General features: G+C 44.6%; 1 protein-coding gene and 1 long non-coding RNA gene across 2 annotated transcripts; both read left to right on the top strand.

The window, feature by feature from the left end:
• Positions 1 to 13383: 13383 nt before the first annotated feature.
• On the top strand, positions 13384 to 26419 carry LOC306918736. The gene is made up of 4 exons (XR_013789390.1): positions 13384 to 13469; positions 14460 to 14543; positions 15384 to 15467; positions 26317 to 26419. It is a non-coding gene; the product is annotated as an uncharacterized lncRNA (long non-coding RNA).
• A 10097-nt stretch (positions 26420 to 36516) lies between these two features.
• Positions 36517 to 47443, top strand: LOC306918737 (NLR family CARD domain-containing protein 3-like; the record flags this gene model as incomplete). The annotated part of the gene is made up of 5 exons (XM_079531603.1): positions 36517 to 38273; positions 39156 to 39332; positions 42121 to 42267; positions 43099 to 43148; positions 46842 to 47443. Exons 1-5 carry the CDS (start codon positions 36547 to 36549, stop codon positions 47441 to 47443), a joined length of 2703 nt encoding a protein of 900 aa, XP_079387729.1. The 5' UTR covers positions 36517 to 36546.
• Positions 47444 to 72089: the final 24646 nt, after the last annotated feature.

The raw sequence follows: 72089 nt of genomic DNA, 5'->3' as shown, positions 1-72089 counted from the left end.
ATTACAAATGTACATGCACCACAATGGGGACCGGTTCACTAGAATCGGGGACGACGACGACAATGTAGCATTAATAAAATAAACAGGGGACAGGACAGCAGGACAGCGCCCGTGCCATGCGAAGGTTTGTGGTGTTGCTGCGGGATGTTTTGACTGTCGCTGTACCATGACAGGTCTTGCACAAAACTCTCTTGTTGGACGTCTGTAACGTCAAAACCAAAATAATGCCATATCCCCGAAGTGCCTGATCTCTTTGGGATTAAATTGTGCGGATTTAAGAAAGTTTATTCGGGCTCCGCAGACGCTATCTGCTCCTCAGCTGCTGCTGACTTGGTAGCATTAGCATCAACGCACTGAACACAGAGCAGAGTAGACGTAAATGATGACTTTGTTTTGGGCACTGCGCGAGCGTGTACACATGCACTGCAGTCACATGCACTGCAGGGACACTTCTGATTGGTTAGAATAGAGAGCACAGTATAGCCGTGTTGTAAATACTGGATCAGACGCGCTCCGGGTTGATTATGATTTTTGTTTTAATCGCAGCCTTTGCGATTTGCTAATCGCGTGGTTTCAAATCGCAATTTCGGTTTGAAAACGATTAATCGTTCAGCCTTATCGCCACGGCATTTATAATTTCATTCCGACGTTAATACATGTGACGGCTGAAATCTATCAGGCACGCCCTATGAAATCAAGCCTCGCCCTCGTTTTTGTGACATGAACAACTGCAGTACGACTTTGGAAACCAGTTACATGACGAAAAATGCCCGCCCACCCTCTCATACACACACACACACACACACACACACACACATCGTAACTGTCACTGTGTGTCACCGGCGTAGGGTCCATTGGGTCAGTCAGTTTAGCAAATTTCTGGTTAGTAAACCACAGCATGCAAGCCGCCTTTGTTTTAAATGGTCCCCCAAACCGTTCACACTTCACACCTATCGGGCGGGGATGCGCTTTGGTAGGCCTGCCTTACAGTTTGCTAATAAACAGTGGTGCGCTTTCAGTTCACAACAAACACATTCAATTGTTTCAGCATCTTGTTTCAACATTTCAGCATGATCAATGATCAACAGTAAATAATTAAATTGTTTCAGCCATAAGCGGCGGGTGGATTTTACCTTTTAGGTAGGCTAGAATTGCGTGGGACGACGACGCAGATTTATTTATTTCCCCCAGATGGATTTGACCAATTTATTACCAATCTCGTACACCATTGCTCACGAAAGCAAGATCCTTGAACCAATTACAGCCACTGCATCTAGCTTTTAATTAAAGTAAAAGTAGTCTGAGGGGGGAAAAAAACAGTTCTGTTCCCCGGACATTGTTTTGGGATATTTTGACTCAAGTCTCAAGTCAGTGTGGAGTAGGGATGTTGAAAGAAGTTGAAAATCGACTCGATTTTCAACTCATGCCTTCCGCGACTCAAAAACGTATGAGTCGAATACTTGATACCGGAAGGTCGCCAGTTCGAATCAGCGGTCCGACACGTTAAAATTACAACCGCTGAAGTGCCCTTGAACAAGGCATTGAGCCACTACGATGAAATGTTCTATGAGCAGGGCCTGGCTGGAAACAAGTTATTGAGCTTAGCCCAGATACCCTGGGTAAATATAGGAATCATTTAATTTCATTTCATTTCATGCAGCTAGACCCCGGGCTAGACCCCATTGTCCAAGGGTGTGGGGTGAAGGGGGAGGGTATCTTAGCAACACTGAATGCTTTGTCCCATTGGTCGTGTGCTCGTATCATGAGCCAATGGCTGCAGCTCTGATCTTCCCAGACCCCAGATTCACATCTCATTGCAGACAGACAGTGTTGCCATGCCGTTTTATTATAAGCGACTTTGGGATTGTTTTTCTGTAAAGTTGTTTGTAAAAAAAATTAGTTGCAGCCTGGAACTACAACTTGCAGGTTGCGTTTTTTGGGGGCTTGTTTTTAAGGACCTCCAGATTAATGTATTTGTCCAACTACAACCTAGATCTAGACATATTTTGTACCAGGAACCCCCATACAGATTTGTGTTGTTGGTAAAATGTTTCAAAGAATATTCCACATTTTGTAAAAGAAAATATTAATAATAATAATATAATCCCATGATTGTTTTGAAAACAGCAGATCAACGCAACGCGAATGTGAGCTTGTAGATCGGCTATTTTCAAATAGCCCATTAGTTGCTTCTTTTTGGCATGTTTTCATAGACCTGAATGCTTATTTCTCTCACAAATTGGCAACTCTCACTCATGCCGTAAAGTGAACTGACAGCCACAGGTCTGCTCTGTTCGGAGCTGTGAGCCCTCTTCTCTTCTCATGAAGAAAGCAGGACAGAGTTGTCAAATAAATCCTGCCGTCATTCATACTGTTTTTATTCCCCGACCCGACAATAAAATACGGAACAACATGCGTCCCGTATCAGTTCATTACGGATTGATTGATTGATTGATTGAAGAATTTATTAACAGTTTGCAGAATTACAGTACATTTCAAGCACAAACTCAATACAAAGGCTGTTAACTGTGAGTGGACGACCCAATTAAGCATTACACTTGTTTCCAACAGGGTCCACCATGTTCAAATCATCAAAACATTTAGAGACGTACAAATAGACACTTCTATAGACAGAACAGGAATTCATCAAAAAGGAGGTAAAAAGGGAAAAGAAATATATACAGTGAGGGGAAAAAAGGGGGGGGCGGGGGGGGGGGACTCGTGACAGGCTGCTGCAGACACTTGAGGGGGTTGGGACTAGCCGATAGCATAGCATCCGATAGCGCCGCTGCCGCTGCTCCTTCAGTGTCGTTGTTTACAAAATAAAGTTTATTTTGTATTATTGGGCTTTGATCATTGATGCAAATTCTAAACATATGGATGCAGCTGCAGAAGTTGTGTTGCTTAAAGGAATGCATACCCACTGAGCATTTTTTTCCCCCCAGCTACTATACGGCTAGGCTAAACAAAGGTAGAAAAGTGGAAGTTTTTTAGCGGTCTAGGCTTTAGCATAACGTCTAATAGACGTATAAACCACGTCTAGGTCTATACACCTGGTCTAATCTTATACCATTAAATAACCACTATCAGACGTCTATATTTTAGACGTTTGCCATATTATACCAATTTTATACCAATTATAGACTAGACGTATTTTATACGTCTATGTATACACTTACTTCAATATCTAGTCATATGAATTATATATAATAAAATCTAATTATTGACATGTAACCCAAATTAAGTAGATTAAACACCTCAAAATGTAATGTTGACACAGGTTATCTTCAAAACAGATCTTGATGCATTTATTCCCAGGATTTTCAGACCATTATTTGAAACATGTTTCAGTGTAACACTAATGATTTCTTATATTTTAACAAGCTGGATATAAATAGATAATGTAGACATTGATTTACTTTGAACCATCCCGATCTTTCAAATGCAATTTCAACCAGTTATTTGAGTTAGAAACACTCATGGCTTAATTGCACGCACTTATACAATAAGTAAAAAATAATAAATAAAACAAAGTACACAGACAAACTGACTGAACACTGAACACTTGGCATCAAAGATCTACAGCAGTGGTTCTCAAGGTGGGGTCCAGGTTCCCTGAGGGAGTTCCAGGGGGGACTCCAATTAAATGAATGATAGTTTAGAACCAAATGGACCCTTATGGGTCTGTAACTCAGTGTGTACAAATGGACCATTTGGTTCCATTTGTACACTCTCTGAGTGTACAAATGCAACTACACAAATACAACTCAGAGTTAAATTAACATTGCTTTTACAATATAAATGGGGGTCCCAGAGATAGAAATGCCATTAAATGGGGGTAGGTAGACTAATGCATGTCAAACTGGGGGTCCTTGAAATTAAAATGGTTGAGTCACTGCTAGAGACGTACAAATCTTCTCTTATGGGGGTCCCTGGCAAAAGAGTAGACTGTTATGTCAGTCTACTCGTTTGCCATTTTATACCCTCCACCACCACTTCGGGGCCTGCTTGAAATAATCAGCTGTTGTCTGCCTGGGGTCCTGGTTCTGGTTCTGGTCCTGGTTCTGCGGCCCGGGGTCCTCTGTGATGCCCGGACCAATGTCCTCTTTGATGTGTGGACCGGGGTCTTCACGGCTGCATCAGTGTCAGGACTAGTACCAGGGGTTAAAGCAAAAAAAGACGGAAAATGATTTTCAGACCATGACCCAATATCTGATGCGTCACAAACAATTCCCATAATGCTTTGGTGCACTGCTCCTCCTTGTGGATGGGGGGAGGGGGAAGGCTGTCTTACCTTTGGTCCACTGCTCCTCCTTGTGGATGGGGGGAGGGGGAGGGGGGAGGGCTGTCTTACCTTTGGTCCACTGTTGCTCCTTGTGGATGGGGGGAGGGGGAGGGCTGTCTTACCTTTGGTCCACTGTTGCTCCTTGTGGATGGGGGGAGGGGGAGGGGGGAGGGCTGTCTTACCTTTGGTCCACTGTTGCTCCTTGTGGATGGGGGGAGGGGGAGGGCTGTCTTACCTTTGGTCCACTGCTCCTCCTTGTGGATGGGGGGAGGGGGAGGGGGGAGGGCTGTCTTACCTTTGGTCCACTGCTCCTCCTTGTGGATGGGGGGAGGGGGAGGGGGGAGGGCTGTCTTACCTTTGGTCCACTGTTCCTCCTTGTGGATGGGGGGAGGGGGAGGGGGAAGGCTGTCTTACCTTTGGTCCACTGTTCCTCCTTGTGGATGGGGGGAGGGGGAGGGGGAGGGCTGTCTTACCTTTGGTCCACTGCTCCTCCTTGTGGATGGGGGGAGGGGGAGGGGGAGGGCTGTCTTACCTTTGGTCCACTGTTCCTCCTTGTGGATGGGGGGAGGGGGAGGGGGAAGGCTGTCTTACCTTTGGTCCACTGCTCCTCCTTGTGGATGGGGGGAGGGGGAGGGGGGAGGGCTGTCTTACCTTTGGTCCACTGTTCCTCCTTGTGGATGGGGGGAGGGGGAGGGCTGTCTTACCTTTGGTCCACTGTTCCTCCTTGTGGATGGGGGGAGGGGGAGGGGGAGGGCTGTCTTACCTTTGGTCCACTGTTCCTCCTTGTGGATGGGGGGAGGGGGAGGGGGAAGGCTGTCTTACCTTTGGTCCACTGTTCCTCCTTGTGGATGGGGGGAGGGGGAGGGGGAGGGCTGTCTTACCTTTGGTCCACTGTTCCTCCTTGTGGATGGGGGGAGGGGGAGGGGGAGGGCTGTCTTACCTTTGGTCCACTGTTCCTCCTTGTGGATGGGGGGAGGGGGAGGGGGAAGGCTGTCTTACCTTTGGTCCACTGTTCCTCCTTGTGGATGGGGGGAGGGGGAGGGCTGTCTTACCTTTGGTCCACTGTTCCTCCTTGTGGATGGGGGGAGGGGGAGGGGGGAAGGCTGTCTTACCTTTGGTCCACTGCTCCTCCTTGTGGATGGGGGGAGGGGGAGGGGGGAGGGCTGTCTGGTCCACTGTTCCTCCTTGTGGATGGGGGGAGGGGGAGGGGGAGGGCTGTCTTACCTTTGGTCCACTGCTCCTCCTTGTGGATGGGGGGAGGGGGAGGGGGGAGGGCTGTCTTACCTTTGGTCCACTGCTCCTCCTTGTGGATGGGGGGAGGGGGAGGGGGAGGGCTGTCTTACCTTTGGTCCACTGCTCCTCCTTGTGGATGGGGGGAGGGGGAGGGGGGAGGGCTGTCTTACCTTTGGTCCACTGCTCCTCCTTGTGGATGGGGGGAGGGGGAGGGGGAGGGCTGTCTTACCTTTGGTCCACTGCTCCTCCTTGTGGATGGGGGGAGGGGGAGGGGGGAGGGCTGTCTTACCTTTGGTCCACTGCTCCTCCTTGTGGATGGGGGGAGGGGGAGGGGGGAGGGCTGTCTTACCTTTGGTCCACTGTTCCTCCTTGTGGATGGGGGGAGGGGGAGGGGGGAGGGCTGTCTTACCTTTGGTCCACTGCTCCTCCTTGTGGATGGGGGGAGGGGGGAGGGCTGTCTTACCTTTGGTCCACTGCTCCTCCTTGTGGATGGGGGGAGGGGGAGGGGGGAGGGCTGTCTTACCTTTGGTCCACTGCTCCTCCTTGTGGATGGGGGGAGGGGGGAGGGCTGTCTTACCTTTGGTCCACTGCTCCTCCTTGTGGATGGGGGGAGGGGGAGGGGGGAGGGCTGTCTTACCTTTGGTCCACTGCTCCTCCTTGTGGATGGGGGGAGGGGGAGGGGGGAGGGCTGTCTGGTCCACTGCTCCTCCTTGTGGATGGGGGGAGGGGGAGGGGGAGGGCTGTCTTACCTTTGGTCCACTGCTCCTCCTTGTGGATGGGGGGGAGGGGGAGGGGGAGGGGGGAGGGCTGTCTGGTCCACTGCTCCTCCTTGTGGATGGGGGGAGGGGGAGGGGGAGGGCTGTCTTACCTTTGGTCCACTGCTCCTCCTTGTGGATGGGGGGGAGGGGGAGGGGGAGGGCTGTCTTACCTTTGGTCCACTGCTCCTCCTTGTGGATGGGGGGAGGGGGAGGGCTGTCTTACCTTTGGTCCACTGCTCCTCCTTGTGGATGGGGGGGAGGGGGAGGGGGAGGGCTGTCTTACCTTTGGTCCACTGCTCCTCCTTGTGGATGGGGGGAGGGGGAGGGCTGTCTTACCTTTGGTGCACTGCTCCTCCTTGTGGATGGGGGGAGGGGGAGGGGGGAAGGCTGTCTTACCTTTGGTGCACTGCTCCTCCTTGTGGATGGGGGGAGGGGGAGGGGGGAGGGCTGTCTTACCTTTGGTCCACTGCTCCTCCTTGTGGAAAGGGGGAGGGGGGAGGGCTGTCTTACCTTTGGTCCACTGCTCCTCCTTGTGGATGGGGGGGGGGGGGGGAGGGGGGAGGGCTGGCTGGTCCACTGCTCCTCCTTGTGGATGGTTTGGTCCACTGCTCCTCCTTGTGGATGGGGGGAGGGGGAGGGGGAGGGCTGTCTTACAGAGACAATATTTTGTCCAGGAAGTAAGTGAGCTTCTTGTCTCCCATGTGGTAGTAAGTGAGCTTCTTGTCTCCCATGTGGTAGCGGCCGGTCCTTCTTGTCTCCCATGTGGTAGCGGCCGGTCCTTCTTGTCTCCCATGTGGTAGCGGCCGGTCCTTCTTGTCTCCCATGTGGTAGCGGCCGGTCCTTCTTGTCTCCCATGTGGTAGTAAGTGAGCTTCTTGTCTACCATGTGGTAGCGGCCGGTCCTTCTTGTCTCCCATGTGGTAGCGGCCGGTCCTTCTTGTCTCCCATGTGGTAGCGGCCGGTCCTTCTTGTCTCCCATGTGGTAGTAAGTGAGCTTCTTGTCTCCCATGTGGTAGCGGCCGGTCCTTCTTGTCTCCCATGTGGTAGCGGCCGGTCCTTCTTGTCTCCCATGTGGTAGCGGCCGGTCCTTCTTGTCTCCCATGTGGTAGCGGCCGGTCCTTCTTGTCTCCCATGTGGTAGTAAGTGAGCTTCTTGTCTCCCATGTGGTAGCGGCCGGTCCTTCTTGTCTCCCATGTGGTAGCGGCCGGTCCTTCTTGTCTCCCATGTGGTAGCGGCCGGTCCTTCTTGTCTCCCATGTGGTAGCGGCCGGTCCTTCTTGTCTCCCATGTGGTAGCGGCCGGTCCTTCTTGTCTCCCATGTGGTAGTAAGTGAGCTTCTTGTCTCCCATGTGGTAGCGGCCGGTCCTTCTTGTCTCCCATGTGGTAGCGGCCGGTCCTTCTTGTCTCCCATGTGGTAGCGGCCGGTCCTTCTTGTCTCCCATGTGGTAGCGGCCGGTCCTTCTTGTCTCCCATGTGGTAGCGGCCGGTCCTTCTTGTCTCCCATGTGGTAGTAAGTGAGCTTCTTGTCTCCCATGTGGTAGCGGCCGGTCCTTCTTGTCTCCCATGTGGTAGCGGCCGGTCCTTCTTGTCTCCCATGTGGTAGTAAGTGAGCTTCTTGTCTCCCATGTGGTAGCGGCCGGTCCTTCTTGTCTCCCATGTGGTAGCGGCCGGTCCTTCTTGTCTCCCATGTGGTAGCGGCCGGTCCAATTGAGCGATAATCATGGAGGCTTGGACGTGACAGTACAGTCAAGAAAAGATGAAACACCAATGAAATGTTTGCATTTGCACGACTGTATGGGTAACTTTTGTGAGAGTAATAAATACTCTCAAATCTCTGATTGACAAATATAGCAAGTGTTCTGCTGTTTAATTGAACGCAACAGAATCGAACGCAAGCACTTTTATTGACAATTACACAACAGGTCGTTTTGAGGAATCAATCTGATTGGTTGAAACAGCTTTCTAGCCGTGCTTAAAACACGATATTTCAACGGCTAATCAAAACAAAGAATTCAGCCGTGCTTTTCTCTCAGAGCAGCAGACGCTGTGCATCGGATTGCTTTTCTCTCAGAGCAGCAGACGCTGTGCATCGGATTGCTTTTCTCTCAGAGCAGCAGACGCTGTGCATCGGATTGCTTTTCTCTCAGAGCAGCAGACTCTGTGCATCGGATTGCTTTTCTCTCAGAGCAGCAGACTCTGTGCATCGGATTGCTTTTCTCTCAGAGCAGCAGACGCTGTGCATCGGATTGCTTTTCTCTCAGAGCAGCAGACGCTGTGCATCGGATTGCTTTTCTCTCAGAGCAGCAGACGCTGTGCATCGGATTGCTTTTCTCTCAGAGCAGCAGACGCTGTGCATCGGATTGCTTTTCTCTCAGAGCAGCAGACGCTGTGCATCGGATTGCTTTTCTCTCAGAGCAGCAGACGCTGTGCATCGGATTGCATTTTTTGGATGCTGCCATGATCCATGCAGAAAAACTTCTGGTACTTCAGTTGTAAATGAAATCCGTTCTACTTTTAGGTCAGAATGGCAGGGGGAAATCTAATGGAACACAACACTTTGGCAGTGGTGTTTCAGTGGTGTTTCAGTGGTGTTTCAGTGGTGTTTCGTGCAGTATAGAAAATGTACAAGCTCACAGCGTGTAGCATTCGTGACACGCTGTGAGATTGCAGATCTGTTATTTACTGTTTGCGCAAAACACCAGCACGCAACCAAGTAGACCTATAGCTGAGGCCAGAACACCAGCATGCCACCAAGTAGACCTATAGCTGAGGCCAAAACACCAGCATGCAACAAAGTAGACCTATAGCTGAGGCCAGAACACCAGCATGCAACAAAGTAGACCTATAGCTGAGGCCAGAACACCAGCATGCCACAAAGTAGACCTATAGCTGAGGCCAAAACACCAGCATGCAACAAAGTAGACCTATAGCTGAGGCCAAAACACCAGCATGCAACAAAGTAGACCTATAGCTGAGGCCAAAACACCAGCATGCCACAAAGTAGACCTATAGCTGAGGCCAGAACACCAGCATGCCACAAAGTAGACATATAGCTGAGGCCAGAACACCAGCATGCAACAAAGTAGACCTATAGCTGAGGCCAGAACACCAGCATGCCACAAAGTAGACATATAGCTGAGGCCAGAACACCAGCATGCAACAAAGTAGACCTATAGCTGAGGCCAAAACACCAGCATGCCACAAAGTAGACCTATAGCTGAGGCCAAAACACCAGCATGCAACCAAGTAGACCTATAGCTGAGGCCAAAACACCAGCATGCAACAAAGTAGACCTATAGCTGAGGCCAGAACACCAGCATGCCACAAAGTAGACCTATAGCTGAGGCCAAAACACCAGCATGCAACAAAGTAGACCTATAGCTGAGGCCAGAACACCAGCATGCCACAAAGTAGACCTATAGCTGAGGCCAGAACACCAGCATGCCACAAAGTAGACCTATAGCTGAGGCCAGAACACCAGCATGCCACAAAGTAGACCTATAGCTGAGGCCAAAACACCAGCATGCCACAAAGTAGACATATAGCTGAGGCCAGAACACCAGCACGCCACAAAGTAGACCTATAGCTGAGGCCAGAACACCAGCATGCCACAAAGTAGACCTATAGCTGAGGCCAGAACACCAGCATGCAACAAAGTAGACCTATAGCTGAGGCCAGAACACCAGCATGCCACAAAGTAGACCTATAGCTGAGGCCAGAACACCAGCATGCAACAAAGTAGACCTATAGCTGAGGCCAGAACACCAGCATGCCACAAAGTAGACATATAGCTGAGGCCAGAACACCAGCATGCCACAAAGTAGACCTATAGCTGGGGCCAAAACACCAGCATGCAACAAAGTAGACCTATAGCTGAGGCCAGAACACCAGCACGCCACAAAGTAGACCTATAGCTGGGGCCAAAACACCAGCATGCAACAAAGTAGACCTATAGCTGAGGCCAGAACACCAGCATGCCACAAAGTAGACCTATAGCTGAGGCCAGAACACCAGCATGCCACAAAGTAGACATATAGCTGAGGCCAGAACACCAGCATGCCACAAAGTAGACCTATAGCTGAGGCCAGAACACCAGCACGCCACAAAGTAGACCTATAGCTGAGGCCAGAACACCAGCATGCAACAAAGTAGACCTATAGCTGAGGCCAGAACACCAGCATGCCACAAAGTAGACCTATAGCTGAGGCCAGAACACCAGCATGCCACAAAGTAGACCTATAGCTGAGGCCAGAACACCAGCATGCCACAAAGTAGACCTATAGCTGAGGCCAGAACACCAGCATGCCACAAAGTAGACCTATAGCTGAGGCCAAAACACCAGCATGCCACAAAGTAGACCTATAGCTGAGGACAGAACACCAGCATGCCACAAAGTAGACCTATAGCTGGGGCCAAAACACCAGCATGCAACAAAGTAGACCTATAGCTGAGGCCAGAACACCAGCACGCCACAAAGTAGACCTATAGCTGGGGCCAAAACACCAGCATGCAACAAAGTAGACCTATAGCTGAGGCCAGAACACCAGCATGCCACAAAGTAGACCTATAGCTGAGGCCAGAACACCAGCATGCCACAAAGTAGACATATAGCTGAGGCCAGAACACCAGCACGCCACAAAGTAGACCTATAGCTGAGGCCAAAACACCAGCACGCCACAAAGTAGACCTATAGCTGGGGCCAAAACACCAGCATGCAACAAAGTAGACCTATAGCTGAGGCCAGAACACCAGCATGCCACAAAGTAGACCTATAGCTGAGGCCAGAACACCAGCATGCCACAAAGTAGACCTATAGCTGAGGCCAGAACACCAGCATGCCACAAAGTAGACCTATAGCTGAGGCCAAAACACCAGCATGCCACAAAGTAGACCTATAGCTGAGGCCAGAACACCAGCATGCCACAAAGTAGACCTATAGCTGAGGCCAGAACACCAGCATGCCACAAAGTAGACCTATAGCTGAGGCCAAAACACCAGCATGCCACAAAGTAGACCTATAGCTGAGGACAGAACACCAGCATGCCACAAAGTAGACCTATAGCTGGGGCCAAAACACCAGCATGCAACAAAGTTGACCTATAGCTGTCAGTTTCTCTGAACAAAGTTAGGTTGTATTGAAAAAAAAATCACACCCGTGTGAACTGAGTGGTGTAATATAGCCTGTCTGACGTAATGAAATCATGTCTGACGTAATGAAAGCACACCCGGGTGAACATAGCAACCATGCTCATTTTTGCTGCACAGACTAACAAAATCATGTCTGACGTAATGAAATCACACCCGGGTGAACAGGGTGAACATAGCAACCATGCTCATTTTTTCTGCACAACAAAGCCAGTTGTAGGAGTGGTTTACACCACTCAAAAATTAGACACTTCACAATCCCTTGTGATCACTGCTAAAAATCAATCAAAATTACCCTGTGGGGTTTTAGAGAAGGGAGAAGAGTCTGGGACGTGTGGAGCGTTGTCCAGGGTGTTTTAGAGAAGGGAGAAGAGTCTGGGACGTGTGGAGCGTTGTCCAGGGTGTTTTAGAGAAGGGAGAAGAGTAATCCACGTTAAATATGTCTCTCCCCTCAGCGCACCACTTCATCTGACCGGAGAGAGATCAACAGTTACACATCCACCACCCAGGAACGCTGACAGACAGGAGTCATAACAGGTAAACATAATATAACAGAAAATAACTTTGTGATAGTCATTGATAATCCTCCCACAAAAGTCTATATCCATTTTTCATGAGTGTTTTAGAGAAGGGAGAATAGTCTAGGACGTGTGGAGCGTTGTCCAGGGTGTTTTAGAGAAGGTAGAAGAGTCTGGGACGTGTGGAGCGTTGTCCAGGGTGTTTTAGAGAAGGGGGAAGAGTCTGGGACGCGTGGAGCGTTGTCCAGGGTGTTTTAGAGAAGAGTCTGGGACGTGTGGAGCGTTGTCCAGGGTGTTTTAGAGAAGAGTCTGGGACGTGTGGAGCGTTGTCCAGGGTGTTTTAGAGAAGAGTCTGGGACGTGTGGAGCGTTGTCCAGGGTGTTTTAGAGAAGAGTCTGGGACGTCTAGAGCGTTGTCCAGGGTGTTTTAGAGAAGAGTCTGGGACGTGTGGAGCGTTGTCCAGGGTGTTTTAGAGAAAGGAGAAGAGTCTGGGACGTGTGGAGCGTTGTCCAGGGTGTTTTAGAGAAGAGTCTGGGACGTGTGGAGCGTTGTCCAGGGTGTTTTAGAGAAGAGTCTGGGACGTGTGGAGCGTTGTCCTGGGTGTTTTAGAGAAGAGTCTGGGATGTGTGGAGCGTTGTCCAGGGTGTTTTAGAGAAGAGTCTGGGACGTGTGGAGCGTTGTCCAGGGTGTTTTAGAGAAGGGAGAAGAGTCTGGGACGTGTGGAGCGTTGTCCAGGGTGTTTTAGAGAAGGGAGAAGAGTCTGGGACGTGTGGAGCGTTGTCCAGGGTGTTTTAGAGAAGGGGCCAGAGTCTGGGACATGTGGAGCGTTGTCCAGGGTGTTTTAGAGAAGGGGGAAGAGTCTGGGACCGTGGGACGTGTGGAGGGTTGTTCAGGGTGTTTTAGAGAAGGGAGAAGAGTCTGGGATGTGTAGAGCATTGTCCAGGGTGTTTTAGAGAAGGGATAAGAGTCTGGGACTTGTGGAGCGTTGTCCAGTGTGTTTTAGAGAAAGGAGAAGAGTCTGGGACGTGTGGAGCGTTGTCCAGGGTGCTTTAGAGAAGGGATAAGAGTCTGGGACGTGTGGAGCGTTGTCCAGGGTGTTTTAGAGAAGGGAGAAGAGTCTGGGACGTGTGGAGCGTTGTCCAGGGTGTTTTAGAGAAGGGAGAAGAGTCTGGGACGTGTGGAGCGTTGTCCAGGGTGTTTTAGAGAAGGGAGAAGAGTCTGGGACGTGTGGAGCGTTGTCCAGGGTGTTTTAGAGAAGGGAGAAGAGTCTGGGACGTGTGGAGCGTTGTCCAGGGTGTTTTAGAGAAGGGAGAAGAGTCTGGGACGTGTGGAGCGTTGTCCAGGGTGTTTTAGAGAAGGGAGAAGAGTCTGGGACGTGTGGAGCGTTGTCCAGGGTGTTTTAGAGAAGGGAGAAGAGTAATCCACGTTAAATATGTCTCTCCCCTCAGCGCACCACTTCATCTGACCGGAGAGAGATCAACAAAGTTACACATCCACCACCCAGGAACGCTGACAGACAGGAGTCATAACAGGTAAACATAATATAACAGAAAATAACTTTGTGATAGTCATTGATAATCCTCCCACAAAAGTCTATATCCATTTTTCATGAGTGTTTTAGAGAAGGGAGAATAGTCTAGGACGTGTGGAGCGTTGTCCAGGGTGTTTTAGAGAAGGGAGAAGAGTCTGGGACCTGTGGAGCGTTGTCCAGGGTGTTTTAGAGAAGGGGGGAAGAGTCTGGGACGTGTGGAGCGTTGTCCAGGGTGTTTTAGAGAAGGGGGAAGAGTCTGGGACGCGTGGAGCGTTGTCCAGGGTGTTTTAGAGAAGAGTCTTGGACGTGTGGAGCGTTGTCCAGGGTGTTTTAGAGAAGAGTCTGGGACGTGTGGAGCGTTGTCCAGGGTGTTTTAGAGAAGAGTCTGGGACGTGTGGAGCGTTGTCCAGGGTGTTTTAGAGAAGAGTCTGGGACGTGTGGAGCGTTGTCCAGGGTGTTTTAGAGAAGGGAGAAGAGTCTGGGACGTGTGGAGCGTTGTCCAGGGTGTTTTAGAGAAGGGAGAAGAGTCTGGGACGTGTGGAGCGTTGTCCATGGTGTTTTAGAGAAGGGGTTATTATTTTGTTTATTTTGCTTTAGTTTGTTTACAGCCATTATTTCTGTTACAGCTAATGCTTTTATTTTGAAGGTGATGGGCAATTCTGGGGGCACAGCTGAGTTTACTTAATCAAGTGAGCACACACAGGTAGTCAGTGAGCACCGGGTCAGGGTTGTCCAGTGTGTTTTAGAGAAAGGAGAAGAGTCTGGGACGTGTGGAGCGTTGTCCAGGGTGTTTTAGAGAAGGGAGAAGAGTCTGGGATGTGTGGAGCGTTGTCCAGGGTGTTTTAGAGAAGGGAGAAGAGTCTGGGACGTGTGGAGCGTTGTCCAGGGTGTTTTAGAGAAGGGAGAAGAGTCTGGGACGTGTGGAGCGTTGTCCAGGGTGTTTTAGAGAAGGGAGAAGAGTAATCCACGTTAAATATGTCTCTCCCCTCAGCGCACCACTTCATCTGACCGGAGAGAGATCAACAAAGTTACACATCCACCACCCAGGAACGCTGACAGACAGGAGTCATAGCAGGTAAACATAATATAACAGAAAATAACTTTGTGATAGTCATTGATAATCCTCCCACAAAAGTCTATATCCATTTTTCATGAGTGTTTTAGAGAAGGGAGAAGAGTCTGGGACGTGTGGAGCGTTGTCCAGGTTGTTTTAGAGAAGGGAGAATAGTCTAGGACGTGTGGAGCGTTGTCCAGGGTGTTTTAGAGAAGGGAGAATAGTCTGGGACGTGTGGAGCGTTGTCCAGGGTGTTTTACAGAAGGGAGAAGAGAAGAGTCTGGGACGTGTGGAGCGTTGTCCAGGGTGTTTTAGAGAAGGGAGAAGAGTCTGGGACGTGTGGAGCGTTGTCCAGGGTGTTTTAGAGAAGGGAGAAGAGTCTGGGACGTGTGGAGCGTTGTCCAGGGTGTTTTAGAGAAGAGTCTGGGACGTCTAGAGCGTTGTCCAGGGTGTTTTAGAGAAGAGTCTTGGACGTGTGGAGCGTTGTCCAGGGTGTTTTAGAGAAGAGTCTGGGACGTGTGGAGCGTTGTCCAGGGTGTTTTAGAGAAGAGTCTGGGACGTGTGGAGCGTTGTCCAGGGTGTTTTAGAGAAGAGTCTGGGACGTGTGGAGCGTTGTCCAGGGTGTTTTAGAGAAGAGTCTGGGACGTGTGGAGCGTTGTCCAGGGTGTTTTAGAGAAGAGTCTGGGACGTGTGGAGCGTTGTCCAGGGTGTTTTAGAGAAGGGAGAAGAGTCTGGGACGTGTGGAGCGTTGTCCAGGGTGTTTTAGAGAAGGGAGAAGAGTCTGGGACGTGTGGAGCGTTGTCCAGGGTGTTTTAGAGAAGGGAGAAGAGTAATCCACGTTAAATATGTCTCTCCCCTCAGCGCACCACTTCATCTGACCGGAGAGAGATCAACAAAGTTACACATCCACCACCCAGGAACGCTGACAGACAGGAGTCATAACAGGTAAACATAATATAACAGAAAATAACTTTGTGATAGTCATTGATAATCCTCCCACAAAAGTCTATATCCATTTTTCATGAGTGTTTTAGAGAAGGGAGAATAGTCTAGGACGTGTGGAGCGTTGTCCAGGGTGTTTTAGAGAAGGGAGAAGAGTCTGGGACCTGTGGAGCGTTGTCCAGGGTGTTTTAGAGAAGGGGGGAAGAGTCTGGGACGTGTGGAGCGTTGTCCAGGGTGTTTTAGAGAAGGGGGAAGAGTCTGGGACGCGTGGAGCGTTGTCCAGGGTGTTTTAGAGAAGAGTCTTGGACGTGTGGAGCGTTGTCCAGGGTGTTTTAGAGAAGAGTCTGGGACGTGTGGAGCGTTGTCCAGGGTGTTTTAGAGAAGAGTCTGGGACGTGTGGAGCGTTGTCCAGGGTGTTTTAGAGAAGAGTCTGGGACGTGTGGAGCGTTGTCCAGGGTGTTTTAGAGAAGAGTCTGGGACGTGTGGAGCGTTGTCCAGGGTGTTTTAGAGAAGAGTCTGGGACGTGTGGAGCGTTGTCCAGGGTGTTTTAGAGAAGGGAGAAGAGTCTGGGACGTGTGGAGCGTTGTCCAGGGTGTTTTAGAGAAGGGAGATGAGTCTGGGACGTGTGGAGCGTTGTCCAGGGTGTTTTAGAGAAGGGGGAAGAGTCTGGGACGTGTGGAGCGTTGTCCAGGGTGTTTTAGAGAAGGGAGAAGAGTCTGGGACGTGTGGAGCGTTGTCCAGGGTGTTTTAGAGAAGGGAGATGAGTCTGGGACGTGTGGAGCGTTGTCCAGGGTGTTTTAGAGAAGGGGGAAGAGTCTGGGACGCGTGGAGCGTTGTCCAGGGTGTTTTAGAGAAGAGTCTGGGACGTGTGGAGCGTTGTCCAGGGTGTTTTAGAGAAGGGAGAAGAGTCTGGGACGTGTGGAGCGTTGTCCAGGGTGTTTTAGAGAAGGGAGAAGAGTCTGGGACGTGTGGAGCGTTGTCCAGGGTGTTTTAGAGAAGGGAGAAGAGTCAGGGACGTGTGGAGCGTTGTCCATGGTGTTTTAGAGAAGGGGTTATTATTTTGCTTTAGTTTGTTTACAGCCATTATTTCTGTTACAGCTAATGCTTTTATTTTGAAGGTGATGGGCAATTCTGGGGGCACAGCTGAGTTTACTTAATCAAGTGAGCACACACAGGTAGAGAGAGAGAGAGAGAGAGAGAGAGAGAGAGAGAATTAATTAATTTTGACATATTTTGCTACCACCGACTGGACAATGGCCTCATTCCCTAGACCACCGACTGGACAATGGTCTCATTCCCTAGACCACCGACTGGACAATGGCCTCATTCCCTAGACCACCGACTGGACAATGGTCTCATTCCTAGACCACCGACTGGACAATGGTCTCATTCCCTAGACCACCGACTGGACAATGGTCTCATTCCTAGACCACCGACTGGACAATGGCCTCATTCCCTAGACCACCGACTGGACAATGGCCTCATTCCCTAGACCACCGACTGGACAATGGCCTCATTCCCTAGACCACCGACTGGACAATGGTCTCATTCCCTAGACCACTGACTGGACAATGGTCTCATTCCCTAGACCACTGACTGGACAATGGTCTCATTCCCTAGACCACTGACTGGACAATGGTCTCATTCCCTAGACCACTGACTGGACAATGGTCTCATTCCCTAGACCACTGACTGGACAATGGTCTCATTCCCTAGACCACCGACTGGACAATGGTCTCATTCCCTAGACCACTGACTGGACAATGGTCTCATTCCCCATACCACTGCGTAAGATTCGCTGCCCGGTGCCTTTAGTGGCCTTTTAAGTTTTTATTGTTCATGGTGTGAATTAAGCCACTACAATGTGGGCCGCATTATGTGAAGGTGGGGGTGGCCAGTTGCCCACCCCTGTTCTAAAGTGTAGTTGTTTATTGTCACCACCAGGCCGAAGGCATGGGGAGAGAGTATGTTTTGCACTCTGTCCGTGTGTGCGTGTGTCCGTCCGTCCGTCCTTCCGTCCGTCCGTTATCAGCTAATCTCCGGCACCGTTGGCCCGATCCATGCCAAACTGTGCACACACACTCCCTGGATGCCAACGACGAACCTCTGCCCCAAATATTCCTCAACGGCCTGTTATAGCGCCACCATGAGGCCGATTTAGGCAAAACACATTTCTGTAGATAACTCATACACATTTTATCCATACATCACACAATTCGGTATACACTATCTCCATAGTCATGTGATCAACACGGATCTGCACCATTTCCCATCTTCCATCCTGATTGGCTAAGATTGGCTTCCAAAGCTCACATGATTGGTCCGTTTCGAACAAAATGCCACAAATCACAAACACAGTGTCCAATTTCCATGAAATTATACACACACATTTCCACTAGGCCGCAGCCTCACGGTGGCGCTATAACAGGCCAATTCCTGTTTTTAAACTGCATCGATCTGTATACAACTTATGTATGCACACTCCCTAGAGGCCATGGAAAAACATTTTCCCTGCATCCCTCCACATCTGCCGGTTATAGCGCCACCATGAGGCCGATTTCTGCAAAACACATTGTTTATGTTAGTCGCACAGATTTCATCCAAATCTCACGCAAATCGGTACACATGATCTCTGTAGTCATGAGATCAAGACGAGCCTGTTGGATTTCTCAGATTCTACACTGATTATCTAAGATTGCCTTCCAAAGTTTTCAGGAGTAGCACGTTTTGTACAAAATGCTGCACATGTCCTGCTCATCCAGAATTCTATCCTCAGAGATGCTATGAGTGATCTGGCTCTGCATTTCCTCAACACAATGAAGAAAATTGTTGCAAGAAACAAACAAACAAACAAAACAACATGTTTATATTACTCCTAAACATTTTTCCAAACATCACACACTCCTGGTGGAGACCTGTGCCCAGAAGGGCACTTTTTCTAGTTTGGTCTTGTTTCTAAAGTGTAGTTGTTTATTTGGTCTTGTTTCTAAAGTGTAGTTGTTTATTTGGTCTTGTTTCTAAAGTGCAGTTGTTTATTTGGTCTTGTTTCTAAAGTGTAGTTGTTTATTTGGTCTTGTTTCTAAAGTGTAGTTGTTTATTTGGTCTTGTTTCTAAAGTATAGTTGTTTATTTGGTCTTGTTTCTAAAGTGTAGTTGTTTATTTGGTCTTGTTTCTAAAGTGTAGTTGTTTATTTGGTCTTGTTTCTAAAGTATAGTTGTTTATTTGGTCTTGTTTCTAAAGTGTAGTTGTTTATTTGGTCTTGTTTCTAAAGTGTAGTTGTTTATTTGGTCTTGTTTCTAAAGTGTAGTTGTTTATTTGGTCTTGTTTCTAAAGTGTAGTTGTTTATTTGGTCTTGTTTCTAAAGTATTGTTGTTTATTTGGTCTTGTTTCTAAAGTGTAGTTGTTTATTTGGTCTTGTTTCTAAAGTGTAGTTGTTTATTTGGTCTTGTTTCTAAAGTGTAGTTGTTTATTTGGTCTTGTTTCTAAAGTGTAGTTGTTTATTTGGTCTTGTTTCTAAAGTGTAGTGTTTATTTGGTCTTGTTTCTAAAGTGTAGTTGTTTATTTGGTCTTGTTTCTAAAGTGTAGTTGTTTATTTGGTCTTGTTTCTAAAGTGTAGTTGTTTATTTGGTCTTGTTTCTAAAGTGTAGTTGTTTATTTGGTCTTGTTTCTAAAGTGTAGTTGTTTATTTGGTCTTGTTTCTAAAGTGTAGTTGTTTATTTGGTCTTGTTTCTAAAGTGTAGTTGTTTATTTGGTCTTGTTTCTAAAGTGTAGTTGTTTATTTGGTCTTGTTTCTAAAGTGTAGTTGTTTATTTGGTCTTGTTTCTAAAGTGTAGTTGTTTATTTGGTCTTGTTTCTAAAGTGTAGTTGTTTATTTGGTCTTGTTTCTAAAGTGTAGTTGTTTATTTGGTCTTGTTTCTAAAGTGTAGTTGTTTATTTGGTCTTGTTTCTAAAGTGTAGTTGTTTATTTGGTCTTGTTTCTAAAGTGTAGTTGTTTATTTGGTCTTGTTTCTAAAGTGTAGTTGTTTATTTGGTCTTGTTTCTAAAGTGTAGTTGTTTATTTGGTCTTGTTTCTAAAGTGTAGTTGTTTATTTGGTCTTGTTTCTAAAGTGTAGTTGTTTATTTGGTCTTGTTTCTAAAGTGTAGTTGTTTATTTGGTCTTGTTTCTAAAGTGTAGTTGTTTATTTGGTCTAGTTTCTAAAGTGTAGTTGTTTATTTGGTCTTGTTTCTAAAGTGTAGTTGTTTATTTGGTCTTGTTTCTAAAGTGTAGTTGTTTATTTGGTCTTGTTTCTAAAGTGTAGTTGTTTATTTGGTCTTGTTTCTAAAGTGTAGTTGTTTATTTGGTCTTGTTTCTAAAGTGTAGTTGTTTATTTGGTCTTGTTTCTAAAGTGTAGTTGTTTATTTGGTCTTGTTTCTAAAGTGTAGTTGTTTATTTGGTCTTGTTTCTAAAGTGTAGTTGTTTATTTGGTCTTGTTTCTAAAGTGTAGTTGTTTATTTGGTCTTGTTTCTAAAGTGTAGTTGTTTATTTGGTCTTGTTTCTAAAGTGTAGTTGTTTATTTGGTCTAGTTTCTAAAGTGTAGTTGTTTATTTGGTCTTGTTTCTAAAGTGTAGTTGTTTATTTGGTCTTGTTTCTAAAGTGTAGTTGTTTATTTGGTCTTGTTTCTAAAGTGTAGTTGTTTATTTGGTCTTGTTTCTAAAGTGTAGTTGTTTATTTGGTCTTGTTTCTAAAGTGTAGTTGTTTATTTGGTCTTGTTTCTAAAGTGTAGTTGTTTATTTGGTCTTGTTTCTAAAGTGTAGTTGTTTATTTGGTCTTGTTTCTAAAGTGTAGTTGTTTATTTGGTCTTGTTTCTAAAGTGTAGTTGTTTATTTGGTCTTGTTTCTAAAGTGTAGTTGTTTATTTGGTCTTGTTTCTAAAGTGTAGTTGTTTATTTGGTCTTGTTTCTAAAGTGTAGTTGTTTATTTGGTCTTGTTTCTAAAGTGTAGTTGTTTATTTGGTCTTGTTTCTAAAGTGTAGTTGTTTATTTGGTCTTGTTTCTAAAGTGTAGTTGTTTATTTGGTCTTGTTTCTAAAGTGTAGTTGTTTATTTGGTCTTGTTTCTAAAGTGTAGTTGTTTATTTGGTCTTGTTTCTAAAGTGTAGTTGTTTATTTGGTCTTGTTTCTAAAGTGTAGTTGTTTATTTGGTCTTGTTTCTAAAGTGTAGTTGTTTATTTGGTCTTGTTTCTAAAGTGTAGTTGTTTATTTGGTCTTGTTTCTAAAGTGTAGTTGTTTATTTGGTCTTGTTTCTAAAGTGTAGTTGTTTATTTGGTCTTGTTTCTAAAGTGTAGTTGTTTATTTGGTCTTGTTTCTAAAGTGTAGTTGTTTATTTGGTCTTGTTTCTAAAGTGTAGTTGTTTATTTGGTCTTGTTTCTAAAGTGTAGTTGTTTATTTGGTCTTGTTTCTAAAGTGTAGTTGTTTATTTGGTCTTGTTTCTAAAGTGTAGTTGTTTATTTGGTCTTGTTTCTAAAGTGTAGTTGTTTATTTGGTCTTGTTTCTAAAGTGTAGTTGTTTATTTGGTCTTGTTTCTAAAGTGTAGTTGTTTATTTGGTCTTGTTTCTAAAGTGTAGTTGTTTATTTGGTCTTGTTTCTAAAGTGTAGTTGTTTATTTGGTCTTGTTTCTAAAGTGTAGTTGTTTATTTGGTCTTGTTTCTAAAGTGTAGTTGTTTATTTGGTCTTGTTTCTAAAGTGTAGTTGTTTATTTGGTCTTGTTTCTAAAGTGTAGTTGTTTATTTGGTCTTGTTTCTAAAGTGTAGTTGTTTATTTGGTCTTGTTTCTAAAGTGTAGTTGTTTATTTGGTCTTGTTTCTAAAGTGTAGTTGTTTATTTGGTCTTGTTTCTAAAGTGTAGTTGTTTATTTGGTCTTGTTTCTAAAGTGTAGTTGTTTATTTGGTCTTGTTTCTAAAGTGTAGTTGTTTATTTGGTCTTGTTTCTAAAGTGTAGTTGTTTATTTGGTCTTGTTTCTAAAGTGTAGTTGTTTATTTGGTCTTGTTTCTAAAGTGTAGTTGTTTATTTGGTCTTGTTTCTAAAGTGTAGTTGTTTATTTGGTCTTGTTTCTAAAGTGTAGTTGTTTATTTGGTCTTGTTTCTAAAGTGTAGTTGTTTATTTGGTCTTGTTTCTAAAGTGTAGTTGTTTATTTGGTCTTGTTTCTAAAGTGTAGTTGTTTATTTGGTCTTGTTTCTAAAGTGTAGTTGTTTATTTGGTCTTGTTTCTAAAGTGTAGTTGTTTATTTGGTCTTGTTTCTAAAGTGTAGTTGTTTATTTGGTCTTGTTTCTAAAGTGTAGTTGTTTATTTGGTCTTGTTTCTAAAGTGTAGTTGTTTATTTGGTCTTGTTTCTAAAGTGTAGTTGTTTATTTGGTCTTGTTTCTAAAGTGTAGTTGTTTATTTGGTCTTGTTTCTAAAGTGTAGTTGTTTATTTGGTCTTGTTTCTAAAGTGTAGTTGTTTATTTGGTCTTGTTTCTAAAGTGTAGTTGTTTATTTGGTCTTGTTTCTAAAGTGTAGTTGTTTATTTGGTCTTGTTTCTAAAGTGTAGTTGTTTATTTGGTCTTGTTTCTAAAGTGTAGTTGTTTATTTGGTCTAGTTTCTAAAGTGTAGTTGTTTATTTGGTCTTGTTTCTAAAGTGTAGTTGTTTATTTGGTCTTGTTTCTAAAGTGTAGTTGTTTATTTGGTCTTGTTTCTAAAGTGTAGTTGTTTATTTGGTCTTGTTTCTAAAGTGTAGTTGTTTATTTGGTCTTGTTTCTAAAGTGTAGTTGTTTATTTGGTCTTGTTTCTAAAGTGTAGTTGTTTATTTGGTCTTGTTTCTAAAGTGTAGTTGTTTATTTGGTCTTGTTTCTAAAGTGTAGTTGTTTATTTGGTCTTGTTTCTAAAGTGTAGTTGTTTATTTGGTCTTGTTTCTAAAGTGTAGTTGTTTATTTGGTCTTGTTTCTAAAGTGTAGTTGTTTATTTGGTCTTGTTTCTAAAGTGTAGTTGTTTATTTGGTCTTGTTTCTAAAGTGTAGTTGTTTATTTGGTCTTGTTTCTAAAGTGTAGTTGTTTATTTGGTCTTGTTTCTAAAGTGTAGTTGTTTATTTGGTCTTGTTTCTAAAGTGTAGTTGTTTATTTGGTCTTGTTTCTAAAGTGTAGTTGTTTATTTGGTCTTGTTTCTAAAGTGTAGTTGTTTATTTGGTCTTGTTTCTAAAGTGTAGTTGTTTATTTGGTCTTGTTTCTAAAGTGTAGTTGTTTATTTGGTCTTGTTTCTAAAGTGTAGTTGTTTATTTGGTCTTGTTTCTAAAGTGTAGTTGTTTATTTGGTCTTGTTTCTAAAGTGTAGTTGTTTATTTGGTCTTGTTTCTAAAGTGTAGTTGTTTATTTGGTCTTGTTTCTAAAGTGTAGTTGTTTATTTGGTCTTGTTTCTAAAGTGTAGTTGTTTATTTGGTCTTGTTTCTAAAGTGTAGTTGTTTATTTGGTCTTGTTTCTAAAGTGTAGTTGTTTATTTGGTCTTGTTTCTAAAGTGTAGTTGTTTATTTGGTCTTGTTTCTAAAGTGTAGTTGTTTATTTGGTCTTGTTTCTAAAGTGTAGTTGTTTATTTGGTCTTGTTTCTAAAGTGTAGTTGTTTATTTGGTCTTGTTTCTAAAGTGTAGTTGTTTATTTGGTCTTGTTTCTAAAGTGTAGTTGTTTATTTGGTCTTGTTTCTAAAGTGTAGTTGTTTATTTGGTCTTGTTTCTAAAGTGTAGTTGTTTATTTGGTCTTGTTTCTAAAGTGTAGTTGTTTATTTGGTCTTGTTTCTAAAGTGTAGTTGTTTATTTGGTCTTGTTTCTAAAGTGTAGTTGTTTATTTGGTCTTGTTTCTAAAGTGTAGTTGTTTATTTGGTCTTGTTTCTAAAGTGTAGTTGTTTATTTGGTCTTGTTTCTAAAGTGTAGTTGTTTATTTGGTCTAGTTTCTAAAGTGTAGTTGTTTATTTGGTCTTGTTTCTAAAGTGTAGTTGTTTATTTGGTCTTGTTTCTAAAGTGTAGTTGTTTATTTGGTCTTGTTTCTAAAGTGTAGTTGTTTATTTGGTCTTGTTTCTAAAGTGTAGTTGTTTATTTGGTCTTGTTTCTAAAGTGTAGTTGTTTATTTGGTCTTGTTTCTAAAGTGTAGTTGTTTATTTGGTCTTGTTTCTAAAGTGTAGTTGTTTATTTGGTCTTGTTTCTAAAGTGTAGTTGTTTATTTGGTCTTGTTTCTAAAGTGTAGTTGTTTATTTGGTCTTGTTTCTAAAGTGTAGTTGTTTATTTGGTCTTGTTTCTAAAGTGTAGTTGTTTATTTGGTCTAGTTTCTAAAGTGTAGTTGTTTATTTGGTCTTGTTTCTAAAGTGTAGTTGTTTATTTGGTCTTGTTTCTAAAGTGTAGTTGTTTATTTGGTCTTGTTTCTAAAGTGTAGTTGTTTATTTGGTCTTGTTTCTAAAGTGTAGTTGTTTATTTGGTCTTGTTTCTAAAGTGTAGTTGTTTATTTGGTCTTGTTTCTAAAGTGTAGTTGTTTATTTGGTCTTGTTTCTAAAGTGTAGTTGTTTATTTGGTCTTGTTTCCAAAGTGTAGTTGTTTATTTGGTCTTGTTTCTAAAGTGTAGTTGTTTATTTGGTCTTGTTTCTAAAGTGTAGTTGTTTATTTGGTCTTGTTTCTAAAGTGTAGTTGTTTATTTGGTCTTGTTTCCAAAGTGTAGTTGTTTATTTGGTCTTGTTTCCAAAGTGTAGTTGTTTATTTGGTCTTGTTTCTAAAGTGTAGTTGTTTATTTGGTCTTGTTTCTAAAGTGTAGTTGTTTATTTGGTCTTGTTTCTAAAGTGTAGTTGTTTATTTGGTCTTGTTTCCAAAGTGTAGTTGTTTATTTGGTCTTGTTTCTAAAGTGTAGTTGTTTATTTGGTCTTGTTTCCAAAGTGTAGTTGTTTATTTGGTCTTGTTTCTAAAGTGTAGTTGTTTATTTGGTCTTGTTTCTAAAGTGTAGTTGTTTATTTGGTCTTGTTTCTAAAGTATAGTTGTTTATTTGGTCTTGTTTCTAAAGTGTAGTTGTTTATTTGGTCTTGTTTCTAAAGTATAGTTGTTTATTTGGTCTTGTTTCTAAAGTGTAGTTGTTTATTTGGTCTTGTTTTATTTGGTGTAAGACTCATAAACTAGGGATGCACAATAAGTGCACAAAGTGACATCATAATTATCGGCCCGATAACAAACCATGTGTAACCCAGAAATGACTCCTTCAGACCGCTCTCAAAGGGCACCTACGGACGGCTGCAATTCCAAACTGGCCCCCGTAAAATCTGAATCCCACCACCCACCCCTTTTCCCCTCATTGTATACGTTTCTTTTCCCTTTTTTACCTCCTTTATGATTAATTCCTGTTCTGTTCTTTGGCTTTATAGAAGTGTCTATTTGTACGTCTCTAAATGTTTTGATGAATTGAACAAGGTGGACCCTCTTGTAAACAAGTGTAATGCTTAATTGGGTCGTCCACTCACCCAATGTGTCCTAGGTATGTTAAATGCATAGGCGATTTTTGGCTCTCCCAGCAGGGAGGGGTCAACGTTTTTTTATTTTATTATTTTATGGGTATCAAGTACAACTACCAACACATTTTGAGTATTAATGTGATCTATTTTTTTTTTTGGGGGGGGGGGGGGGGGGGCGACACGGATTACAGCCAGGTGGTATAATTGCGAACGCAGTGAGCATTTACTATGAGACCCAGCAGATCACGTCTGTGTGTGTGTGTGTGTGTGTCTGTGTGTGTGTGTGTCACGCTGTAACACCACCCGCCCACCACCAGAGGGCGCAGCTGTATCACACACAAAAACACACACACACACATGCACACACACACACACGCACGCACGCACGCACGCACACACACACACACAAAAAACTTAACTTAAAAAAAAACTTAACTTAAAAAAAAACTTAACTTAAAAAAAAACGTAAAAAGGAAAAACGCACACACAAAAAACTTAACTTAAAAAAAAACTTAACTTAAAAAAAAAACTTAAAAAAAAAACTTAAAAAGGAAAAACGCACACACAAAAAACTTAACTTAAAAAAAAACTTAAAAAAAGAACTTAACTTAAAAAAAAACTTAAAAAGGAAAAACGCACACACACAAAAAACTTAACTTAAAAAAAAACTTAACTTAAAAAAAACTTAACTTAAAAAGAAACTTTAAAAAACTTTTTAAAAAAAAACCTAAAAAAGAAACACGCACGCACGCACACATACACACTAAAAAAAACTTGAAAAAACATTTAATTTAAAAAAACTTAACTTAAAAAAAACCTTAAGTACGTAATTTATTCTAATTGTTGTTATTGCAATTTACGAGCTGCGTTCGCTTCCCGCGTTTGCGCGTCTTACTTGTATTAGCCTACAATGTCTGGGTAATAGTATCTGTGAGAACTCAAAGTTATAAACAGTTGTTTAAACAGCATAAACAACTAAATATGCAAGACAAGTGTTTGTATTCTTTGGGGGCCACGAGGGGGGGGGGGGGCGTGCCCCCTGGGCCCCCCTAAAACTCGCTACTGTTTAAATGTACCGTTACTCGCTAGTATGTATTTCTTCATGTATGTGTCCACATATTGTCGGTTAGTCTTGAGAGGCACAAAGTCAAGTGATTTGCGTCGAGCTGGGATTGAACCTCAGTTTCCCACTCGTCACACCAACACATAACCTACCGTGCCGACAGAGCTGAGCCTGATGCTCACTACATTCATACAACTTTATGTTTTAACCAAATATTATCACTTAAATAACATGATCACCTCCCTCCCTCTCTCTCTCTCTCTCTCTCTCTCTCTCTCTCTCTCTCTCTCTCTCTCTCTCTCTTCTTAAAGGTTGTTTCATTTGAGACGCTCTTTGCTGTCAGACCAAGTTCACTGTCAAGGAAGTAAACTAAGAGATCATCTATTGCAGATCTTTGCTGTCCATTGAGGTGGAGTTTACACACAACACTTTGAATCAGTAAGTTCTGTCCATTGAGGTGGAGTTTACACACAACACTTTGAATCAGTAAGTTCTGTCCATTGAGGTGGAGTTTACACACAACACTTTGACTCAGTGAGTTCTGTCCATTGAGGTGGAGTTTACACACAACACTTTGACTCAGTGAGTTCTGTCCATTGAGGTGGAGTTTACACACAACACTTTGACTCAGTGAGTTCTGTCCATTGAGGTGGAGTTTACACACAACACTTAGACTCAGTGAGTTCCTTCCAATGATAAATTATTACATTTCTTCTTGATTTCTTCAGCTGTTCCTCATCCAGAGAAGACCATGGCTTCCTCTCACGGAGATTCTCTACAGGTTGGTTTACTAGCAAATAGCAACTCAAAATAAGGTTCATTGTTACAATGTGTTGCAAATTGAAAATAATAATACCTGCTACTCATTTCTATAGGTCTCGTCTGTGAAGATATTGAAGGCCAACAAGTTGAAACTGGTCAAGTGGCTCAGATCAGATCTCCACATTCTACAGCATGCTCAGTGTGAGGGAATTATTAATCAAAGAGTTTATAATCGCCTGATGGATATAGAACAGCGAGAAAAGGCTTGTATTAAACTTATTGATGCAGTGATTAGTAGAGGAGAGGGAGCTTCATCTCAGTTCCTTACACTTCTACAAAAACCAGAGATTGTCGACACGTATCCACAACTCAAGGAATGGAATCCTTCTGCTGCGCTGCCAGGTAAAAAGGCTTTTCTTTATTATTGTATTTATGTAATGTGTACTTTGTTTGACTTCATAATGGTTAAGGAGTAGCACTGCCCCCTCTGGGTTGGTTAATGAGTAGCACTGCCCCCTCTGGGTTGGTTAAGGAGTAGCACTGCCCCCTCTGGGTTGGTTAAGGAGTAGCACTGCGCTGCCCCCTCTGGGTTGGTTAATGAGTAGCACTGCCCCCTCTGGGTTGGTTAAGGAGTAGCACTGCCCCCTCTGGGTTGGTTAAGGAGTAACACTGCCCCCTCTGGGTTGGTTAAGGAGTAACACTGCCCCCTCTGGGTTGGTTAATGAGTAGCACTGCCCCCTCTGGGTTGGTTAAGGAGTAGCACTGCCCCCTCTGGGTTGGTTAAGGAGTAGCACTGCCCCCTCTGGGTTGGTTAAGGAGTAGCACTGCCCCCTCTGGGTTGGTTAATGAGTAGCACTGCCCCCTCTGGGTTGGTTAAGGAGTAGCACTGCCCCCTCTGGGTTGGTTAAGGAGTAGCACTGCCCCTCTGGGTTGGTTAAGGAGTAGCACTGCCCCCTCTGGGTTGGTTAAGGAGTAGCACTGCCCCCTCTGGGTTGGTTAATGAGTAGCACTGCCCCCTCTGGGTTGGTTAAGGAGTAGCACTGCACTGCCCCCTCTGGGTTGGTTAAGGAGTAGCACTGCCCCCTCTGGGTTGGTTAATGAGTAGCACTGCCCCCTCTGGGTTGGTTAAGGAGTAGCACTGCCCCCTCTGGGTTGGTTAAGGAGTAGCACTGCCCCCTCTGGGTTGGTTAAGGAGTAGCACTGCCCCCTCTGGGTTGGTTAAGAAGTACCACTGCCCCCTCTGGGTTGGTTAAGGAGTAGCACTGCCCCCTCTGGTTGGTTAAGAAGTACCACTGCCCCCTCTGGGTTGGTTAAGGAGTAGCACTGCCCCCTCTGGTTGGTTAAGAAGTACCACTGCCCCCTCTGGGTTGGTTAAGGAGTAGCACTGCCCCCTCTGGTTGGTTAAGAAGTACCACTGCCCCCTCTGGGTTGGGTAAGGAGTAGCACTGCCCCCTCTTGTTGGTTAATGAGTAGCACTGCCCCCTCTGGGTTGGTTAATGAGTAGCACTGCCCCCTCTGGGTTGGTTAAGGAGTAGCACTGCCCCCTCTGGGTTGGTTAAGGAGTAGCACTGCCCCCTCTGGGTTGGTTAAGAAGTACCACTGCCCCCTCTGGGTTGGTTAAGGAGTAGCACTGCCCCCTCTGGTTGGTTAAGAAGTACCACTGCCCCCTCTGGGTTGGTTAAGGAGTAGCACTGCCCCCTCTGGGTTGGTTAAGGAGTAGCACTGCCCCCTCTGGGTTGGTTAAGAAGTACCACTGCCCCCTCTGGGTTGGTTAAGGAGTAGCACTGCCCCCTCTGGGTTGGTTAAGGAGTAGCACTGCCCCCTCTGGGTTGGTTAAGGAGTAGCACTGCCCCCTCTGGGTTGGTTAAGGAGTAGCACTGCGCTGCCCCCTCTGGGTTGGTTAAGAAGTACCACTGCCCCCTCTGGGTTGGTTAATGAGTAGCACTGCCCCCTCTGGGTTGGTTAAGGAGTAGCACTGCCCCCTCTGGGTTGGTTAAGAAGTACCACTGCCCCCTCTGGGTTGGTTAAGGAGTAGCACTGCCCCCTCTGGTTGGTTAAGGAGTAGCACTGCCCCCTCTGGGTTGGTTAAGGAGTAGCACTGCCCCCTCTGGTTGGTTAAGGAGTAGCACTGCCCCCTCTGGGTTGGTTAAGGAGTAGCACTGCCCCCTCTGGGTTGGTTAAGGAGTAGCACTGCCCCCTCTGGTTGGTTAAGGAGTAGCACTGCCCCCTCTGGGTTGGTTAAGGAGTAGCACTGCCCCCTCTGGTTGGTTAAGGAGTAGCACTGCCCCCTCTGGGTTGGTTAAGGAGTAGCACTGCCCCCTCTGGGTTGGTTAAGGAGTAGCACTGCCCCCTCTGGGTTGGTTAAGGAGTAGCACTGCCCCCTCTGGGTTGGTTAAGGAGTAGCACTGCCCCCTCTGGGTTGGTTAAGGAGTAGCACTGCCCCCTCTGGGTTGGTTAAGGAGTAGCACTGCCCCCTCTGGGTTGGTTAAGGAGTAGCACTGCCCCCTCTGGGTTGGTTAAGGAGTAGCACTGCCCCCTCTGGGTTGGTTAAGGAGTAGCACTGCCCCCTCTGGGTTGGTTAAGGAGTAGCACTGCCCCCTCTGGGTTGGTTAATGAGTAGCACTGCCCCCTCTGGGTTGGTTAAGGAGTAGCACTGCCCCCTCTGGGTTGGTTAAGGAGTAGCACTGCCCCCTCTGGGTTGGTTAAGGAGTAGCACTGCGCTGCCCCCTCTGGGTTGGTTAAGAAGTACCACTGCCCCCTCTGGGTTGGTTAATGAGTAGCACTGCCCCCTCTGGGTTGGTTAAGGAGTAGCACTGCCCCCTCTGGGTTGGTTAAGAAGTACCACTGCCCCCTCTGGGTTGGTTAAGGAGTAGCACTGCCCCCTCTGGTTGGTTAAGGAGTAGCACTGCCCCCTCTGGGTTGGTTAAGGAGTAGCACTGCCCCCTCTGGTTGGTTAAGGAGTAGCACTGCCCCCTCTGGGTTGGTTAAGGAGTAGCACTGCCCCCTCTGGGTTGGTTAAGGAGTAGCACTGCCCCCTCTGGTTGGTTAAGGAGTAGCACTGCCCCCTCTGGGTTGGTTAAGGAGTAGCACTGCCCCCTCTGGTTGGTTAAGGAGTAGCACTGCCCCCTCTGGGTTGGTTAAGGAGTAGCACTGCCCCCTCTGGGTTGGTTAAGGAGTAGCACTGCCCCCTCTGGGTTGGTTAAGGAGTAGCACTGCCCCCTCTGGGTTGGTTAAGGAGTAGCACTGCCCCCTCTGGGTTGGTTAAGGAGTAGCACTGCCCCCTCTGGGTTGGTTAAGGAGTAGCACTGCCCCCTCTGGGTTGGTTAAGGAGTAGCACTGCCCCCTCTGGGTTGGTTAAGGAGTAGCACTGCCCCCTCTGGGTTGGTTAATGAGTAGCACTGCCCCCTCTGGGTTGGTTAATGAGTAGCACTGCCCCCTCTGGGTTGGTTAAGGAGTAGCACTAATCCAGGTCACCACCTCCTCTTCTAATGCATACAACCTGTCTCCAGGTCACCACCTCCTCTTCTAATGTATACAACCTGTCTCCAGGTCACCACCTCCTCTTCTAATGTATACAACCTGTCTCCAGGTCACCTCCTCCTCTTCTAATGTATACAACCTGTCTCCAGGTCACCACCTCCTCTTCTAATGTATACAACCTGTCTCCAGGTCACCACCTCCTCTTCTAATGTATACAACCTGTCTCCAGGTCACCACCTCCTCTTTTAATGTATACAACCTGTCTCCAGGTCACCACCTCCTCTTTTAATGTATACAACCTGTCTCCAGGTCACCACCTCCTCTTCTAATGTATACAACCTGTCTCCAGGTCACCACCTCCTCTTTTAATGTATACAACCTGTCTCCAGGTCACCACCTCCTCTTCTAATGTATACAACCTGTCTCCAGGTCACCACCTCCTCTTCTAATGTATACAACCTGTCTCCAGGTCACCACCTCCTCTTCTAATGTATACAACCTGTCTCCAGGTCACCACCTCCTCTTCTAATGTATACAACCTGTCTCCAGGTCACCACCTCCTCTTCTAATGTATACAACCTGTCTCCAGGTCACCACCTCCTCTTCTAATGTATACAACCTGTCTCCAGGTCACCACCTCCTCTTCTAATGTATACAACCTGTCTCCAGGTCACCACCTCCTCTTCTAATGTATACAACCTGTCTCCAGGTCACCTCCTCCTCTTCTAATGTATACAACCTGTCTCCAGGTCACCCTCCTCCTCCGAGACCCGCTAGCCCTGAGAGAGGAAGGCCGAGGAAGAGTAGGAAGCAGGGTACGTTGGTTTTTAACACTACAACACTAAACACAATTATGTTTGGTGTGACGCACGCACGCACGCACGCACGCACGGAGGCGGACCCAATGTGATGACCAATCACTGTCTCACATTTCAGCTTTGACAGGAGAAGAGAGGGCAAGACGAGAGAGAGCCGCCAAACTGAGAGGTAAGGGGTGTGTGTGTGTGTGTGTGTGTGTGTGTGTGTGTGTGTGTGTGTGTGTGTGTGTGTGTGTGTGTGTGTGTGTGTGTGTGTGTGTGTGTGTGTGTGTGTGTGTGTGTGTGTGTGTGTGTACTAACACTACTTCTAGAAGGACATACTTAGTTTAGGATTCCTAACTGTTTAGTAGAAGGATTAATTGGCAGCAATCATAGAGAGAGCCTCTGAGATACAGTCCTGTACACTGTGCTTATAGCCTCCATTTACCACTACTAATACCAGCTGTACACTGTGCTTATAGCCTCCATTTACCACTACTAATACCATCTGTACACTGTGCTTATAGCCTCCATTTACCACTACTAATACCAGCTGTACACTGTGCTTATAGCCTCCATTTACCACTACTAATACCAGCTGTACACTGTGCTTATAGCCTCCATTTACTACTACTAATACCATCTGTACACTGTGCTTATAGCCTCCATTTACTACTACTAATACCATCTGTACACTGTGCTTATAGCCTCCATTTACTACTACTAATACCATCTGTACACTGTGCTTATAGCCTCCATTTACCACTACTAATACCATCTGTACACTGTGCTTATAGCCTCCATTTACTACTACTAATACCAGCTGTACACTGTGCTTATAGCCTCCATTTACTACTACTAATACCATCTGTACACTGTGCTTATAGCCTCCATTTACCACTACTAATACCATCTGTACACTGTGCTTATAGCCTCCATTTACCACTACTAATACCATCTGTACACTGTGCTTATAGCCTCCATTTACCACTACTAATACCATCTGTACACTGTGCTTATAGCCTCCATTTACCACTACTAATACCATCTGTACACTGTGCTTATAGCCTCCATTTACCACTACTAATACCATCTGTACACTGTGCTTATAGCCTCCATTTACCACTACTAATACCATCTGTACACTGTGCTTATAGCCTCCAGTTACTACTACTAATACCATCTGTACACTGTGCTTATAGCCTCCATTTACCACTACTAATACCATCTGTACACTGTGCTTATAGCCTCCATTTACCACTACTAATGCCATCTGTACACTGTGCTTATAGCCTCCATTTACCACTACTAATACCATCTGTACACTGTGCTTATAGCCTCCATTTACCACTACTAATACCATCTGTACACTGTGCTTATAGCCTCCATTTACCACTACTAATACCATCTGTACACTGTGCTTATAGCCTCCATTTACTACTACTAATACCAGCTGTACACTGTGCTTATAGCCTCCATTTACTACTACTAATACCAGCTGTACACTGTGCTTATAGCCTCCATTTACCACTACTAATACCAGCTGTACACTGTGCTTATAGCCTCCATTTACCACTACTAATACCATCTGTACACTGTGCTTATAGCCTCCATTTACCACTACTAATACCATCTGTACACTGTGCTTATAGCCTCCATTTACTACTACTAATACCAGCTGTACACTGTGCTTATAGCCTCTATTTACAACTACTAATACCAGCTGTACACTGTGCTTATAGCCTCCATTTACCACTACTAATACCAGCTGTACACTGTGCTTATAGCCTCCATTTACCACTACTAATACCAGCTGTACACTGTGCTTATAGCCTCCATTTACTACTAATACCATCTGTACACTGTGCTTATAGCCTCCATTTACCACTACTAATACCAGCTGTACACTGTGCTTATAGCCTCCATTTACTACTAATACCATCTGTACACTGTGCTTATAGCCTCCATTTACCACTACTAATACCAGCTGTACACTGTGCTTATAGCCTCCATTTACCACTACTAATACCATCTGTACACTGTGCTTATAGCCTCCATTTACCACTACTAATACCATCTGTACACTGTGCTTATAGCCTCCATTTACCACTACTAATACCATCTGTACACTGTGCTTATAGCCTCCATTTACCACTACTAATACCATCTGTACACTGTGCTTATAGCCTCCATTTACCACTACTAATACCATCTGTACACTGTGCTTATAGCCTCCATTTACCACTACTAATACCATCTGTACACTGTGCTTATAGCCTCCATTTACCACTACTAATACCATCTGTACACTGTGCTTATAGCCTCCATTTACCACTACTAATACCAGCTGTACACTGTGCTTATAGCCTCCATTTACCACTACTAATACCAGCTGTACACTGTGCTTATAGCCTCCATTTACCACTACTAATACCATCTGTACACTGTGCTTATAGCCTCCATGTACCACTACTAATACCATCTGTACACTGTGCTTATAGCCTCCATTTACTACTACTAATACCATCTGTACACTGTGCTTATAGCCTCCATTTACCACTACTAATACCAGCTGTACACTGTGCTTATAGCCTCCATTTACTACTAATACCATCTGTACACTGTGCTTATAGCCTCCATTTACCACTACTAATACCAGCTGTACACTGTGCTTATAGCCTCCATTTACCACTACTAATACCATCTGTACACTGTGCTTATAGCCTCCATTTACCACTACTAATACCATCTGTACACTGTGCTTATAGCCTCCATTTACCACTACTAATACCATCTGTACACTGTGCTTATAGCCTCCATTTACCACTACTAATACCATCTGTACACTGTGCTTATAGCCTCCATTTACCACTACTAATACCATCTGTACACTGTGCTTATAGCCTCCATTTACCACTACTAATACCATCTGTACACTGTGCTTATAGCCTCCATTTACCACTACTAATACCATCTGTACACTGTGCTTATAGCCTCCATTTACCACTACTAATACCAGCTGTACACTGTGCTTATAGCCTCCATTTACCACTACTAATACCAGCTGTACACTGTGCTTATAGCCTCCATTTACCACTACTAATACCATCTGTACACTGTGCTTATAGCCTCCATGTACCACTACTAATACCATCTGTACACTGTGCTTATAGCCTCCATTTACTACTACTAATACCATCTGTACACTGTGCTTATAGCCTCCATTTACCACTACTAATACCATCTGTACACTGTGCTTATAGCCTCCATTTACCACTACTAATACCATCTGTACACTGTGCTTATAGCCTCCATTTACCACTACTAATACCATCTGTACACTGTGCTTATAGCCTCCATTTACCACTACTAATACCATCTGTACACTGTGCTTATAGCCTCCATTTACCACTACTAATACCATCTGTACACTGTGCTTATAGCCTCCATTTACCACTACTAATACCAGCTGTACACTGTGCTTATAGCCTCTATTTACAACTACTAATACCAGCTGTACACTGTGCTTATAGCCTCCATTTACCACTACTAATACCAGCTGTACACTGTGCTTATAGCCTCCATTTACCACTACTAATACCAGCTGTACACTGTGCTTATAGCCTCCATTTACTACTAATACCATCTGTACACTGTGCTTATAGCCTCCATTTACCACTACTAATACCAGCTGTACACTGTGCTTATAGCCTCCATTTACTACTAATACCATCTGTACACTGTGCTTATAGCCTCCATTTACCACTACTAATACCAGCTGTACACTGTGCTTATAGCCTCCATTTACCACTACTAATACCATCTGTACACTGTGCTTATAGCCTCCATTTACCACTACTAATACCATCTGTACACTGTGCTTATAGCCTCCATTTACCACTACTAATACCATCTGTACACTGTGCTTATAGCCTCCATTTACCACTACTAATACCATCTGTACACTGTGCTTATAGCCTCCATTTACCACTACTAATACCATCTGTACACTGTGCTTATAGCCTCCATTTACCACTACTAATACCATCTGTACACTGTGCTTATAGCCTCCATTTACCACTACTAATACCATCTGTACACTGTGCTTATAGCCTCCATTTACCACTACTAATACCAGCTGTACACTGTGCTTATAGCCTCCATTTACCACTACTAATACCAGCTGTACACTGTGCTTATAGCCTCCATTTACCACTACTAATACCATCTGTACACTGTGCTTATAGCCTCCATGTACCACTACTAATACCATCTGTACACTGTGCTTATAGCCTCCATTTACTACTACTAATACCATCTGTACACTGTGCTTATAGCCTCCATTTACCACTACTAATACCAGCTGTACACTGTGCTTATAGCCTCCATTTACTACTAATACCATCTGTACACTGTGCTTATAGCCTCCATTTACCACTACTAATACCAGCTGTACACTGTGCTTATAGCCTCCATTTACCACTACTAATACCATCTGTACACTGTGCTTATAGCCTCCATTTACCACTACTAATACCATCTGTACACTGTGCTTATAGCCTCCATTTACCACTACTAATACCATCTGTACACTGTGCTTATAGCCTCCATTTACCACTACTAATACCATCTGTACACTGTGCTTATAGCCTCCATTTACCACTACTAATACCATCTGTACACTGTGCTTATAGCCTCCAGTTACTACTACTAATACCATCTGTACACTGTGCTTATAGCCTCCATTTACCACTACTAATACCATCTGTACACTGTGCTTATAGCCTCCATTTACCACTACTAATACCATCTGTACACTGTGCTTATAGCCTCCATTTACCACTACTAATACCATCTGTACACTGTGCTTATAGCCTCCATTTACCACTACTAATACCATCTGTACACTGTGCTTATAGCCTCCATTTACTACTACTAATACCATCTGTACACTGTGCTTATAGCCTCCATTTACTACTACTAATACCATCTGTACACTGTGCTTATAGCCTCCATTTACCACTACTAATACCAGCTGTACACTGTGCTTATAGCCTCCATTTACCACTACTAATACCATCTGTACACTGTGCTTATAGCCTCCATTTACTACTACTAATACCATCTGTACACTGTGCTTATAGCCTCCATTTACCAATACTAATACCATCTGTACACTGTGCTTATAGCCTCCATTTACCACTACTAATACCATCTGTACACTGTGCTTATAGCCTCCATTTACTACTACTAATACCATCTGTACACTGTGCTTATAGCCTAAATTTACTATTACTAATACAATCTGTACACTGTGCTTATAGCCTCCATTTACTACTACTAATACCATCATACCAGAGAGGGGTATGTTCTCTCTGGGCAAAACTGTTAAAGATGGAATATGCTTTGTTCACTACAGGTCTGTTGGAGAAAACAGCAGGGTTTGAAGACCAGCTTCAACACAACATGAGCTGTACATATCGGAGTGTAAGTTTGGTCACAATGCTTACGGTTGTGTTTGAAAAGATCTTCATCTGGCTCTACAATGTAGACATCGAAGACACAGACATCCACAGCCACCATGAGGTCAGACAGATGGAGATGAAGAAGGCAGGAGAGGGAACACTAATCCAACTCATTGAAATGTTCAAAGACCGTTCTGGAATAATCATAAGAACAGTGCTGACCGTTGGCTGTGCAGGAATTGGCAAAACTTTCCTCGTGCACAAATTTCTGTTTGACTGGGCCAAGAAATGTTTCCCCCAAGATCCACACCTCGTGTTCCCGCTCAAGTTCCGCCAGTTAAATATGCTCAAGGGGAAAAAGTTTCGTTTGGCACAGCTAATTCACCACTGCATCAAGGAAACCAGATTCATTGAGGAAGAAGTTCTTAATGACATCTTTAACGAATTGCAGAAGTCAGTAGAGTACAACGAGAGCCCCTTCAAAGTCATGATTGTTATGGATGGATATGATGAAAATTATTTCCAATTCGATTTCAAAGCAGATTTTGGACCCATGAACTTGGTGGATTCGTACCCAGTGGAACATCTGCTTGTAAACCTCATCAAGGGAGAGCTGCTCCCCTCTGTTCACATCTGGCTAACCTCACGACCTGCAGCAGCCAAACAGATTCCTAAGGCGTTTGTTAACAGGATGACAGAAGTACGAGGCTTCATCGAAGATGACCAGAAGAAGGAGTTCTTCACGAAGAGCATCAGTGATGAGAACCAGGCCAGCTCAATCTTCTCACACATCCAGAAATCAAAGATCCTCCACACCATGTGTGAAATCCCAGTCTTCTGTTGGTTCCTTGCTAGAGTTGTGCAGAACAAGGGGATGACAGAGCTGCCCAAAACCCTGGTTGAGCTGTTCTGCCACTTCCTGATGGGTGAGACACTGCGGGAGAAGATGAAGGATCCTTCACTAAACGATGAAGACAGAGAGAAGCTCATAAAGGATGCAGGAGAAGTTCTTCTGAAGCTGGGAAAGCTGGCGTTTTACCAACTGGACAAAGGACGAATAATTTTCTATGAGAAAGACCTGGAAGCGTGTGGTCTTGATGTGATCAAGGACTTGCTGATCTCTGGCTTTTGCACAACCTTCTTCAAAGAAGACGAATCGTTCTTCAAGAAAACTGTCTACTGCTTCGTTCATCTGAGCCTCCAGGAGTTTCTGGCTGCAGTCTACCTGTTCCACTGTTTCACTCAGAAGAACACGGAGGTCCTGAAGACATTCCGGGGAGATGATGATGACAGTGACAGTTCCCTGTCTGACTTCCTGAAGGCTGTTATGATGAAAACCCTGAAGAGTGAGAGTGGACACCTGGACCTCTTTGTCCGCTTCCTTCATGGTCTCTCACTGCAGTCCAACCAGAGTCTGTTAGGAGGCCTGCTGGGTCAGACACAGAACAGTCCAGAGGAGATCCAGAGAGTCATCAGCAACCTGAAGGAGATGAATGATACATCTGTCTCTCCTGACAGATGTATCAGCATCTTCCACTGTCTGATGGAGATGAACGACCCGTCAGTAAGTCAGGGGATCCAACAGTACCTGGAGTCAGAGAGCAGATCAGGGAAGGAACTCTCTGAGACCCAGTGTTCAGCTCTGGCCTCCATGCTGCTGATGTCAGAGGAGGTTCTGGAGGAGTTGGACCTGGACAAATACAACACAGAGGATGCTGGGCGACTGAGACTGATCCCAGCTGTGAGGAACTGCACAACAGCCAGGTTAGTAGTCCTGTGAATAACAACATGACTGATATATTACTACTACATTCATTCATTACAAATACTATATTTAATATTATTATAACGACTACATTCATTCATTACAAATTAATACAAATAATACACAGACATGCACGCACACACATGCGTACTGTACACACGCACGCACGCACGCACACACGCGCACATGCACGCACACAGAGGTGGAATCATCACAAATTAACCCATTTCGAAAGTGTTATACTTCAGCTATTGAAAAATAGCAGATCTACAAGCTCATAGCGCGCCGCGCTACAAGCTTGTAGATCTGCTATTTTTTGAAAATCGTGAAAATGTGGCGCAAATCTTTGAATATTCTTTCAGAGCGAACATTTTTAGCTCATGTCTTTGGTTCTGGGGGGTCCCTGGAACAATACGCAGCCAATTACATATCATTCTGGGGGTCCTTGACATGAAATAGTTTGAGAACTAGTGCACTGAACATAGAAACATAGGGTTTTTCAGAAAACTGTGATGATTTAGAAGCCATTTTCTACGAATCGGCCTCAGGTCTAAATGTGTTAAAAGCCTCCTTGGTGGTTCATTCTGCAGTGTTTAATGTAAACCAGTGGTTCTCAAACCAAGGACTTTGTATAAATTAATATGTATTATGTAACAGACCTCTCTGAATACATTGTGTGCCAGGGACCCCCACACCATAATTGTGTTAATTTATTGTCAATTAATGTACTTAAATATGTTTTTGAAAATAGCCGATCTGCAACCTCGCAATGTGAGCTTGTAGATCTGCAATAGAAGATCTCTCAGTTTACTTCCTTGACAGTGAACTTGGTCTGACCTGTTTTGATCATCTCTGATTTTACATTTAATCTGTCATTACAGACTTGTTGGTTTTGGCGATGACCTCGAGAAGGAACACATTGAAGTTGTGGCTTCAGCTCTCAGTTCTAATCCGTCCCATCTGAGACACCTGGACATCAGTTCCAACCACCTGGAGCCAAATATGGACCTGCTCTGTGACGCACTGAGGAGTCCACATTGTAGACTGGAGACTCTACGGTCAGATATTATTGATTTATTTTGTCTTTATACTATTAATATTGTGGTGATGCTTTATTGGTAGAGTGTGAATAAGGTTGATCTCATAGTAACACAATTCTATCATAAGAAGATTTGGCGACCCCCCCTGCAGTAACTCGGAGGACCCCCTAGGGGTCCCGGACCCCCTGTTGAAGACCCCTGCTCTACAGCATTGGTTGTCAAACATTTTAGTACCCCCAAATTGACACGTATTTGTCTGCAGACCCTCATCTGAAAATATGTTGTGCTAGGGACCCCTTAACCCTTAGAAGATGAAAGACGCCAATTGGCGTCTTCATCAGAATTCCGTAAATGATCAATGACGCCAATTGGCGTCTTCACAGTTTTTGATGAATCTAAACATATTAATATGCTCCGAAGCGCTGTTTAAATTCCTGAGCTTATATTCCAACTACATTACCCAGAAAACCCGTGTCACGTGACACACGTGTACGTGTTGCCATTGGAAGCTGGTCCCACCCCCTGTAAACAGTGGGGGCAGAGGGAGTCTTCATAGTTATCATTGTTTTGCCTGTTTGCCGTCTCGCCCGAGCGATTTTCTAGCAGAAAAAGTTGAAAGCAGTACTATTTATTTGAGCGAGTTTTGTGGTAGTAGTATTGATCCATACGCGTCCCAGTCGCCTTCTCCAGGCGGAGTAGCCCTGGTCCAGTGCTTACAGCGAGACTCGCTGCTCCCTCCCTCCTTTTTTCATTGTCTCCCCATCGTCGTCCGATGAGCTATACCGGGAAACCATTGAAGAAGACGATCAACCCGGAATGTTTTGAGGTAATCTTATTGTAGAAAATGCCCTTCTATAGTGATCAGAAATCATAAGATGATCGCTACAAATAGATGCTTGGATAATTACTACTACTAGTCAGATCATGACGCCAGAATGACTCACCACGATGGCCCCCAGCCATTAGCCAGCACCGAAGGTGCTGGCTAATGGTGTTGGTCGGTGCATTGGTGCTGGCTAATGGCTGGAGGGGGGGTTGGTGTCGATCGGTTGGTTAGTGCAGTACAAATGTATCGTAGCAGGCATGCACGCATGGCAGTACAAGTATTTTATATTGTAGCGTGCCTTATAGGCGATCTGATCTTTAGAGTAATGTTCGCTCCTTTTATTTACTGTCTACAAAGACGGAGAACAAACATGCATCGTTTACTGAAGCAACGCGTGGTTATGATGACGTTGCTACAAGGATCGGAGGGGGGACGGGGAGTGAAGCTAACAGTAGCGTATTATATAAGATCTGTATGACGTTTCATTGACGTCTGAGCTTGCATGATAATTGCATTCATTGTATATTGTATACAATCATGATTGTACATTGTTTAGTGTGTCTCCGTGTGATGATGATGATGACGATGATGTCAGATAGCCTACGTCCCCCCCCCCCCCCAACTGGCTATTGGCCGGGCTGACTACAGCTAAATGTTTATTTTTTATATATTTAGAACTGGCATCAGATGAGGAGGATGATGATGATGATGAAGACGAAGAGTCAAGACTGCGATGGAGTTCTCCGACACTGAACCGGATGCATTCATTCATTTCAGTTGTTGTTTTTTTTAAATTTAGCCTACACACACACACACCGTCAAGAACAACTGGAATGCAGTGGTTTGGGGACACTGGGGAGTTTGGGGACAACTGTTTTGTATGTAGGCCTATTTATTTTCTGTAATATTTATTATAATTGTATTATGTTAGTCATAAAAAATAAAAGACAAGCTTTTACAATGAGTTAGACCTGTCATGGCTATTTTGTTCACTAGTCTGAGGTTTATGGTTTGACTAAGCGAGTTTCAACTGTGATTTACTCTGTAACGGTAGATGGTAAGAACCCAATTGTTTTGTTATAATACAGTATACATTCAAGTCTATATTTTGATACATATCATGGGCACAAAGTCATATCAAAACAATGTCCTTGGATGAGTTTTTTATCAAAACTGTTTCTTCACAACAGGTTTTTGAGATACATGCATGAATAGACACGGTACTGGTAAGACTATGTAAACATGGTATATATCAAAATGTGCGTTAGAATGTCTAATTTTACCCCAAAAAAGAATTGAGTTTATATGATGTTCCATTTCAGAGCTAGGGGGACTTTTAGCTGGATAGGTCAGATTGATCATGACTGACCATGCTATTTATAGATGGCAAAATATCTACAGTGGTACATGTGAGAAACTTTTTATTTTATTTTAATTGAACTAGACAACTCACCCTTTAAAATGAGATATTGCATGGCTATGTACGCCCAGCAGAAAAAAAGTTATTTAGAAAATAAAACTTCAACCGGTCATAACTTTTTTTGTTGTCCTAGAAACACTACCCAGTGTAAATGCAGGCTCTTTTAAATGGCTTCCAACACCACAACTAAACATTTTATCAACTCAGTTCATTTTTTTCCTGGAAGCAGACAAGCCAAGCTTTCTCTGAAGGTCTTTCGTTGTCACACATTCACAGCAGAGAATTTTCAATAAATCATTCAAAAACGCCATTCTGCCATAGAGAAGTCTAAAAACTATATAGAAATCCATGAAACTCTCAAAGAGTTAAGAGAACATTTTAGCATTGTCCAAGATTTATCAACATGTTTAAAATATAATACAAATAATTGTATTGTCTTTTTCTCCAGCAGATGTCCTTCTTGTGTCTGTGACATCACCAGTTATTAGCTTCACTGTCTTCTATCCAGAATCATGTCTTTTATAGACAATCAAACATGTGGTGTTTTATTTCTCATTTAGACTGATGAACTGCTGGTTGTCGGAGAGAAGCTGTGAACTTCTGGCCTCAGCTCTCAGATCTAATCCTCATCTGAGAGAATTAGACTTGACCTTCAACGTCTTGCCGGTGTCTGGACTGGAGAACTTCTCTGGACTGGAAACGCTCAAGTGAGTCTGTCTGTCTGTCTGTCTGTCTGTCTGTCTGTCTGTCTGTCTGTCTGTCTGTCTGTCTGTCTGTCTGTCTGTTATGTACTTTTAATTGAAACATACAATTATATGAAGAAAAAAAAACATACTGTTGTAGCATACTTCACATGTAAACTGTAATTTGGCATAAAACAACTTTTTAGAGTCAGTGATTAACCACATGAACCCTAGTATGCCTGAACATTAGGATGAAACTCAAATATCACTTCTACAAGCTCAAATAGCAGATCTACAAGCTCAAATAGCAGATCTACAAGCTCAAATAAAATATCTACAAGCTCAAATAGTAGAAGCTCAAATAGCAGATCTACAAGCTCAAATAGTAGATCTGCAAGCTCAAATAGCAGATCTACAAGCTCAAATAGCAGATCTACAAGCTCAAATAGCAGATCAACAAGCTCAAATATTAGATCTACAAGCTCAAATATCAGATCTACATGCTCAAATATCAGATCTACAAGCTCAAATAGCAGGTCCAACAGTAGAGGACACAGAAGGTTCCCTCTCAGTCATTTCATGACAGTTTCTCAGCAGCACAAACTGTTGCAGTTCCATTTGAGTGTCCTCAGTGTATCATTGTATGACCACAGCCTGCTGGCCAGTACCATAGGAAGAAATCACATTACTCTGTAGAAATGTAAAAAGTATTTCTAAGTCCAAGCCAGGTGGCAGTGAGTTTGTCTGGTCAGGCTACCTGCCCTGGTGAAGATAATGGTAGCAGAAACACTGTAGTGTCAGAGACGTTGTGTTAGACAGTCAGACATTGATGCATTGTTGTTCTACTTCCTACAGAGTGAAACATGGAGGAGAACTCTGGACTAATCCTCAACTCCCTACACAATGTGAGTGTCTGTCTGTCTGTCTGTCTGTCTGTCTGTCTGTCTGTCTGTCTGTCTGTCTGTCTGTCTGTCTGTCTGTCTCTGTCTGTCTGTCTGTCTGTCTGTCTGTCTGTCTGTCTGTCTGTGTTGCTACTGGCATGTACAGTGGTGGAAAGTAACTAAGTACATTTACTCAAGTTCAGAAAACAGAAAAATACATTTTGTAGAATCTGGTCTCAGGTCTTAATGGGTTAATTGGTTTTCTGCAAAACGTATCAGTGTTGATTTTAACAGCAACGTTTAGATTTTAGTTTAGTCATAGACTTTTGAATAAAACTTAATTGAGTTTTAGTTATATTTTAGTCATCTGAAATTGTTTTGTGTTAGTCTAGTTTTAGTTGACTAAATATCATGAGATTTTAGTCGACTAAATCTACAATAGATTTAGACGACTAAAATGTATTTTGGCGGCCTTGATGTCGTTATATAGTAATGGCTGATTTTACACTTGGTTACATGTTGAAAATAACAGATCTACAAGTTCACAACGCGTTGCAATGCAACACTTGTCATCACTTGTCATGGAATGCACTCCCCATCACAATCAGAACTGCAGCATCCACTCCCAATCTTCTGCCGTAGTCTGAAAACCCACCTCTTCAGACTCCACCATGGCCCGTAGCACTAGCCCCTTAGATAGAACTTTATGTACACTTAGATAGTATTTTAAATATAGCACTTTGTGTAGACTTAGATAGTATTTTAAATATAGCACTTTGTGTAGACTTAGATAGTATTTTAAATATAGCACTTTGTGTAGACTTAGATAGTATTTTAAATATAGCACTTTATGTAGACTTAGATAGTATTTTAAATATAGCACTTTGTGTAGACTTAGATAGTATTTTAAATATAGCACTTTATGTAGACTTAGATCATGTTACGTAGACAGCACTAGAATTGCATTTTATGTAGTCATAGCACTTTATAGTACACATGTATAATATATAGTATAGTATGTATAGTTTACATAGATACTCCACTGTTACATTCTTAGCTTACGCATGATTCATGATAACTACTTTTTATACATGTGTGATGTATGCCATGCTTTTTGTTATTGCTTAATGTAAGTCGCTCTGGATTAAGAGTGTCTGATAAATGCCTAAATTGTAAATTGTAAATTCTAGTTCTACTGGTTCTCTTCTCCACTAGTCCCTCCCTAACATTTTAGTCTAGTTTTTATTTGTTGACGAAACTGTCAGTATATTTAGTTTTAGTCGACAAATTCAACACCACAGTGGTGCTCAAAGTAGTTCATGTAAAAAACTCCCAGAATTATCTGTAATGCCGCGGACCCCCATCTGAAAATATGTTGTTCCAGGCACCCCCCCAGAAGCAAATATTTGAGTTAAAAACGTTTGAAATAATATATATTCAATTTGCAGAGAGAGAGAGGTTTATGTACTGTACCTAGTATTTGTATTTGTGGATACTTCCAAGACACATATTGTACTCTTGACTCCACTACATTAACCCATTAAGACCTGAGACCAGATTCTACAAAATGTTTTCTGAAAAACGTATCAGTGGTTCAGTCAGGACAACTCAAGAATGGATGGAATATATATTTATTCAATACAAATGAGCAATATATTTATTATGGTTTGGCGATGAATTGGATCTGCTTTTAGGTAGTGAGATCAAGCACATCAGTCCCAACCATAGGGACACCGAATCCCCCGTACCTAAACAGCAGATCCAAAACGACAGGTGGTAGCACGGGTGGAGGAGGGTGAGACAGGTTTTAGCTGGGGTGGTGGAGGGTGAGACAGGTGGTAGCTGGGGTGGAGGAGGGTGAGACAGGGTAGCTGGGGTGGAGGAGGGTGAGACAGGTGGTAGCTGGGGTGGAGGAGGGTGAGACAGGGTAGCTGGGGTGGTGGAGGGTGAGACAGGGTAGCTGGGGTGGTGGAGGGTGAGACAGGTGGTAGCTGGGGTGGAGGAGGGTGAGACAGGGTAGCTGGGGTGGTGGAGGGTGAGACAGGTGGTAGCTGGGGTGGAGGAGGGTGAGACAGGGTAGCTGGGGTGGAGGAGGGTGAGACAGGTGGTAGCTGGGGTGGAGGAGGGTGAGACAGGTGGTAGCTGGGGTGGTGGAGGGTGAGACGGGGTAGCTGGGGTGGAGGGTGAGACAGGTGGTAGCTGGGGTGGTGGAGGGTGAGACGGGGTAGCTGGGGTGGAGGGTGAGACAGGTGGTAGCTGGGGTGGAGGAGGGTGAGACAGGGTAGCTGGGGTGGAGGAGGGTGAGACAGGTGGTAGCTGGGGTGGAGGAGGGTGAGACAGGGGGTAGCTGGGGTGGAGGAGGGTGAGACAGGGGGTAGCTGGGGTGGAGGAGGGTGAGACAGGTGGTAGCGGGGGTGGAGGAGGGTGAGACAGGTGGTAGCTGGGGTGGAGGAGGGTGAGCCAGGGGGTAGCTGGGGTGGAGGAGGGTGAGACAGGTGGTAGCTGGGGTGGTGGAGGGTGAGACGGGGTGGCTGGGGTGGAGGGTGAGACAGGGGGTAGCTGGGGTGGAGGGGGGTGAGACAGGTGGTAGCTGGGGTGGTGGAGGGTGAGACGGGGGATAGCTGGGGTGGAGGAGGGTGAGACAGGTTTTAGCTGGGGTGGTGGAGGGTGAGACAGGTGGTAGATGGGCTGGTGTAGGGTGAGACAGGTGGTAGCTGGGGTGGTGGAGGGTGAGACGGGGTAGCTGGGGTGGAGGGTGAGACAGGTGGTAGCTGTGTTGGAGGAGGGTGAGACAGGTGGTAGCTGTGGTGGAGGAGGGTGAGACAGGTGGTAGCTGGGGTGGAGGAGAGTGAGACAGGTGGTAGCTGGGTTGGAGGAGGGTGAGACAGGTGGTAGCTGCGGTGGTGGAGGGTGATACAGGTGGTATCTGGGGTGGAGGAGGGTGAGACAGGTGGTAGCTGGGGTGGAGGAGGGTGAGACAGGTGGTAGTTGTGGTGGAGGAGGGTGAGACAGGTGGTAGTTGTGGTGGAGGGTGAGACAGGTGGTAGTTGTGGTGGAGGAGGGTGAGACAGGGGGTAGTTGTGGTGGTGGAGGGTGAGACAGGTGGTATCTGGGGTGGAGGAGGGTGAGACAGGGGGTACCTGTGGTGGAGGAGGGTGAGACAGGTGGTATCTGGGGTGGAGGAGGGTGAGACAGGTGGTCGCTGGGGTGGAGGAGGGTGAGACAGGTGGTATCTGGGGTGGAGGAGGGTGAGACAGGGGGTACCTGTGGTGGAGGAGAGTGAGACAGGTGGTATCTGGGGTGGAGGAGGGTGAGACAGGTGGTATCTGGGGTGGAGGAGGGTGAGACAGGTGGTATCTGGGGTGGAGGAGGGTGAGACAGTTGGTCGCTGGGGTGGAGGAGGGTGAGACAGGTGGTATCTGGGGTGGAGGAGGGTGAGACAGGTGGTATCTGGGGTGGAGGAGGGTGAGACAGGGGGTACCTGTGGTGGAGGAGAGTGAGACAGGTGGTAGCTGGGGTGGAGGAGGGTGAGACAGGTGGTAGCTGCGGTGGTGGAGGGTGAGACAGGTGGTAGCTGGGGTGGAGGAGGGTGAGACAGGGGGTACCTGTGGTGGAGGAGGGTGAAGGGTGAGACAGGTGGTATCTGGGGTGGAGGAGGGTGAGACAGGTAAATATGTTTAATATTTAATGTTTTTTACTGTGTTGTTTTCTCATCAGATTCCCATCGTCTCACTCTGGACCCAAACACAGCAAGCAGAACTCTCTGTCTGTCTGACGACAACAAGAAGGTCACAAGGTCAAAGGGGGAGGAGCTTCAGTCATACGCTGACCACCCTGATAGATTTGGTGATGATGTTCATCAGGTTCTGTGTTCAGAAGGTCTGTCTGGAGGCCGTTACCTGTGGGAGGTAGAGGGGAGTGGAGCGGTTGAGATGGGAGGGGCTTACAGAGCAATCAGCAGGAGAGGAAAGGATAGTGAGCTTGGAGGCAATGATCATTCCTGGAGTCTGTTCTGTAGTAGAGGCAGGTACCATGTCATTCACAATAGTAGGATGACTCTCCTCCCTGTTGTTCCCTCTGTCTCCAGCAGAGCAGTGGATGAGACGGGTTGGCCTGTCTACAGAGTAGCAGTGTATCTAGACTGCCCTGCAGGGACTCTGTCCTTCTATGAAGTGTCCTCTGACTCACTGAGACACATTTACACCTTCCAGAGCACATTCACTGAAGCTCTCTACCCTGGGTTTAGGCTTTATGACCCCTCCTCATTTTATTGTTCCTCCACCTCAGTGTGTCTTTGTGAGGACAGACAACGTCTCTGATCAGAGAGAGAGAGGGAATAGAGGAGGGAGCGAGAGGGGGAGAGAGAGAGAGGGAGGGGGGGGGGGGGGGGGAGGGAGGGGGGGAGAGAGCACACCTTTCTTAAAGGGATATTTCACTTTAAAAACAGTTTTGGGGTCATTTTACATAGATATTTGATCTATGGTGATTTAGATTTGTTAAAAAACAAATGGACCAGTTTTACATACTGTATTTAATGTTCTTGTACAGTATTGATGTATAAAAGTACATTGTAAATGTCTAGAGTTTCATAAGCAGATCCACATTTTATATTCCTAATGCTCTGAAGCATTTCTGAAACCATAACATCAAATAAATGTTTATTCATGAGAGAAGTTTATCTGGATTTATTTCTATGTAGGTTTGGGTGAGTTTGTCAAGATGCACTGAGGTGGTGCCGGGGACCCCCAGGGGTCCTTCAGGGGGGTCCAGGGGTCCTTCAGGGGGTTCCAGGGGGTCCGGGAACCCCCAGGGGTCCTTCAGGGGGGTCCAGGGGGGCATTTTTATTTTTTTAAAATCGTGAAAATGTGCAGATGGGGTTCGGCGGCCAATTTCATATCATTTTTGGGGTCCTTGACATGAAATACTGAGAACCACTGACATAGAAACATGAGGTTTTAGGCATTATGTTATACTTTAGCTATTGAAAAATAGCAGATCTACAAGCTCACAGCGAGTGCCGCGCTGTGAACTTGTAGGTCTGCTATTTTTGAAAAATCGTGAAAATGTGCAGATGGGGTCGGCGGCCAATTTCATAACATTTTTGGGGTCCTTGACATGAAATATTGAGAACCACTGACATAGAAACATGAGGTTTTAGGCATTATGTTATACTTTAGCTATTGAAAAATAGCAGATCTACAAGCTCACAGCGCGGCACCGAGTGGCGCGCTGTGAACTTGTAGGTCTGCTATTTTTGAAAAATCGTGAAAATGTGCAGATGGGGGTCGGCGGCCAATTTCATAACATTTTTGGGGTCCTTGACATGAAATACTGAGAACCACTGACATAGAAACATGAGGTTTTAGGCATTATGTTATACTTTAGCTATTGAAAAATAGCAGATCTACAAGCTCACAGCGCGGCACCGAGTGGCGCGCTGTGAACTTGTAGGTCTGCTATTTATGAAAGATCCTGAAAATGTTTAGATGGGGGTCGGCGGCCAATTTCATATCATTTTTGGGGTCCTTGACATGAAATACTGAGAACCACTGACATAGAAACATGAGGTTTTAGGCATTATGTTATACTTTAGCTATTGAAAAATAGCAGATCTACAAGCTCACAGCGCGGCACCGAGTGGCGCGCTGTGAACTTGCAGGTCTGCTATTTTTGAAAAATCGTGAAAATGTGCAGACTGGGGTCGGCGGTCAATTTCGTAAAATTTTTGGGGTCCTTGACATGAAATACTGAGAACCACTGACATAGAAACATGAGGTTTTAGGCATTATGTTATACTTTAGCTATTGAGAAATAGCAGATCTACAAGCTCACAGCGAGTGCCGCGCTGTGAACTTGTAGGTCTGCTATTTTTGAAAGATCCTGAAAATGTGCAGGTGGGGGTCGGCGGCCAATTTCATGAAATTTTTGGGGTCCTTGACATGAAATACTGAGAACCACTGACAGAAACATGAGGTTTTAGGCATTATGTTATACTTTAGCTATTGAAAAATAGCAGATCTACAAGCTCACAGCGAGTGCCGCGCTGTGAACTTGTAGGTCTGCTATTTTTGCAAAATCGTGAATATGTGCAGATGGGGGTCGGCAGCCAATTTCATGACATTTTTGGGGTCCTTGACATGAAATATTGAGAACCACTGACATAGAAACATGAGGTTTTAGGCATTATGTTATACTTTAGCTATTGAAAAATAGCAGATCTACAAGCTCACAGCGCGGCACCGAGTGGCGCGCTGTGAACTTGTAGGTCTGCTATTTTTGAAAAATCGTGAAAATGTGCAGATGGGGGTCGGCGGCCAATTTCATAACATTTTTCGGGTCCTTGACATGAAATACTGAGAACCACTGACATAGAAACATGAGGTTTTAGGCATTATGTTATACTTTAGCTATTGAGAAATAGCAGATCTACAAGCTCACAGCGCGGCACTTGGTGCCGCGCTGTGAACTTGTAGGTCTGCTATTTTTGCAAAATCGTGAAAATGTGCAGATGGGGGTCGGCGGCCAATTTCACATCATTTTTGGGGTCCTTGACATGAAATATTGAGAACCACTGACATAGAAACATGAGGTTTTAGGCATTATGTTATACTTTAGCTATTGAAAAATAGCAGATCTACAAGCTCACAGCGCGGCACCGAGTGGCGCGCTGTGAACTTGTAGGTCTGCTATTTTTGAAAAATCGTGAAAATGTGCAGATGGGGGTCGGCGGTCAATTTCGTAACATTTTTGGGGTCCTTGACATGAAATATTGAGAACCACTGACATAGAAACATGAGGTTTTAGGCATTATGTTATACTTTAGCTATTGAGAAATAGCAGATCTACAAGCTCACAGCGAGTGACGCGCTGTGAACTTGTAGGTCTGCTATTTTTGAAAGATCCTGAAAATGTGCAGATGGGGGTCGGCGGCCAATTTCATGACATTTTTGGGGTCCTTGACATTAAATATTGAGAACCACTGACATAGAAACATGAGGTTTTAGGCATTATGTTATACTTTAGCTATTGAAAAATAGCAGATCTACAAGCTCACAGCGCGGCACCGAGTGGCGCGCTGTGAACTTGTAGGTCTGCTATTTTTGAAAAATCGTGAAAATGTGCAGATGGGGTCGGCGGCCAATTTCATAACATTTTTGGGGTCCTTGACATGAAATATTGAGAACCACTGACATAGAAACATGAGGTTTTAGGCATTATGTTATACTTTAGCTATTGAAAAATAGCAGATCTACAAGCTCACAGCGCGGCACCGAGTGGCGCGCTGTGAACTTGTAGGTCTGCTATTTTTGAAAAATCGTGAAAATGTGCAGATGGGGGTCGGCGGCCAATTTCATAACATTTTTGGGGTCCTTGACATGAAATACTGAGAACCACTGACATAGAAACATGAGGTTTTAGGCATTATGTTATACTTTAGCTATTGAAAAATAGCAGATCTACAAGCTCACAGCGCGGCACCGAGTGGCGCGCTGTGAACTTGTAGGTCTGCTATTTATGAAAGATCCTGAAAATGTTTAGATGGGGGTCGGCGGCCAATTTCATATCATTTTTGGGGTCCTTGACATGAAATACTGAGAACCACTGACATAGAAACATGAGGTTTTAGGCATTATGTTATACTTTAGCTATTGAAAAATAGCAGATCTACAAGCTCACAGCGCGGCACCGAGTGGCGCGCTGTGAACTTGCAGGTCTGCTATTTTTGAAAAATCGTGAAAATGTGCAGACTGGGGTCGGCGGTCAATTTCGTAAAATTTTTGGGGTCCTTGACATGAAATACTGAGAACCACTGACATAGAAACATGAGGTTTTAGGCATTATGTTATACTTTAGCTATTGAGAAATAGCAGATCTACAAGCTCACAGCGAGTGCCGCGCTGTGAACTTGTAGGTCTGCTATTTTTGAAAGATCCTGAAAATGTGCAGGTGGGGGTCGGCGGCCAATTTCATGACATTTTTGGGGTCCTTGACATGAAATACTGAGAACCACTGACATAGAAACATGAGGTTTTAGGCATTATGTTATACTTTAGCTATTGAAAAATAGCAGATCTACAAGCTCACAGCGCGGCACCGAGTGGCGCGCTATGAACTTGTAGGTCTGCTATTTTTGAAAAATCGTGAATATGTGCAGATGGGGGTCGGCGGCCAATTTCATATCATTTTTGGGGTCCTTGACATGAAATACTGAGAACCACTGACAGAAACATGAGGTTTTAGGCATTATGTTATACTTTAGCTATTGAAAAATAGCAGATCTACAAGCTCACAGCGAGTGCCGCGCTGTGAACTTGTAGGTCTGCTATTTTTGCAAAATCGTGAATATGTGCAGATGGGGGTCGGCAGCCAATTTCATGATATTTTTGGGGTCCTTGACATGAAATATTGAGAACCACTGACATAGAAACATGAGGTTTTAGGCATTATGTTATACTTTAGCTATTGAAAAATAGCAGATCTACAAGCTCACAGCGCGGCACCGAGTGGCGCGCTGTGAACTTGTAGGTCTGCTATTTTTGAAAAATCGTGAAAATGTGCAGATGGGGGTCGGCGGCCAATTTCATAACATTTTTCGGGTCCTTGACATGAAATACTGAGAACCACTGACATAGAAACATGAGGTTTTAGGCATTATGTTATACTTTAGCTATTGAGAAATAGCAGATCTACAAGCTCACAGCGCGGCACTCGGTGCCGCGCTGTGAACTTGTAGGTCTGCTATTTTTGCAAAATCGTGAAAATGTGCAGATGGGGGTCGGCGGCCAATTTCACATCATTTTTGGGGTCCTTGACATGAAATATTGAGAACCACTGACATAGAAACATGAGGTTTTAGGCATTATGTTATACTTTAGCTATTGAAAAATAGCAGATCTACAAGCTCACAGCGCGGCACCGAGTGGCGCGCTGTGAACTTGTAGGTCTGCTATTTTTGAAAAATCGTGAAAATGTGCAGATGGGGGTCGGTGGTCAATTTCGTAACATTTTTGGGGTCCTTGACATGAAATATTGAGAACCACTGACATAGAAACATGAGGTTTTAGGCATTATGTTATACTTTAGCTATTGAGAAATAGCAGATCTACAAGCTCACAGCGAGTGATGCGCTGTGAACTTGTAGGTCTGCTATTTTTGAAAGATCCTGAAAATGTGCAGATGGGGGTCGGCGGCCAATTTCATGACATTTTTGGGGTCCTTGGCATTAAATATTGAGAACCACTGACATAGAAACATGAGGTTTTAGGCATTATGTTATACTTTAGCTATTGAAAAATAGCAGATCTACAAGCTCACAGCGCGGCACCGAGTGGCGCGCTGTGAACTTGTAGGTCTGCTATTTTTGAAAAATCGTGAAAATGTGCAGATGGGGGTCGGCGGTCAATTTCGTAACATTTTTGGGGTCCTTGACATGAAATATTGAGAACCACTGACATAGAAACATGAGGTTTTAGGCATTATGTTATACTTTAGCTATTGAGAAATAGCAGATCTACAAGCTCACAGCGAGTGACGCGCTGTGAACTTGTAGGTCTGCTATTTTTGAAAAATCGTGAAAATGTGCAGATGGGGGTCGGCGGCCAATTTCACATCATTTTTGGGGTCCTTGACATGAAATATTGAGAACCACTGACATAGAAACATGAGGTTTTAGGCATTATGTTATACTTTAGCTATTGAGAAATAGCAGATCTACAAGCTCACAGCGCTGCACCGAGTGGCGCGCTGTGGACTTGTAGGTCTGCTATTTTTGAAAAATCGTGAAAATGTGCAGATTGGGGTCCTTGACATGAAATATTGAGAACCACTGACATAGAAACATGAGGTTTTAGGCATTATGTTATACTTTAGCTATTGAGAAATAGCAGATCTACAAGTTCACAGCGCGGCACCGAGTGCCGCGCTGTGAACTTGTAGGTCTGCTATTTTTGAAAAATCCTGAAAATGTGCAGATGGGGGTCGGCAGCCAATTTCGTAACATTTTTGGGGTCCTTGACATGAAATACTGAACCAATACTGTACCATGTCATTCACAATAGTAGGAGGACTGTCCTCCCTGTTGTTCCCTCTGACTCCAGCAGAGCAGTGGATGAGACGGGTGAGCCTGTCTACAGAGTAGCAGTGTATCTAGACTGCCCTGCAGGGACTCTGTCCTTCTATGAAGTGTCCTCTGACTCACTGAGACACCTTTACACCTTCCAGAGCATCACTGAAGCTCTCTACCCTGGGTTTAGGCTTGGGACCTCCTCCTCCTCCTCAGTGTGTCTTTGTGAGGACAGACAACGTCTGTGATCAGAGAGAGAGAGGGAATAGAGGAGGGAGAGAGAGAGGGGGAGAGGGAGGGGGAGAGAGGGGGAGAGAGGGAGAGAGAGAGAGAGAGAGAGAGAGAGAGAGAGAGAGAGAGAGGGGGGGGGGGGAGAGAGAGGGAGAGAGCACACCTTTCTTAAAGGGATATTTCACTTTAAAAACAGTTTTGGGGTCATTTTACATAGATATTTGATCTATGGTGATTTAGATTTGTTAAAAAACAAATGGACCAGTTGTACATACTGTATTTAATGTTCTTGTACAGTATTGATGTATAAAAGTACATTGTAAATGTCTAGAGTTTCATAAGCAGATCCACATTTTATATTCCTAATGCTCTGAAGCATTTCTGAAACCATAACATCAAATAAATGTTTATTCATGAGAGAAGTTTATCTGGATTTATTTCTATGTAGGTTTGGGTGAGTTTGTCAAGATGCACTGAGGTGGTGCCGGGGACCCCCAGGGGTCCTTCAGGGGGGTCCAGGGGGTCCGGGGACCCCCAGGGGTCCTTCAGGGGGATCCAGGAGGTCCGGGGACCCCCAGGAGGTCCGGGAACCCCCATGGGTCCTTCAGGGGGTCTGGGGACCCCCAGGGGTCCTTCAGGGGGGTCCAGAGGGTCCTTCAGGGGGTTCCAGGGGGTCCGGGAACCCCCATGGGTCCTTGGGTCCAGGGGTCCTTCAGGGGGTCCACCCAGGAACTTTCGTTCATTCTTGACCCCTCTATCACACAGCGCGGCCGCGCTGTGAACTTGTAGGTCTGCTATTTTTGAAAAATCGTGAAAATGTGCAGATGGGGGTCGGCGGCCAATTTCGTAACATTTTTGGGGTCCTTGACATGAAATACTGAGAACCACTGACATAGAAACATGAGGTTTTAGGCATTATGTTATACTTTAGCTATTGAAAAATAGCAGATCTACAAGCTCACAGCGCGGCACCGAGTGCCGCGCTGTGAACTTGTAGGTCTGCTATTTTTGCAAAATCGTGAAACTGTGCAGATGGGGGTCGGCAGCCAATTTCATATAATTTTTGGGGTCCTTGACATGAAATATTGAGAACCACTGACATAGAAACATGAGGTTTTAGGCATTATGTTATACTTTAGCTATTGAGAAATAGCAGATCTACAAGCTCACAGCGCGGCACCGAGTGGCGCGCTGTGAACTTGTAGGTCTGCTATTTTTGAAAGATCCTGAAAATGTGCAGATGGGGGTCGGCGGCCAATTTCATGACATCTTTGGGGTCCTTGACATGAAATACTGAGAACCACTGACATAGAAACATGAGGTTTTAGGCATTATGTTATACTTTAGCTATTGAGAAATAGCAGATCTACAAGCTCACAGCGCGGCACTCGGTGCCGCGCTGTGAACTTGTAGGTCTGCTATTTTTGCAAAATCGTGAAAATGTGCAGATGGGGGTCGGCGGCCAATTTCACATCATTTTTGGGGTCCTTGACATGAAATATTGAGAACCACTGACATAGAAACATGAGGTTTTAGGCATTATGTTATACTTTAGCTATTGAAAAATAGCAGATCTACAAGCTCACAGCGCGGCACCGAGTGGCGCGCTGTGAACTTGTAGGTCTGCTATTTTTGAAAAATCGTGAAAATGTGCAGATGGGGGTCGACGGCCAATTTCATAACATTTTTGGGGTCCTTGACATGAAATACTGAGAACCACTGACATAGAAACATGAGGTTTTAGGCATTATGTTATACTTTAGCTATTGAGAAATAGCAGATCTACAAGCTCACAGCGAGTGCCGCGCTGTGAACTTGTAGGTCTGCTATTTATGAAAGATCCTGAAAATGTGCAGATGGGGGTCGGCGGCCAATTTCACATCATTTTTGGGGTCCTTGACATGAAATATTGAGAACCACTGACATAGAAACATGAGGTTTTAGGCATTATGTTATACTTTAGCTATTGAGAAATAGCAGATCTACAAGCTCACAGCGCTGCACCGAGTGGCGCGCTGTGGACTTGTAGGTCTGCTATTTTTGAAAAATCGTGAAAATGTGCAGATTGGGGTCCTTGACATGAAATATTGAGAACCACTGACATAGAAACATGAGGTTTTAGGCATTATGTTATACTTTAGCTATTGAAAAATAGCAGACCTACAAGTTCACAGCGCGGCACCGAGTGCCGCGCTGTGGACTTGTAGGTCTGCTATTTTTGAAAAATCCTGAAAATGTGCAGATGGGGTTCGGCGGTCAATTTCGTAACATTTTTGGGGTCCTTGACATGAAATACTGAACCAATACTGTACCATGTCATTCACAATAGTAGGAGGACTGTCCTCCCTGTTGTTCCCTCTGACTCCAGCAGAGCAGTGGATGAGACGGGTGAGCCTGTCTACAGAGTAGCAGTGTATCTAGACTGCCCTGCAGGGACTCTGTCCTTCTATGAAGTGTCCTCTGACTCACTGAGACACCTTTACACCTTCCAGAGCATCACTGAAGCTCTCTACCCTGGGTTTAGGCTTGGGACCTCCTCCTCCTCCTCAGTGTGTCTTTGTGAGGACAGACAACGTCTGTGATCAGAGAGAGAGAGGGAATAGAGGAGGGAATAGAGGAGGGAGAGAGAGAGGGGGAGAGAGGGGGAGAGAGGGAGAGGGAGAGGGAGAGAGAGAGAGAGAGAGAGGGGGGGGGGGGGAGAGAGGGAGAGAGCACACCTTTCTTAAAGGGATATTTCACTTTAAAAACAGTTTTGGGGTCATTTTACATAGATATTTGATCTATGGTGATTTAGATTTGTTAAAAAACAAATGGACCAGTTGTACATACTGTATTTAATGTTCTTGTACAGTATTGATGTATAAAAGTACATTGTAAATGTCTAGAGTTTCATAAGCAGATCCACATTTTATATTCCTAATGCTCTGAAGCATTTCTGAAACCATAACATCAAATAAATGTTTATTCATGAGAGAAGTTTATCTGGATTTATTTCTATGTAGGTTTGGGTGAGTTTGTCAAGATGCACTGAGGTGGTGCCGGGGACCCCCAGGGGTCCTTCAGGGGGGTCCAGGGGGTCCGGGGACCCCCAGGGGTCCTTCAGGGGGATCCAGGAGGTCCGGGGACCCCCAGGAGGTCCGGGAACCCCCATGGGTCCTTCAGGGGGTCTGGGGACCCCCAGGGGTCCTTCAGGGGGGTCCAGGGGGTCCGGGGACCCCCAGGGGTCCTTCAGGGGGATCCAGGAGGTCCGGGGACCCCCAGGAGGTCCGGGAACCCCCATGGGTCCTTCAGGGGGTCTGGGGACCCCCAGGGGTCCTTCAGGGGGGTCCAGAGGGTCCTTCAGGGGGTTCCAGGGGGTCCGGGAACCCCCATGGGTCCTTGGGTCCAGGGGTCCTTCAGGGGGTCCACCCAGGAACTTTCGTTCATTCTTGACGACGACTGTGGCTCAGGAGGTAGAGCAGGTCGTCCAATGATCCATGGGTCGGCGGTTCGTATCCCGGCTCCTCCTGTCTACATGTCGAAGTGTCCTTGGGCAAGACACTGAACCCCAAATTGCTCCCGATGTGCTGGTTGGTACCTTGCATGGCTTCCGCCGCAATCGGTGTATGAATGGGTGAATGTAATGCACAATCTATGTAAAGCGCCTTGGATAAAGGCGCTATATAAATGCACCATTTACCATTTTGACCCCTCTATCACACAGCGCGGCCGCGCTGTGAACTTGTAGGTCTGCTATTTTTGAAAAATCGTGAAAATGTGCAGATGGGGGTCGGCGGCCAATTTCGTAACATTTTTGGGGTCCTTGACATGAAATACTGAGAACCACTGACATAGAAACATGAGGTTTTAGGCATTATGTTATACTTTAGCTATTGAAAAATAGCAGATCTACAAGCTCACAGCGCGGCACCGAGTGCCGCGCTGTGAACTTGTAGGTCTGCTATTTTTGCAAAATCGTGAAACTGTGCAGATGGGGGTCGGCAGCCAATTTCATATCATTTTTGGGGTCCTTGACATGAAATATTGAGAACCACTGACATAGAAACATGAGGTTTTAGGCATTATGTTATACTTTAGCTATTGAGAAATAGCAGATCTACAAGCTCACAGCGCGGCACCGAGTGGCGCGCTGTGAACTTGTAGGTCTGCTATTTTTGAAAGATCCTGAAAATGTGCAGATGGGGGTCGGCGGCCAATTTCATGACATTTTTGGGGTCCTTGACATGAAATACTGAGAACCACTGACATAGAAACATGAGGTTTTAGGCATTATGTTATACTTTAGCTATTGAGAAATAGCAGATCTACAAGCTCACAGCGCGGCACTCGGTGCCGCGCTGTGAACTTGTAGGTCTGCTATTTTTGCAAAATCGTGAAAATGTGCAGATGGGGGTCGGCGGCCAATTTCACATCATTTTTGGGGTCCTTGACATGAAATATTGAGAACCACTGACATAGAAACATGAGGTTTTAGGCATTATGTTATACTTTAGCTATTGAAAAATAGCAGATCTACAAGCTCACAGCGCGGCACCGAGTGGCGCGCTGTGAACTTGTAGGTCTGCTATTTTTGAAAAATCGTGAAAATGTGCAGATGGGGGTCGGCGGCCAATTTCATAACATTTTTGGGGTCCTTGACATGAAATACTGAGAACCACTGACATAGAAACATGAGGTTTTAGGCATTATGTTATACTTTAGCTATTGAGAAATAGCAGATCTACAAGCTCACAGCGAGTGCCGCGCTGTGAACTTGTAGGTCTGCTATTTATGAAAGATCATGAAAATGTTTAGATGGGGGTCGGCGGCCAATTTCATGACATTTTTGGGGTCCTTGACATGAAATATTGAGAACCACTGACATAGAAACATGAGGTTTTAGGCATTATGTTTTACTTTAGCTATTGAAAAATAGCAGATCTACAAGCTCACAGCGCGGCACCGAGTGCCGCGCTGTGGACTTGTAGGTCTGCTATTTTTGAAAAATCGTGAAAATGTGCAGATGGGGGTCGGCGGCCAATTTCATAACATTTTTGGGGTCATTGACATGAAATACTGAGAACCACTGACATAGAAACATGAGGTTTTAGGCATTATGTTATACTTTAGCTATTGAAAAATAGCAGATCTACAAGCTCACAGCGCGGCACCGAGTGCCGCGCTGTGAACTTGTAGGTCTGCTATTTTTGCAAAATCGTGAAAATGTGCAGATGGGGGTCGGCGGCCAATTTCACATCATTTTTGGGGTCCTTGACATGAAATACTGAGAACCACTGACATAGAAACATGAGGTTTTAGGCATTATGTTATACTTTAGCTATTGAAAAATAGCAGATCTACAAGCTCACAGCGCGGCACCGAGTGCCGCGCTGTGAACTTGTAGGTCTGCTATTTTTGAAAAATCGTGAAAATGTGCAGACTGGGGTCGGCGGTCAATTTCGTAAAATTTTTGGGGTCCTTGACATGAAATACTGAGAACCACTGACATAGAAACATGAGGTTTTAGGCATTATGTTATACTTTAGCTATTGAGAAATAGCAGATCTACAAGCTCACAGCGAGTGCCGCGCTGTGAACTTGTAGGTCTGCTATTTTTTAAAAATCGTGAATATGTGCAGATGGGGGTCGGCGGCCAATTTCATAACATTTTTGGGGTCCTTGACATGAAATACTGAGAACCACTGACATAGAAACATGAGGTTTTAGGCATTATGTTATACTTTAGCTATTGAAAAATAGCAGATCTACAAGCTCACAGCGCGGCACCGAGTGCCGCGCTGTGAACTTGTAGGTCTGCTATTTTTGAAAAATCGTGAAAATGTGCAGATGGGGTCGGCGGCCAATTTCACATCATTTTTGGGGTCCTTGACATGAAATACTGAGAACCACTGACATAGAAACATGAGGTTTTAGGCATTATGTTATACTTTAGCTATTGAGAAATAGCAGATCTACAAGCTCACAGCGCGGCACCGAGTGCCGCGCTGTGAGCTTGTAGATCTGCTATTTTTGAAAAATCATGAAAATGTGCAGATGGAGGTCGGCGGCCAATTTCATGACATTTTTGGGGTCCTTGACATGAAATACTGAGAACCACTGACAGAAACATGAGGTTTTAGGCATTATGTTATACTTTAGCTATTGAAAAATAGCAGATCTACAAGCTCACAGCGCGGCACTCGGTGCCGCGCTGTGAACTTGTAGGTCTGCTATTTATGAAAAATCGTGAAAATGTGCAGATGGGGGTCGGTGGTCAATTTCGTAAAATGTTTGGGGTCCTTGACATGAAATATTGGGAACCACTGACATAGAAACATGAGGTTTTAGGCATTATGTTATACTTTAGCTATTGAAAAATAGCAGATCTACAAGCTCACAGCGCGGCACCGAGTGCCGCGCTGTGAACTTGTAGGTCTGCTATTTTTGCAAAATCGTGAAAATGTGCAGATGGGGGTCGGCGGCCAATTTCACATCATTTTTGGGGTCCTTGACATGAAATATTGAGAACCACTGACATAGAAACATGAGGTTTTAGGCATTATGTTATACTTTAGCTATTGAAAAATAGCAGATCTACAAGCTCACAGCGCGGCACCGAGTGGCGCGCTGTGAACTTGTAGGTCTGCTATTTTTGAAAAATCGTGAAAATGTGCAGATGGGGGTCGGCGGCCAATTTCGTAACATTTTTGGGGTCCTTGACATGAAATACTGAGAACCACTGACATAGAAACATGAGGTTTTAGGCATTATGTTATACTTTAGCTATTGAAAAATAGCAGATCTACAAGCTCACAGCGCGGCACCGAGTGCCGCGCTGTGAACTTGTAGGTCTGCTATTTTTGCAAAATCGTGAAACTGTGCAGATGGGGGTCGGCAGCCAATTTCATATCATTTTTGGGGTCCTTGACATGAAATATTGAGAACCACTGACATAGAAACATGAGGTTTTAGGCATTATGTTATACTTTAGCTATTGAGAAATAGCAGATCTACAAGCTCACAGCGCGGCACCGAGTGGCGCGCTGTGAACTTGTAGGTCTGCTATTTTTGAAAGATCCTGAAAATGTGCAGATGGGGGTCGGCGGCCAATTTCATGACATTTTTGGGGTCCTTGACATGAAATACTGAGAACCACTGACATAGAAACATGAGGTTTTAGGCATTATGTTATACTTTAGCTATTGAGAAATAGCAGATCTACAAGCTCACAGCGCGGCACTCGGTGCCGCGCTGTGAACTTGTAGGTCTGCTATTTTTGCAAAATCGTGAAAATGTGCAGATGGGGGTCGGCGGCCAATTTCACATCATTTTTGGGGTCCTTGACATGAAATATTGAGAACCACTGACATAGAAACATGAGGTTTTAGGCATTATGTTATACTTTAGCTATTGAAAAATAGCAGATCAACAAGCTCACAGCGCGGCACCGAGTGGCGCGCTGTGAACTTGTAGGTCTGCTATTTTTGAAAAATCGTGAAAATGTGCAGATGGGGGTCGGCGGCCAATTTCATAACATTTTTGGGGTCCTTGACATGAAATACTGAGAACCACTGACATAGAAACATGAGGTTTTAGGCATTATGTTATACTTTAGCTATTGAGAAATAGCAGATCTACAAGCTCACAGCGAGTGCCGCGCTGTGAACTTGTAGGTCTGCTATTTATGAAAGATCATGAAAATGTTTAGATGGGGGTCGGCGGCCAATTTCATGACATTTTTGGGGTCCTTGACATGAAATATTGAGAACCACTGACATAGAAACATGAGGTTTTAGGCATTATGTTTTACTTTAGCTATTGAAAAATAGCAGATCTACAAGCTCACAGCGCGGCACAGAGTGCCGCGCTGTGGACTTGTAGGTCTGCTATTTTTGAAAAATCGTGAAAATGTGCAGATGGGGGTCGGCGGCCAATTTCATAACATTTTTGGGGTCATTGACATGAAATACTGAGAACCACTGACATAGAAACATGAGGTTTTAGGCATTATGTTATACTTTAGCTATTGAAAAATAGCAGATCTACAAGCTCACAGCGCGGCACCGAGTGCCGCGCTGTGAACTTGTAGGTCTGCTATTTTTGCAAAATCGTGAAAATGTGCAGATGGGGGTCGGCGGCCAATTTCACATCATTTTTGGGGTCCTTGACATGAAATACTGAGAACCACTGACATAGAAACATGAGGTTTTAGGCATTATGTTATACTTTAGCTATTGAGAAATAGCAGATCTACAAGCTCACAGCGCGGCACCGAGTGGCGCGCTGTGAACTTGTAGGTCTGCTATTTTTGAAAAATCGTGAATATGTGCAGATGGGGGTCGGCGGCCAATTTCATATCATTTTTGGGGTCCTTGACATGAAATACTGAGAACCACTGACATAGAAACATGAGGTTTTAGGCATTATGTTATACTTTAGCTATTGAGAAATAGCAGATCTACAAGCTCACAGCGCGGCACTCGGTGCCGCGCTGTGAACTTGTAGGTCTGCTATTTTTGAAAAATCGTGAAAATGTGCAGATGGGGGTCGGCGGTCAATTTCATAACATTTTTGGGGTCCTTGACATGAAATACTGAGAACCACTGACATAGAAACATGAGGTTTTAGGCATTATGTTATACTTTAGCTATTGAGAAATAGCAGATCTACAAGCTCACAGCGCGGCACTTGGTGCCGCGCTGTGAACTTGTAGGTCTGCTATTTTTGCAAAATCGTGAAAATGTGCAGATGGGGGTCGGCGGCCAATTTCACATCATTTTTGGGGTCCTTGACATGAAATATTGAGAACCACTGACATAGAAACATGAGGTTTTAGGCATTATGTTATACTTTAGCTATTGAAAAATAGCAGATCTACAAGCTCACAGCGCGGCACCGAGTGGCGCGCTGTGAACTTGTAGGTCTGCTATTTTTGAAAAATCGTGAAAATGTGCAGATGGGGGTCGGCGGCCAATTTCATAACATTTTTGGGGTCCTTGACATGAAATACTGAGAACCACTGACATAGAAACATGAGGTTTTAGGCATTATGTTATACTTTAGCTATTGAGAAATAGCAGATCTACAAGCTCACAGCGCGGCACTCGGTGCCGCGCTGTGAACTTGTAGGTCTGCTATTTATGAAAGATCCTGAAAATGTTTAGATGGGGGTCGGCGGCCAATTTCATATCATTTTTGGGGTCCTTGACATGAAATACTGAGAACCACTGACATAGAAACATGAGGTTTTAGGCATTATGTTATACTTTAGCTATTGAAAAAAAGCAGATCTACAAGCTCACAGCGCGGCACTTGGTGCCGCGCTGTGAACTTGTAGGTCTGCTATTTTTGCAAAATCGTGAAAATGTGCAGATGGGGGTCGGCGGCCAATTTCATATCATTTTTGGGGTCCTTGACATGAAATACTGAGAACCACTGACATAGAAACATGAGGTTTTAGGCATTATGTTATACTTTAGCTATTGAAAAATAGCAGATCTACAAGCTCACAGCGCGGCACCGAGTGCCGCGCTGTGAACTTGTAGGTCTGCTATTTTTGAAAAATCGTGAAAATGTGCAGATGGGGGTCGGCGGCCAATTTCACATCATTTTTGGGGTCCTTGACATGAAATACTGAGAACCACTGACATAGAAACATGAGGTTTTAGGCATTATGTTATACTTTAGCTATTGAGAAATAGCAGATCTACAAGCTCACAGCGCGGCACCGAGTGCCGCGCTGTGAGCTTGTAGATCTGCTATTTTTGAAAAATCATGAAAATGTGCAGATGGAGGTCGGCGGCCAATTTCATGACATTTTTGGGGTCCTTGACATGAAATACTGAGAACCACTGACAGAAACATGAGGTTTTAGGCATTATGTTATACTTTAGCTATTGAAAAATAGCAGATCTACAAGCTCACAGCGCGGCACTCGGTGCCGCGCTGTGAACTTGTAGGTCTGCTATTTTTGAAAAATCGTGAAAATGTGCAGATGGGGGTCGGTGGTCAATTTCGTAAAATGTTTGGGGTCCTTGACATGAAATATTGAGAACCACTGACATAGAAACATGAGGTTTTAGGCATTATGTTATACTTTAGCTATTGAAAAATAGCAGATCTACAAGCTCACAGCGCGGCACTTGGTGCCGCGCTGTGAACTTGTAGGTCTGCTATTTTTGCAAAATCGTGAAAATGTGCAGATGGGGGTCGGCGGCCAATTTCACATCATTTTTGGGGTCCTTGACATGAAATACTGAGAACCACTGACAGAAACATGAGGTTTTAGGCATTATGTTATACTTTAGCTATTGAAAAATAGCAGATCTACAAGCTCACAGCGCGGCAACGAGTGCCGCGCTGTGAACTTGTAGGTCTGCTATTTTTGAAAAATCCTGAAAATGTGCAGATGGGGTTCGGCGGTCAATTTCGTAACATTTTTGGGGTCCTTGACATGAAATACTGAACCAATACTGTACCATGTCATTCACAATAGTAGGTGGACTGGCCTCCCTGTTGTTCCCTCTGACTCCAGCAGAGCAGTGGATGAGACGGGTGAGCCTGTCTACAGAGTAGCAGTGTATCTAGACTGCCCTGCAGGGACTCTGTCCTTCTATGAAGTGTCCTCTGACTCACTGAGACACCTTTACACCTTCCAGAGCATCACTGAAGCTCTCTACCCTGGGTTTAGGCTTGGGACCTCCTCCTCCTCCTCAGTGTGTCTTTGTGAGGACAGACAACGTCTCTTATCAGAGAGAGAGAGGGAATAGAGGAGGGAATAGAGGAGGGAGAGAGAGAGGGGGAGAGGGAGGGGGAGAGAGGGAGAGAGAGAGAGAGAGAGGGGGGGGAGAGAGGGAGAGAGCACACCTTTCTTAAAGGGATATTTCACTTTAAAAACAGTTTTGGGGTCATTTTACATAGATATTTGATCTATGGTGATTTAGATTTGTTAAAAAACAAATGGACCAGTTGTACATACTGTATTTAATGTTCTTGTACAGTATTGATGTATAAAAGTACATTGTAAATGTCTAGAGTTTCATAAGCAGATCCACATTTTATATTCCTAATGCTCTGAAGCATTTCTGAAACCATAACATCAAATAAATGTTTATTCATGAGAGAAGTTTATCTGGATTTATTTCTATGTAGGTTTGGGTGAGTTTGTCAAGATGCACTGAGGTGGTGCCGGGGACCCCCAGGGGTCCTTCAGGGGGTCCAGGGGGTCCGGGGACCCCCAGGGGTCCTTCAGGGGGATCCAGGAGGTCCGGGGACCCCCAGGAGGTCCGGGAACCCCCAGGGGTCCTTCAGGGGGTCCGGGGACCCCCAGGGGTCCTTCAGGGGGGTCCAGAGGGTCCTTCAGGGGGTTCCAGGGGGTCCGGGAACCCCCAGGGGTCCTTGGGTCCAGGGGTCCTTCAGGGGGTCCACCCAGGAACTTTCGTTCATTCTTGACCCCTCTATCACACAGCGCGGCCGTGCTGTGAACTTGTAGGTCTGCTATTTTTGAAAAATCGTGAATATGTGCAGATGGGGGTCGGCGGCCAATTTCATATCATTTTTGGGGTCCTTGACATGAAATACTGAGAACCACTGACATAGAAACATGAGGTTTTAGGCATTATGTTATACTTTAGCTATTGAGAAATAGCAGATCTACAAGCTCACAGCGCGGCACCGAGTGGCGCGCTGTGAACTTGTAGGTCTGCTATTTTTGAAAAATCGTGAATATGTGCAGATGGGGGTCGGCGGCCAATTTCATATCATTTTTGGGGTCCTTGACATGAAATACTGAGAACCACTGACATAGAAACATGAGGTTTTAGGCATTATGTTATACTTTAGCTATTGAGAAATAGCAGATCTACAAGCTCACAGCGCGGCACCGAGTGGCGCGCTGTGAACTTGTAGGTCTGCTATTTTTTTTAAATCGTGAAAATGTGCAGATGGGGGTCGGCGGCCAATTTCATAACATTTTTGGGGTCCTTGACATGAAATACTGAGAACCACTGACATAGAAACATGAGGTTTTAGGCATTATGTTATACTTTAGCTATTGAGAAATAGCGGATCTACAAGCTCACAGCGCGGCACCGAGTGGCGCGCTGTGAACTTGTAGGTCTGCTATTTTTGAAAAATCGTGAAAATGTGCAGATTGGGGTCGGCGGCCAATTTCATAACATTTTTGGGGTCCTTGACATGAAATACTGAGAACCACTGACATAGAAACATGAGGTTTTAGGCATTATGTTATACTTTAGCTATTGAAAAATAGCAGATCTACAAGCTCACAGCGCGGCACCGAGTGGCGCGCTGTGAACTTGTAGGTCTGCTATTTTTTTTAAATCGTGAAAATGTGCAGATGGGGGTCGGCGGCCAATTTCATAACATTTTTGGGGTCCTTGACATGAAATACTGAGAACCACTGACATAGAAACATGAGGTTTTAGGCATTATGTTATACTTTAGCTATTGAGAAATAGCAGATCTACAAGCTCACAGCGAGTGCCGCGCTGTGAACTTGTAGGTCTGCTATTTATGAAAGATCCTGAAAATGTTTAGATGGGGGTCGGCGGCCAATTTCATGACATTTTTGGGGTCCTTGACATGAAATATTGAGAACCACTGACATAGAAACATGAGGTTTTAGGCATTATGTTTTACTTTAGCTATTGAAAAATAGCAGATCTACAAGCTCACAGCGCGGCACCGAGTGCCGCGCTGTGGACTTGTAGGTCTGCTATTTTTGAAAAATCGTGAAAATGTGCAGATGGGGGTCGGCGGTCAATTTCATGACATTTTTGGGGTCCTTGACATGAAATACTGAGAACCACTGACATAGAAACATGAGGTTTTAGGCATTATGTTATACTTTAGCTATTGAAAAATAGCAGATCTACAAGCTCACAGCGCGGCACCGAGTGGCGCGCTGTGAACTTGTAGGTCTGCTATTTTTGAAAAATCGTGAATATGTGCAGATGGGGGTCGGCGGCCAATTTCATATCATTTTTGGGGTCCTTGACATGAAATACTGAGAACCACTGACATAGAAACATGAGGTTTTAGGCATTATGTTATACTTTAGCTATTGAAAAATAGCAGATCTACAAGCTCACAGCGAGTGCCGCGCTGTGAACTTGTAGGTCTGCTATTTTTGAAAAATCGTGAAAATGTGCAGATGGGGGTCGGCGGCCAATTTCGTAACATTTTTGGGGTCCTTGACATGAAATATTGAGAACCACTGACATAGAAACATGAGGTTTTAGGCATTATGTTATCCTTTAGCTATTGAGAAATAGCAGATCTACAAGCTCACAGCGCGGCACCGAGTGCCGCGCTGTGAACTTGTAGGTCTGCTATTTTTGAAAAATCCTGAAAATGTGCAGATGGGGGTCGGCGGCCAATTTCGTAACATTTTTGGGGTCCTTGACATGAAATACTGAGAACCACTGACATAGAAACATGAGGTTTTAGGCATTATGTTATACTTTAGCTATTGAGAAATAGCAGATCTACAAGCTCACAGCGAGTGCCGCGCTGTGAACTTGTAGGTCTGCTATTTTTGAAAGATCCTGAAAATGTGCAGATGGGGGTCAGCGGCCAATTTCATGACATTTTTGGGGTCCTTGACATGAAATACTGAGAACCACTGACATAGAAACATGAGGTTTTAGGCATTATGTTATACTTTAGCTATTGAAAAATAGCAGATCTACAAGCTCACAGTGTGGCACCAAGTGGCGCGCTGTGAACTTGTAGGTCTGCTATTTTTGCAAAATCGTGAAAATGTGCAGATGGGGGTCGGCGGCCAATTTCACATCATTTTTGGGGTCCTTGACATGAAATACTGAGAACCACTGACATAGAAACATGAGGTTTTAGGCATTATGTTATACTTTAGCTATTGAAAAATAGCAGATCTACAAGCTCACAGCGCGGCACCGAGTGCCGCGCTGTGGACTTGTAGGTCTGCTATTTTTGAAAAATCGTGCAGATGGGGGTCGGCGGCCAATTTCACATCATTTTTGGGGTCCTTGACATGAAATATTGAGAACCACTGACATAGAAACATGAGGTTTTAGGCATTATGTTATACTTTAGCTATTGAGAAATAGCAGATCTACAAGCTCACAGCGAGTGCCGCGCTGTGAACTTGTAGGTCTGCTATTTATGAAAGATCCTGAAAATGTGCAGATGGGGGTCGGCGGCCAATTTCATGACATTTTTGGGGTCCTTGACATGAAATACTGAGAACCACTGACATAGAAACATGAGGTTTTAGGCATTATGTTATACTTTAGCTATTGAAAAATAGCAGATCTACAAGCTCACAGCGCGGCACCGAGTGGCGCGCTGTGAAATTGTAGGTCTGCTATTTTTGAAAAATCGTGAAAATGTGCAGATGGGGGTCGGCGGTCAATTTCACATCATTTTTGGGGTCCTTGACATGAAATACTGAGAACCACTGACATAGAAACATGAGGTTTTAGGCATTATGTTATACTTTAGCTATTGAGAAATAGCAGATCTACAAGCTCACAGTGTGGCACCAAGTGGCGCGCTGTGAACTTGTAGGTCTGCTATTTTTGAAAAATCGTGAATATGTGCAGATGGGGGTCGGCGGCCAATTTCATATCATTTTTGGGGTCCTTGACATGAAATACTGAGAACCACTGACATAGAAACATGAGGTTTTAGGCATTATGTTATACTTTAGCTATTGAGGAATAGCAGATCTACAAGCTCACAGCGCGGCACCGAGTGCCGCGCTGTGGACTTGTAGGTCTGCTATTTTTGAAAAATCGTGAAAATGTGCAGATGGGGGTCGGCGGCCAATTTCATAACATTTTTGGGGTCCTTGACATGAAATACTGAGAACCACTGACATAGAAACATGAGGTTTTAGGCATTATGTTATACTTTAGCTATTGAGAAATAGCAGATCTACAAGCTCACAGCAAGTGCCGCGCTGTGAACTTGTAGGTCTGCTATTTTTGAAAAATCCTGAAAATGTGCAGATGGGGGTCGGCGGCCAATTTCACAACATTTTTGGGGTCCTTGACATGAAATACTGAGAACCACTGACATAGAAACATGAGGTTTTAGGCATTATGTTATACTTTAGCTATTGAGAAATAGCAGATCTACAAGCTCACAGCGCGGCACCGAGTGGCGCGCTGTGAACTTGTAGGTCTGCTATTTTTTTTAAATCGTGAATATGTGCAGATGGGGGTCGGCGGCCAATTTCATATCATTTTTGGGGTCCTTGACATGAAATACTGAGAACCACTGACATAGAAACATGAGGTTTTAGGCATTATGTTATACTTTAGCTATTGAGAAATAGCAGATCTACAAGCTCACAGCGAGTGCCGCGCTGTTAACTTGTAGGTCTGCTATTTTTGAAAGATCCTGAAAATGTGCAGATGGGGGTCGGCGGCCAATTTCATGATATTTTTGGGGTCCTTGACATGAAATACTGAGAACCACTGACATAGAAACATGAGGTTTTAGGCATTATGTTATACTTTAGCTATTGAAAAATAGCAGATCTACAAGCTCACAGCGCGGCACCGAGTGGCGCGCTGTGAACTTGTAGGTCTGCTATTTTTGAAAAATCGTGAATATGTGCAGATGGGGGTCGGCGGCCAATTTCATAACATTTTTGGGGTCCTTGACATGAAATACTGAGAACCACTGACATAGAAACATGAGGTTTTAGGCATTATGTTATACTTTAGCTATTGAGAAATAGCAGATCTACAAGCTCACAGCGCGGCACTCGGTGCCGCGCTGTGAACTTGTAGGTCTGCTATTTTTGCAAAATCGTGAAACTGTGCAGATGGGGGTCGGCAGCCAATTTCACATCATTTTTGGGGTCCTTGACATGAAATATTGAGAACCACTGACATAGAAACATGAGGTTTTAGGCATTATGTTATACTTTAGCTATTGAGAAATAGCAGATCTACAAGCTCACAGCGCGGCACCGAGTGGCGCGCTGTGGACTTGTAGGTCTGCTATTTTTGAAAAATCGTGAAAATGTGCAGATGGGGGTCGGCGGTCAATTTCGTAACATTTTTGGGGTCCCTGACATGAAATACTGAGAACCACTGACATAGAAACATGAGGTTTTAGGCATTATGTTATACTTTAGCTATTGAAAAATAGCAGATCTACAAGCTCACAGCGCGGCACCGAGTGGCGCGCTGTGAACTTGTAGGTCTGCTATTTTTGCAAAATCGTGAAAATGTGCAGATGGGGGTCGGCGGTCAATTTCATAACATTTTTGGGGTCCTTGACATGAAATATTGAGAACCACTGACATAGAAACATGAGGTTTTAGGCATTATGTTATACTTTAGCTATTGAGAAATAGCAGATCTACAAGCTCACAGCGCGGCACCAAGTGCCGCGCTGCGGACTTGTAGGTCTGCTATTTTTGAAAAATCGTGAAAATGTGCAGATGGGGGTCGGCGGCCAATTTCATAACATTTTTGGGGTCCTTGACATGAAATACTGAGAACCACTGACATAGAAACATGAGGTTTTAGGCATTATGTTATACTTTAGCTATTGAAAAATAGCAGATCTACAAGCTCACAGCGCGGCACCGAGTGGCGCGCTGTGAACATGAGGTTTTAGGCATTATGTTATACTTTAGCTATTGAGAAATAGCAGATCTACAAGCTCACAGCGCGGCACCGAGTGGCGCGCTGTGAACTTGTAGGTCTGCTATTTATGAAAGATCCTGAAAATGTTTAGATGGGGGTCGGCGGCCAATTTCATGACATTTTTGGGGTCCTTGACATGAAATATTGAGAACCACTGACATAGAAACATGAGGTTTTAGGCATTATGTTATACTTTAGCTATTGAAAAATAGCAGATCTACAAGCTCACAGCGCGGCACCGAGTGCCGCGCTGTGGACTTGTAGGTCTGCTTTTTTTGAAAAATCGTGAAAATGTGCAGATGGGGGTCGGCGGTAAATTTCATGACATTTTTGGGGTCCTTGACATGAAATACTGAGAACCACTGACATAGAAACATGAGGTTTTAGGCATTATGTTATACTTTAGCTATTGAAAAATAGCAGATCTACAAGCTCACAGCGAGTGCCGCGCTGTGAACTTGTAGGTCTGCTATTTTTAAAAAATCGTGAAAATGTGCAGATGGGGGTCGGCGGCCAATTTCGTAACATTTTTGGGGTCCTTGACATGAAATACTGAGAACCACTGACATAGAAACATGAGGTTTTAGGCATTATGTTATACTTTAGCTATTGAGAAATAGCAGATCTACAAGCTCACAGCGAGTGCCGCGCTGTGAACTTGTAGGTCTGCTATTTTTGAAAGATCCTGAAAATGTGCAGATGGGGGTCGGCGGCCAATTTCATAACATTTTTGGGGTCCTTGACATGAAATACTGAGAACCACTGACATAGAAACATGAGGTTTTAGGCATTATGTTATACTTTAGCTATTGAGAAATAGCAGATCTACAAGCTCACAGCGAGTGCCGCGCTGTGAACTTGTAGGTCTGCTATTTTTGAAAGATCCTGAAAATGTGCAGATGGGGGTCGGCGGCCAATTTCATGACATTTTTGGGGTCCTTGACATGAAATACTGAGAACCACTGACATAGAAACATGAGGTTTTAGGCATTATGTTATACTTTAGCTATTGAAAAATAGCAGATCTACAAGCTCACAGCGCGGCACCGAGTGGCGCGCTGTGAACTTGTAGGTCTGCTATTTTTGAAAAATCGTGAATATGTGCAGATGGGGGTCGGCGGCCAATTTCATATCATTTTTGGGGTCCTTGACATGAAATACTGAGAACCACTGACATAGAAACATGAGGTTTTAGGCATTATGTTATACTTTAGCTATTGAGAAATAGCAGATCTACAAGCTCACAGCGCGGCACTCGGTGCCGCGCTGTGAACTTGTAGGTCTGCTATTTTTGAAAAATCGTGAAAATGTGCAGATGGGGGTCGGCGGTCAATTTCATAGCATTTTTGGGGTCCTTGACATGAAATATTGAGAACCACTGACATAGAAACATGAGGTTTTAGGCATTATGTTATACTTTAGCTATTGAGAAATAGCAGATCTACAAGCTCACAGCGCGGCACCGAGTGGCGCGCTGTGAACTTGTAGGTCTGCTATTTTTGAAAAATCGTGAAAATGTGCAGATGGGGGTCAGCGACCAATTTCATAGCATTTTTGGGGTCCTTGACATGAAATATTGAGAACCACTGACATAGAAACATGAGGTTTTAGGCATTATGTTATACTTTAGCTATTGAGAAATAGCAGATCTACAAGCTCACAGCGAGTGCCGCGCTGTGAACTTGTAGGTCTGCTATTTTTGAAAGATCCTGAAAATGTGCAGATGGGGGTCGGCGGCCAATTTCATGACATTTTTGGGGTCCTTGACATGAAATACTGAGAACCACTGACATAGAAACATGAGGTTTTAGGCATTATGTTATACTTTAGCTATTGAAAAATAGCAGATCTACAAGCTCACAGCGCGGCACTCGGTGCCGCGCTGTTAACTTGTAGGTCTGCTATTTTTGAAAAATCGTGAAAATGTGCAGATGGGGGTCGGCGGTCAATTTCGTAACATTTTTGGGGTCCTTGACATGAAATATTGAGAACCACTGACATAGAAACATGAGGTTTTAGGCA

This window comes from Electrona antarctica (assembly GCF_951216825.1).
Source record: "Electrona antarctica genome assembly, contig: scaffold_242, whole genome shotgun sequence".
Lineage (NCBI taxonomy): Eukaryota > Metazoa > Chordata > Actinopteri > Myctophiformes > Myctophidae > Electrona > Electrona antarctica.
This window is presented reverse-complemented; position numbering and strand designations above follow the sequence as displayed.